Source organism: Biomphalaria glabrata, chromosome 1 (assembly GCF_947242115.1).
Source record: "Biomphalaria glabrata chromosome 1, xgBioGlab47.1, whole genome shotgun sequence".
NCBI classification, from domain to species: Eukaryota; Metazoa; Mollusca; class Gastropoda; family Planorbidae; genus Biomphalaria; species Biomphalaria glabrata.
The window spans coordinates 41373204-41428960 of NC_074711.1; the positions used below are offsets into that span (position 1 = coordinate 41373204).

At 38.2% G+C, this 55757-nt stretch overlaps 1 protein-coding gene across 1 annotated transcript; it reads left to right on the plus strand.

Moving 5' to 3' along the window:
* The first annotated feature begins 518 nt into the window (after positions 1 to 518).
* LOC106072409 (integrin alpha-V-like) lies at positions 519 to 55395 on the plus strand. Its single transcript, XM_056036976.1, has 26 exons — positions 519 to 850; positions 3348 to 3484; positions 11416 to 11486; positions 13453 to 13539; positions 13628 to 13744; positions 18216 to 18258; positions 20285 to 20380; positions 22505 to 22596; positions 23807 to 23884; positions 24268 to 24429; positions 26024 to 26129; positions 27662 to 27774; positions 29660 to 29784; positions 34277 to 34443; positions 35553 to 35719; positions 36606 to 36731; positions 36865 to 36987; positions 37112 to 37282; positions 43286 to 43500; positions 47692 to 47899; positions 48544 to 48625; positions 51298 to 51380; positions 52511 to 52639; positions 53131 to 53223; positions 54041 to 54157; positions 54286 to 55395. The coding sequence occupies exons 1-26, from the start codon at positions 618 to 620 to the stop codon at positions 54436 to 54438; spliced, it is 3294 nt and encodes a 1097-aa protein (XP_055892951.1). The 5' UTR covers positions 519 to 617; the 3' UTR covers positions 54439 to 55395.
* Positions 55396 to 55757: the final 362 nt, after the last annotated feature.

Here is a 55757-nt window from a genome sequence, read left to right on the forward strand (position 1 = left end):
TTACCAGTATTCAAACCCAGGACTCCAATTCAGAAACGAAGCTCTTTACCACTCAGCCCCCGCGCAATGCGTATGTGGAAAGGCTGTAGATGTATTGACAATTTAGTCTTACTAGGACATTATGCAAAGTCGTTGGTCACCGTAGTTTAGATTATCATTTTGAGAATAAAAACTCATTATAAGGAGAATGAATTCGTCTCTCATTGGCCATTGAAGTTCTTGATCTGACTCATTCACTTTAATTAGTTGTCTGTAACAATTTTATTGACAAATACAACATTTCCGAAAATTGTTAAAATTGTATTTTATGGAATAACCAAACAAACAAACAACAAACTGTGATGTGCTATTACTGCATTCTAAATGGTTTTAGTACAAAAAGCTTAAAGCGTAGGGAATTAGAATCCCATTTAGGAGTGGATTTAATCTCCAATCTTTCGAGAGTGTTATTAATGATTTTTTTCCTGTACTTCTTTTTAAAAAAAGTTAAACACTTTACATGTGATCAGCACACTTTACATGTGACCAGTTCAGTAGCGTATGTGCTTATTGTCTGTTTGTTTGGTGATCTCAATCTGCCTTTTGTTGCAGGGAATAAAAAGTCACTTCAAATTAAAATGTATAGTTTCACAGCTTTAACATATGGTATGGGGAGGGTTGGATCAATGTCTTTCACAACACGTTTCAGTTTGATGTTTCACGTTTGGTTCATATTATCAGGAATATTTGGCGAGCTATTTGCTTTTAATGTTAATCTGGATAATGTACAGATTCTGAAAGATAGCAGTGGACACGGAAACTTGTTTGGATATAGTGCAGCCCTCTATACGTCAGATGATGGTGGCATCGAGTAAGTGCTGAATTTAAAACACATTTGTAGAGACATTGATGTAGGACTGGGTGGTCAACCTGTGGGGCGCGACTCCTTTGGGAGTCGAATGACCATTTGCTAGGGGTCGCGTAAGACAATTGGAAAATTGGTTGTGTTTTTTTTTAGGGGGGGGGGGGGGTTCATTTCTTTACTTTAGTCGATATACATTTACATTTGTAATGCCGTACCTTAGTTCTCTGCCCAATTTATGAAGCCTAACAAACGTCCGAGCTTTGCCGATAAGGACATCCAGTATTTTAGTTTTGAAGGCTGATAGAGTCAAAAAATTCAGGCTTGACTCAGGTGGCAAGTAGCAGTACATAGCAGCCCCTGAATTTCTTATTTGGTGGCTTTCAGAATTACCAGAGCTATGAAACCTCACACAATTTCTAAGAAACTATTGTCGGCGGCCAAGTACATTGCATGAGTTATGGTTGGAGCCGAATTCATTTATAAATTTAGTGCAATTTCCATATATAATAACACTTTTCAATGGAGAATAGTAGACATGTCTTATGATATTATCAATCATGTAATTCAGGAAATGATGTCTGCTCCTTTACCAATATTTAGCATTCTGCGTGATGAATCCACAGACGTTTTAAATTGTTCACAATTACTAGTTTACTAGAGATATGCAAACCTCTCTACAGAACGTGATGTGCCAATAATTGACAAAGTTGATTAATTTTAGGAAATGTAAAAGACTTTTTTGAAAAGATATTTGTGGTGTCCACATATCGTGCTCTAATATGATGTCTCTTCAATGTCAGTAACGCAATTCTGGATCAATTGTTGGCAGTCATTCTGTTCTCTTTGAGATTTGGTTCACGACTTCCTATTCCAGTAATATATCTTTGCGAAATTTCTGAATGTTTGTTATCAAGTCTAAACACAGAAATAAACTTGATGCAGAATGTGAGAATTGCTAATCTAGTGAAATAAAAAGAAGCTCAACCTTCGCACTTACTTTGGCGTGTTTGAAAAATACTGTTGCAAACTATTTTGTAGCTACGTAGTTTACTGTATCAAAGACTGTACGTTTTCTAGCTTATTATAGCAACATGCCAACTTTTTAAATTGTCAGTTATCTATGCAAAATGAAGAGTATAGACACGCAATAGAAGAGTAAATAAATGAAAGTCATAAAAGAGACACCTTTTTGTTATTTAAGCGCAAATATATTTTACATCAAATAAAGCTTTTGTCATGTTCAGTTTCTAACAATGGATACCAGATCTATACAGATATATACATTTTGATGACGATTTTATAACACTAACTAAATCACATTTACCTAAGCCAATGAACGAAAAACATCTTACGGTTGAGGGTCGCCGCCTAGGGGAAAATTGTATTAGGGGTCACGGGGCTAAAAAGGTTGAGAACCGCTGATGTAGGACATAGTCTGAGAGACTCTCAAGTAGAGCATTGTATGAGACATTCATGATTCATGTAGAGCATTGTATGAGACATTCATGATTCATGTAGAGCATTGTATGAAACATTCATGATTCAAGTAGAGCATTGTATGAGACATTCATGATTCATGTAGGACGAAGTCTAAGAGACTTTCAAGTAGGACATGGTCTAAGAGACTAGCGGCAGGGTTAGGGGCTTGCTATAACACACAACTCACACAACACAGACTTAAAAGCAAACTTATACCTAAGAAAACAAAGAAACACATTTACAAAACCATCATCAGAACTCTTGTCATATATGCACTCAAAAACTGGACGCTGACACACACAAAAAAACCCACAGAAAACCAGCTAAATACTTGGGAAAGAAAAATCCTCAGAAAAATTTATGGTGCCATACATGTGGAAACCGGATGGAGGATTCGCGCTAACCAAGAAATATACCAGCTATATGAAGACCTCTCTATAGTGACAGAAATAAATAAGGAACAGATTACGTTGGACAGATCACATCGAAAGAGAAAAGAGGATCAAAGATTGTTCATGGCCAAAACCTAAAAGGCAGACGCCCCAAAGGCAGACCACGAGTACTGTGACTTTATGACGTAGAGACAGATCTACAACAGCTAAAAGTCCAGGCATAAAGACGTAAAGCCCAGGATAGATCAGAATAGAAAGATGTGCTAAAGCAGGTCTGTAGCGTCACTTCGATGGACTTTACCAATTGGAATTTAGTATATAACTTAACATTATCTCATGTCATGATGTCGAATGTCAAAATTCATGGGCCGCTAATTAAAGGTCAAGCCCCTCGGGCCGCCAAATCCCTAGCTACGGAACTGGTTTAATGTTAACCTAGAAACGCACTAATATAATTACTTTGTGCAGATTTTATTGGCAAACATCGATACAAATCATCACTTAAGGCAGCTTATTTTTTCAATACTTTTTCTTTGCAAAGTGATTTACTTCAGTTAGAGCCTTAATTTTTTTATGACATAGTTTTTCATCATTCATTTTTATTCACTGCGCACCCTTTTTTTTTGTTTCAGTGCAATGATTGGAGCCCCCAATCGTAGTACAATTAGAACCGAGGATAAGTATGCAAAAGGAAAAGTCGTTATTTTCAAAAACATATTAAATGAAACCAAACGAACTGAAGAGGAGTTTTATTACAAAAATCCAGCAGGTAATATGACCTAGTTACAATCATGGGATTATATGAAACATGAAGATTAATGAGTAATGCAGTATTTCCCGTGGATACGCAGCTCCAGCTGTGACCTACATATTTTGTCACATCCAGAGCAAGCATAACCATTGTCCACCGGTGGTCGTTTAAGATTTTCTTTTCGCCGTTTACATATGTCTACGGCAGCGGATTTTAGTTTGGTCTCAAATGTGTATCCTTCGGTCTTTGTACGTAACCTCCAGCTGTCTCGTTCTGAAGCCACATGCAACCAGGAGTTCTCTTCTGTGTCAGCTAAGGCAAGTTGGCACCTAAGCTGGTCTTTAAAGCCGCGGCAATTCCAGATCCCACCTCATCGTGGTTGTCGCGTGAACACCCCATGTGGGGGTGGCCAAGTGGAACTGGTTTTTGATTACAGGTTTTAAAGGCCAGGTGATCAATGCAAAATAAAACAGCCACACGTCTCCGCCTCCCACCGAGTGGGGGAGCATGGCTAACTTAGTAGCCACTGTATTCGGCTCACAAGGCTGAGTACGGGGGTGAAAAGATTGGAGCCCAGCGTGCTACGATACGGCGCGCCATAAACGTTGGGGGACCTCGGGGCCAGTGTTTCCGGAGACACCGGCATCGCACTAAGCCGCCACGCCGACGGCATTGGTAACGAACGTTGAAAGAGACGGTCTCCAAAATTTCCCCTCTCTCGAGGGCAAGCTCGCAGTGCCGACAATGGGTTCAGCGGTCTTGGACACCAGTCCAGGACATTCAGCTATTGTCTCAACGATGGGACAGCCTGTGTGTCATACATGCAACCAGTCCGCCCCCCCCCCGGGGCAAAATTTCTCTCTATCTATGTCAAGTCAAGTGTCGAAAACGCGGGTATGAGCATTACCGGTCTAACAGGCTCCGACCACACAACGGCAACGATAGGTTTGTGGTCGAAAAATGTGCTACTATCGGACAAGAAAACGCGGGAGGAAACGGTTTCCTCTGGATGTGAGACAGGTGGCCAGCATCCCTCGGGTACGACGCCCGAGCCCAGCCCACTAACACAGAGCGCCACGATGGCCTCAATCACATACGGTGGATTCGTGCCCCACCAAAAGACCGGCAATACCATAGGATGTGAGACAGGTGGCCAGCATCCCTCGGGTACGACGCCCGAGCCCAGCCCACTAGCCCAGAGCGCCACGATGGCCTCACGCACAAACGGGGGAGTTGTGCCCCCCACGAAAACCCGAAAGGTGACCGTACTAGGAGGCAAAGCTAGAGGACGTGGTACACCCTCATTCACCAGAACCCGAAAGGTGAACGCACCAGGAGGCAAGGCAGGGGGGAGTGGTGCCCCCCCCCACCCGGTTACGACCGAAGCAAACAGCTACGAATTATCCACCTCAATCTGAATCGGCAGTTCTCGCTGAAACGGATTGAGGTCTATACGATAGCAGAGCAATACGAGGCAGATGTCCTACTGTGCCAAGAGACTTTACGCTCAGACGAGGGGCCACCTCTTCTTTACGGCTTCACAGCCTACCGGTGTTCCTGCTCGAGGTGCCAGGTACTTGTAACGTAATACGCTTACAGCCCGAGTAGTGGAATCCAGCGCCCCTGCGGGACCCGGTGGGACTGACACTTTGACAGTGGAGGTGTACAAATATGGTCAGCGATTCACATGCGTAAACCTATACAATCCACCTAAGTCTGAGTTGCAATTCAAACTGCAAGAGCCTTTTGGTACAAGGGTGATCGTTGCGGGTGATTTTAACGCTAAGTCCCCAGCGTGGGGATGCGCGGACTCTGATATCCGAGGGCGCCGGCTACTTGAGATATGTGACGAAACAAATCTGGTTGTTTTGCAGGGCAAAGACAGCCCCCCGACCTTTCTGCACACCGGGCATGGGGGTATGTCGCGGCCAGACTTGTCCCTGGTGTCAACTGACTTAAGGTCACAGTCAAGAGTGGACGTGCTCAACGATGTCGGTAGTGATCATCTGCCGGTCTTGGTCACAATCGAACTCGGAAAGCTCAATGTGAGTACCCCATATACAGAACCAAAATGGGTGTATAAACGTGCTAACTGGGATCTGTTTAGGAGTGCATCGGATGTAGCTCTGGAGGAGAGGATATTCAAGCAGATTGCATTAACCGGACTTATGGACTCTTTGTCAAAGCCATCTTAGGTGCTGCTCGAAAAGCTATCCCGAGGTCCTACGGGGGGCGCAAGTTTAGCCACTTTTGGTCTCCCGCACTGGCACGCCTAATCCGACTAAGGCGGGCTGCACGCAGGCAGCATAGTCGTCGAAAAACCGATGAAACCAGAAGAGCTTACAACAAGCTAACGGCGGAGGTAAAGGAAGCCATTGCGGAGGGTACGAGACAGAAGTGGGCGAAGACATGTGCTAACCTGGATCTTGCGGACGGACGACAGGCATGGAAACTTCTCAATAACCTAACCAGGGCGAAAGAACCAAAAGCAGCTGCGCCCCTGCAAACGGCTCAAGGCTTGGTGGTCACTGACTCTAAACGGTCGGACGCTCTAAACCATGCCTTTGCGGCTATCTCTAGGACGGGTGAGAGGAGCGAAGTGTCGAAAGCTCTAGACAGCATCAGGAAGGCGAAAGCGAAACGCAGATATGTCTATGGTGAGGATGAGACGAGCACATTCATCAACTCTTTTACCTACGGAGAGCTAGACATTGCACTTCGGAAGTGCAAGTTGCGCAAGGCACCGGGGCCAGATGGGATCAGCAACGAAATGCTGAAACATCTCGGTCCCATAGGCAGAAGGAAACTGTTGGATTTGATCAATCGTACTTGGACTAAGGGGGATTTCCCCAAGGCTTGGCGAGTGGCAACGATTGTTCCCCTGCTCAAAAAGGGGAAAATCCCAGATCGTGCAGAAAGCTACCGACCCGTCTCGTTGACGTCCAACGTCGGGAAGGCGGCCGAACGCATGGTCAACAGAAGGCTCACATGGTTTCTAGAAACGAAGGGTCTCATTGCTCCTGAACAGGGCGGGTTCAGGAGGCAACGAAATGCGATCGATCAAGTGACGTTATTCATGCAGAAAGTGGCGGATGGCTTCCAGTGGGGCAACACAAATCGACCTGGTCAGTCGACGCTAGCGGTATTTATCGATCTCAAGCAGGCCTACGACAGAGTATGGAGGCCCGGCTTGTTGTTGAAACTGATGAACTTAGGTGTCGGTTCATATATGCTTAGGTGGATCCAAAATTTCCTCACGGAAAGAACGGTACAGACTCGTGTTGGTAAGCACTTGTCGAGGAAACTTCCACTTGAGCAGGGGGTGCCGCAGGGATCGGCACTCAGCTGTACGCTGTTTTTGGTCTTTATCAACGACTTGCCGGCTCTTTTGAAATGTCAGAAGCTGTTGTTTGCAGATGATATCGTGTTGTGGGAGTCAGGGAGAGACCGTCAACAACTCATTGACACTCTCCAGCAGGCATTAACAACTATATCCTGCTACGCCAGAATGTGGAACCTTGAGGTAAACCACTCGAAGTCGGTTTACTCATGGTTTACGCTGGGCCGTGATATATTGAAGGAACCTGTCGAGCTTAGAATGGATGGCAAGATTCTGGAATGGGATAAAAAGCCCAAGTACCTTGGAGTAATTCTCGATCAGAAACTGACTATGTGCGATCATATTCAGCAGGTAAAAGAAACAGCTTCCGAGAAGTTGAATATCGTAAAGAAACTAGCTGGAACGAAGTGGGGAGCGAGAGCTGACGTGCTGAGAGGACTGTACATGGGTGCAGTACGCTCTCACATGGACTACAGTCTTCCTGTCCAGGTCTGGGCTTCGCAAACGACCTTAGCAAGCCTAGATGCTGTTCAGAACCAAGCCTTAAGACTAATCTGTGGAACCTTTAGGACAACGCCAATTGCCGCTGGTGAGGTTATGGCAAACATCCCACCGTTGAAATTGCGCAGAGAACGAGCCGTCATACTAGCTCACGAGAGATATATGCGGCTGGAAGATGGATGCCCACTCAGAAGTCTGGTCGACAACTGGGAGGGTAGGAGACGCCTCAAAAACCGGCCTTGTTTCATGCATGTGGCACGCGGGTTGGTCAGAGAGGCGAATCTGCCGGTGGAGCGGGCTGCTTTATCCCCGTCCGGTTCTATCTTCCCGATGGAGGCTCTCGGCATGCCGACGATACGGAAGAGCCTACTTGACCCAGTGGTGACGAAGCAGAGTCCAACCACACGGCTACTACAAGCAGCCAGAGAGACTATCGAATCATATCCAGCCGGAGTAACCACCATCTACACAGACGGTTCTGTGCGGACGCTCGAGGGAACTGTGAAAGCTGGGTACGGAGCGGTAGTTCGACTCTCTGGCAATCCCGAAAGTGACGAGCTCAGTGGATCCTGTCAGCAGAAAAGCAGCCTCGAGGCTGAACTCGAAGCAATGTTCCAAGCACTGGACTGGGTGGCTACGATGGTACGTAACGGGACTGCGTCAGCGCACGACATAGTTCTTTTCACGGACTCGGTGGCCGCACTGGAGGCCATAGAACGGCTGGATGAAGGTGCTAGAAGGGTATGGGACGTCCTAACGGTCGGAGGGCGTCTCCTACGATTCGGCGTGAACGTTACTTTGCAATGGGTGCCCGCCCATTGTGGGGTGGTCAGCCACGATTTGGCTGACCAGCTCGCGAAAACCGCGGTCGCAACGGCGCTCGAAAATGATGAACCGTACTCATATGAAAGTGTACGATCCCTAGTCAACCAGCGCATGTTGACACTTTGGCACGACGGCTGGGATTCTTCGGACAAGGGACGTGAGCTTTATCGGGCAATGAGGAGACCAGACAGAAGGGATGCATGGTGGCAACTTAATCGTGCGGAACAGGCAGTCCTAGCCCAGTTCCGAGTCGGACATTGTCCAATTGGTGCTTACCTCGGACGGTGGAAGGAGAACTACGACACGCGGTGTCGCCATTGCATGGAGGACGATGAAACAATAGAACACATTCTTTACGAATGTAGAGTTCTGCACGAAGGACGATTGGGACAAGCTATAGATAGAGAAAATACTGGTTCATGTACGACACAGAGGTTGTCCTTGTACGGGGATAAGGCAACCTTAAGACTCACTGCTCGCTTCCTCTCACGTGCTCTAAGGGAGTAATTCTCAGCATGTTTTTCATTGTCAATGGGGTTTCTGACTCGGTCTTTAAAGCCTTTCAATGGACAACTCTGTTACATTGACCACCTTTTTGCTCACCAAAGAAAGTTGCTTTTGGCATACGTTTATCCCCCATACGGGATACGTGCCCTGCCCAGCGTAACTGTCGGACTATAAGAAGTCCTTCTCTACTGTCCATACCGCGCTCTGGTCAAACTGTTATCAACTTCCCTTGAAAGCGAGGCGTCATTTTATACTTTGATTCCTAAATATGTGAAGTGGTCTACCACGTTAAGGGGATGTCCATTTACGGTGATCTTTGGGGCTGAGTAGGTTTTATTGGGTGATTTCTGGGACATGACTTCTGTTTTCCCTAGTAGCTCACAATGAACATGATCTCGAGATCGCGGTCAACGAATGTATCTATAAAAGAAGATAAGCGCACAGCAATATAGACTACTAAACGAAAGGTTTAATTTGTCTTTGAAAAGATTTAAATTGTATTTTGTATGGTAACTAATATAGTCATCGAACTTAACCTTGACCTAGACATAGTGCTAAGTCCAAGGGTTTTGTTTTGATTTTGTTTTGATTTTAGATAAATTATCTTATATTATGAAATAAAGAGGGGTGTTGTTTTTTTTTTACATCTAGTTTGAATTCCTCTAGTTAAGTGATGCCCAAAATATTTCGACCAGCGGGCCATTCTTATTTTCAACACACGTGTAGCGGGCCACAAAAACGAAATGACATTTACCTGAATTTGAAACTATTCGATTAAAAATCCGTAGATCTAGTATCAGAGAATTGCTTAATTTCTGTACTTAAAATATGAGCAACGTTGTATCTAGCTTTACAACGGATATTTCCTTGTATGTTTTTTGATAAATATTCCCTTCGATCCTCCAATCCAGACGTAGTTTAACAATCGCAGCTCAACCAAGAATGTCGTCAAATTTGTTTTATAATGCCGTTTATATGTTGTTCATTTTTAAAACAGCCACACTTTCCTTACAAATCAAATGCATTGGCTTATTATCAGGTTCCACAAAACAAAAAAAAGATCCGTTCACTTTTCCTGGTAGATTCTACTTTCAGAGCCCCATTTCATAAACGTACAACTGTTAAAGTTCATAATTCCAGATACATTAGTCAACCTTTTTTGGAGAGGGTTTTCTACACTTTGTGACTTCATTTCGGCGGCCCGGCTGCGTTCACAACGCGGGCCAGATCTGGACCACGGGCCGTATTTTGGGCATCACTGCTTTATCAAATAACATTTGTAAAAATGGAAATGGGAAGATCTAAGTGCTTAAAATATAATGTGAATCTTTACTAAATTTGCTCATCAAGTCTTATCAAGTCTACTAGTGACCTACATGTAAATAAACGTTGTACCTAGGCACTGCTCCATTATCTAAACGTTATACCTAGGCACTGCTACATTACCTAAACGTTATACCTAGGCACTGCTCCATTACCTAAACGTTGTACCTAGGCACTGCTCCATTATCTAAACGTTATACCTAGGCACTGCTCCATTACCTAAACGTTATACCTAGGCACTGCTCCATTACCTAAACGTTGTACCTAGGCACTGCTCCATTACCTAAACGTTGTACCTAGGCACTGCTCCATTACCTAAACGTTGTACCTAGGCACTGCTCCATTACCTAAACGTTGTACCTAGGCACTGCTCCATTACCTAAACGTTGTACCTAGGCACTGCTCCATTACCTAAACGTTGTACCTAGGCACTGCTCCATTACCTAAACGTTGTACCTAGGCACTGCTCCATTACCTAAACGTTATACCTAGGCACTGCTCCATTACCTAAACGTTGTACCTAGGCACTGCTCCATTACCTAAACGTTGTACCTAGGCACTGCTCCATTACCTAAACGTTATACCTAGGCACTGCTCCATTACCTAAACGTTGTACCTAGGCACTGCTCCATTACCTAAACGTTGTACCTAGGCACTGCTCCATTACCTAAACGTTATACCTAGGCACTGCTCCATTACCTAAACGTTATACCTAGGCACTGCTCCATTACCTAAACGTTGTACCTAGGCACTGCTCCATTACCTAAACGTTGTACCTAGGCACTGCTCCATTACCTAAACGTTATACCTAGGCACTGCTCCATTACCTAAACGTTGTACCTAGGCACTGCTCCATTACCTAAACGTTATACCTAGGCACTGCTCCATTACCTAAACGTTATACCTAGGCACTGCTCCATTACCTAAACGTTATACCTAGGCACTGCTCCATTACCTAAACGTTATACCTAGGCACTGCTCCATTACCTAAACGTTATACCTAGGCACTGCTCCATTACCTAAACGTTGTACCTAGGCACTGCTCCATTACCTAAACGTTGTACCTAGGCACTGCTCCATTACCTAAACGTTTATCTCTCTCTATCTGCATTACTTTGTAATCGTGCAGCCGTGACCTATCCATTTGTATCTAAGGCTATACGAAGCCCTCTGTCCGAAATGAGATTGTTATTTAATCGCATCCTCTTTTCTTCGACACCGCACCTTGAGCCAATGCTCTGCTCCTCCCAGCCGTAGCGAGGACGGAGGTTGAGTCATGCGAGGTAGTTATTCAATGTCCTACAATGTATAGCCACTAACAATTAGATGAGTTTGACATTGATTCATGTTATTTTAATGCCGATCCATAGGAGAACACTTTGGGAGCCGCTTCTTAAATTGTATAAATTAAAATTTAATTTATTCTATAAAATATAATATTTTTCAAAAATAGATTACAACACAGATTCATCAGACGAGGGCTTTGGTTCAACAGTTGTTGCAGCTGATTCTAGTCATGCTTTAGTAAGTTATATAAATATATTTATATAGAAAAACAAATCTAACAAAATAGAGACATTGAAATGTTGCTAGAAAATAAACTACGCTGTTACTATATGATATTAGCTGCGTTTGTAGTGGCCCCGAAAAAGTGTGTGGTCTGTCTGCCCGTCTCTACGTCAATCTATCACATATAGATTTAAACAAAACAACTAGAAAACATTTTAGAAATCCAATTTTAAGATATTTTGCACCTTCCAAAGCTCTGGAGCATAAGCTAATTTTGAGCTGGACCAAAAATATGAAAATGTAACCTAATATTGCTTACCTTGTGCCTAGAACAGCTAAGTACCTTTCATGAATGAAACGGCAGCGGTCAAGTTTCACCAAAAAAGATTTGTATGCCCAGTTTCGTCCACGTACGCCTTTAAAAAGCCGACATTCTAGTGTTGAATGAATGTATTTTATTTTTGTAAGCATTGGCCTAATTTAATTTTGCTCCAACTTTAAAGTTTAATTCTACACATTTCCTCTTACTTTAAAATTTTTAAAAAAATTTTTGACAAGAACGCGTAAAACTTTTTGTGATGTTAGGAGGTTAGGATTTGTAACATATTGGTAGTATATGTACATTTGCACACTAGCGCGTCAGTGCAACACTGCTTGTGTCACTTGTGGAGCTCCTAATATATCTTCCTTCATCAACACTTAACACGTGTTTTGTTATTTGTATAAATACAAATATTCTACAGGATTTAGAGCTTTCCTTTTTAGGAGGCTCGCCAGCCATGGTTAACGAACCTCTCTTTCAAGAAGTTGACTGGTTTAGGCCCACAGTTACTCGCCTTCTCTTGTGACGTTTCCACTAGATATAATATCTGAGCCAGACGTAAATCCAAGAGTTTGAGTGGTGGTTAAAGGCTAATTTGAGACGCATGCCATTGGAAGCGCTTTATATCTAGTGGAGTGATTATTTCCATAACCACTTTCGGCAAAGACAAGCTTATGGAACGACTAGATTGTATTCTACGTAGATTTAGAACTTGAAGGCCTAGTGTACGATTTTTAAAGTGTTTTTTTTTTAAATACTGTTCTTGAAAGGGAAATGGGGTGGTTGAAGTAATGAATTATGGAATTCACAGCTTATTATCAGAGAGTGTTACAATGCGAAGGTTGCCAAAATAAAATGTTTCCGGACAAAAAGCATTTTATCGCTTATCAAATATTTCGATATGGAATTGAGAAGCCGAAGAATAGTCAGAGATTGCTTGTAGAATGTGTGTGGGGTACAGAGAGGGGGGGGGGGGAGACATTAGAAATTTGCATGTAATGCCGCGACCGTTCTAAGTCAACGTAAAAGAATTCACGGGATCGAAGTTTGATGGAGAGAGGATATTAACATGCGGATTGTTTCATTAAAAAGAAAAAAAAAGGAGGGAATGTTCTGGCCAAAATAAACAATAACAAATCAACAAACGTCGCCGGTGGATAATGCATATAATCAACTCTTTTTGAGGACTATAGGCTATCCATGTGTGAGCAGCATAATGCGTGTCTATAAGGAGTCCGCCAGTGAGTTTCTGTTTAACATCTGTGTCTACGTGAGAACTGAAGAGTTAACTTTACTGCCAATAAATAGTTCTAACTTGACTAGTGTATCTAAAATAATGCGCCAATAAATAGTTCTAACTTGACTAGTGTATCTAAAATAATGCGCCAATAAATAGTTTAAACTTTACTATTGTATCTAAATTAATGCGCCACTAAATACTTCCAACTTTACTATTGTATCTAAAATAATGCGCCAATAAATAGTTCTAACTTTACTAGCGTATCTAAAATAATGCGCCAATAAATAGTTCTAACTTTACTAGCGTATCTAAAATAATGCGCCAATAAATAGTTCTAAAACGGATTCACTATCTCCTACTTTCTTTAATTACTTCAAGAGACACAAACGTAATGCATTGTTTCCCTTTGACTCCATCAGGTGTGTAGCCCTGCTTTAAAGGACTCTCGAAATCCCACCTATACCTTAACACTCGGAAGATGTACACTGCGCGGACATCAAAGCAACGTAAGTGTTTCCGTTATAAGTGTGTGTAGCAGTGGAGAAGATATAATAAACACATATTAATTTAAATTTTAATAATTTTTCGTTTCAGTTGGACATAAATCCATATTTTTCTTACAATCGATCAGACTACCATACAAAGATTGATGAAAGACGTTACTTATTAAATGGATTGGCCACCTCGGGCTTTTCGGCTGATATAGACGAGGTAAGGTGCTTTATGCGTAGATCTACATTTTGCGTCTAGGTAGGCCCTAATTCTAAAAAATCAGCAGATCTGAAGCACATAACTAATCTTTTAAATTTTAATTGACGCCAGACGGGGTCATTTCTTAAAAGATTTAAAATTAGCTGAGAAAAAAAAATTCATAATTATTTTTCTTTTCTAAGTATCTGTCTGTTGGGATACTTGTTCCAATTGAGGCCTTACCAAGTTGAGTAATCGTCTCCGTCTTTTTTATCTGCCTTACTGCCTATGCAGAAGTTTCACAGTGATTTTTTTAAACTATATCTTTTCAAAAAGAGTAATATAAGAACAATTTTTCATACTTTGATTTACCACCCTACATCTAGTCCCTTCTTGCCCTACGAGGCCTATAAATTGGAGAATGTGTGATAACGTCTTCCACCCATATGTAATATAGTCAGATCATATATACATACATATTTTTATTTATTTATTTACATAATATATACAACTAATTGTAATGAGTATGTATGTATGTAAGTCCCGAATAAAAATCAAAACCATTTGACGAATGGACCAATGTTGATAAAACGTTGCATAAATGTTTCTTGAATACTAACGGTAAACCTTATGATATGTTAAGTAGCCCTACCACAGACTGAAGACCCTTTTGATTCGCAAAGACTAAATCTCATTCTAAGATCTAATCTACGCAGCCATAATACAAATCCTTAATTAATAAGCTTATGGTACGCACCCATACATGCTAAAAGCAATATATCAATAGTTTAAGGCACTAATTAACATAATTTAAACAAATGAATCTAATTTAAATCTGCGCCTACGGCTTTATTGGGCTTACACTATTTCATATATATAGGGCCTCTCAGGTCTTTATTTTTGGATTTTGTTGACCTCTAGTTGTACTTTAAAGCTACTTCCAAGTGTTATGGCTCTAAATCATTACCAGTAACAGTCAACTCAGGTGTATCTCAAGGAACAGTCTTAGGTCCACTACTATTTTTAGTTTACATAAATGATTTATCAAATTGCATTAACTCCGGAACAGAAGTCAAATTATTTGCAAGCGATTGCATAATACATTGAACAATAAAAACAACACAAGATACAGAACTTTTTAAAGAGAATTAGATGACTTACAGAAATGGCAATCAAATAGGAGCATGTCTTTCCATCAAGAAAAAAATCTGTAAAAGCAAAAAAAAAAATAAGATAAATAAATACCACTTATCTTATTCATAGTAAACTAGTAAAAAAGACTACAAATTTAAAATACCTAGGTGTTATAATGAATGAAAAGCTATTATGGAATCATCATATTGATGAAATTTTTTAAAAATCGAACAAAGCATTAGGGTTTATTAAAAGAAATTTCTAGAACTCAAATTAGAACATAAAACCAAAATGTTATTTAACCTTGGTTAGGCCAATAATAGAACATGCACTGAATGTTCTGGACCTTCAACTTGAAAAAACATTTAAAAAGTGAAACAGACATAAAATAAAGCAGTAATATTCACATTTGATTAGAATAATACCTTTAGTAAAATCATAAAATTTAGAAACCCTTCAGGATGGAAGACTTAAAAGTGAGGATCCGTCCGCTAAGCAAAAATAATCGACTTAAAAATGAAGCGAATTTTTTTTTTCCTAAAAAGGCAGAAGAAGAGTGTGTGTGTGTATTGATATCTCATGTTTAAATGATTTCCCCCACCTTCTTTTACCCTATGCACATGGCGCCACCTGACTAAGTCGCCAGTTTGACCATCTGGGCAATACCTTTATTGTTCTATTCAAGTGTGATATCTATCAACTTTGTTGACTTATTGGTGGCGCTAGACGACTGGAACTTCTTTCATCCTGCGAGACGCCCAGATTACCTTTCCCTTTGAGTCTAGACCCTGAGCTCGAGTAACACCAAGTGTTTTGACGACCTTGTTTGCGAATAATTGGGAGGCGGTAATTCTGACAGGATGTCACGTTGTCTGTCTTGACCTATCAGGTAATTGGTCCATCACATGCTTTCCGGTTCCCTCCATATTTCCAGTCAATCGGGAGGTCTCAAACTTTCATGCAGAAGATTCTCTCCATTCAAAAGGGAACGTCATTTGCGGTGAGAATTAAGTTTGTGCGTTAGCGTATCGGATTTGCGGTTTAATTCATTTCATATGTATTTAATGTATGCATTTTGAAGGTAGCTTGGCTCACTCTTGGTCCCCACTCGGTACCCAACTCTCTCCTGTGGCTCCAAGAAGGTGTAGCATGCGCAGCGGCCACACCCCGGAAATGACTGGCCGGCTAAACCAGGTAGAGGGTATCTGACGTGTTCATGGCACTCAGTACACTGAGGTTCTGTCAAACCTAGCATGTGAAGTCTGGACTCGGCGGCCTGTGCGTAACGTCACAAAACTAGACTAATCGGACAGAATGGCAAGTACCAGCACAGTGCTGTGGAGTACTCAAGAGCAGGACAAGACACACAGAAAGTCTCTGGTCATCCACTGCACCCAAACTTGTCCCCGGACGTCTTGACCAAATCTTGCTTCCGGAAAAGGACGGGCTTTAGGGCGAGAGAGTGAAGTCGACGTGTTGCGCGAATCCTCCTTACTTTAATCCAAATTCCAGCGCGTCACTTGTCATGCCCCCCCCCCCCAACACAACCTGCCCAGTGTGCGGCCGAACATTCCGGGCTCACATAGGTCTCAACAGCCACATGAGGAGGCATAAAACCCCAGTGCAAAGCCCTCAGCCCCCTGGATGACAAAGTGGTTATTATCGAGCAATGATTGTCAAACTGTTAGTGGATGGATAGATAGATAATTCAATATGAGTGAGAGTTATTAGATAGATAGATAGATAGATAGATAGATGCATTATGTGTAATTCTCAAAAGCTTGAAGTACATGTGAATATATTTCTTTATTGCCTTAACGTATAACCTCATGTTGACAGAATTATCTGTCTGTTATTGCTAGCACCACCTTGTATGTATTGATGTACATTATATTTTATTTTTTATCTCGGCTGATGGCCTTGGTCTGTTTAAATCATTGAATGCGATTTTTTTTTAAATGACATTATTTACCCTCTAGCAGTATTTCTACATGGCCCTTAAACGGGCACACTCTACATTTATTTTGTTGAAATTTTATTCCAGTGTTAATGTCCAACGGCAGTAAATAAACAATGACGTCATGGTCGCTGAACACTATCTATGTTTATGTTTATCTCCCCAGCTGAATTATTGTCGCTTCCTTGGTGAACGTATTGATCTAATCTCAGTGACCTGTATTTGAACTTATGTGATTGACAGCTATGACCAAGGGGAACACAATGCCCTTTTGTGTATTGAATGTATTAAGCTTGATGTTTTTATTTCAGACTGATTGAGACACCGACTGGTCTCTGTTTTCCTTGTTTCACAGAATCCCTGCCACTGAATTCCTGTTGTTCCTGGTACAGTTCCTGTTACTATTACTGAACCTGAATTCCTGTTGTTTCTGCTAAACATGTGACTATTAACTAGATCGTGGAAGTACTCTCCTTGAGGAAGCAACCCTTACTTTAGCCATCACTGAGCAATAAGTGCTACATCTGAGGTCAATTCTCAGCCCTCCACCCCCCACAGCCAGTCTCTTCATCATTGTTTTCACACCGCCACTGCTACATCCCTCAACAACTTGAGGACATACAAAGGCGACCGGGCTACCTTCAATTTCAGCCGATCCTCGCGCTAAAGGACTACAGCACCAAGGCAGACGAATAAGAATCTGAGAAGGCATCAAGTGAACACTAATGCTAGAACATTAGAGCTAAGTGTTCTAAACAATAAAACATTTCGTACCATCAGAAATCAATAGGATGATTCGGTTATTTCACTTATCTTTATTTGTAGACAGATTACTTAAGAATTTGTCATTCTTCTCCCAACCATTGTTAATACTTCCCTAGTTACATTTGTGTTGCATTAAATATTTGTGTCTTATTAAACTAAAGTAATACTTTATTTTCTTATAATACTCTACCCGTGTGTTTTGTTTCCCAACCTGTAATGCACGCTGGTGTCGTTAGGAACCACTAGACCTAATGACACCAAAACTAATTAACTTGAATAATTAATTAAATTTAATTCAATCGCCCCAGCTGCGCATTACAGCACAATCTTGAATTGTCTGCCATCGAAACACATGACCTTAACATTATCTGTCCTTCAGACTGCCAGGTTTGGGAACTTTACATTTAGTAGCAACAGTTTAGTTCACAAGTAATCTGTTGGCTAGAGAGACAGAAACAGAGAGCGAGACAGAACTCATGCTATCGTCCTCAATCCATAACCTTTCAGACATCACCCCAATGTTAATCCTAACTTGTCCGAATTATCCAGATTTTTATGTTTTCTTTGTACTTCTTGACATAGTGGTTTTAAAAATAAATATTGTGCTTAAGCCCAGGCTCATAATTTCTTCCTCAGAAATTTATAGTAATTGGAGCTCCTGGAGTTTTGAATTTTGAAGGTAAACACAATATTACATTTTAATTTCTACTTAATATTTTATAGTAAAAATTTTAGACTGATTTTCAACTACATTACAAATAAACATGTTCAGCTGAAGGATGGTGTGGACAGTATAGAAGAACTACTTATCATTCGATAGTTTCACTATTTTGGACATTTATCCGGAATAGGGTACCTCCGCATGCCAAGGGTGACTTTTTTTTGACCAGCTTTAAGGAAGACGGCTTAACAGAGTTTCTCCTGTAAGCGCTATAAAGATCAACTCAGGCGCCATTTTGCCCTCACCTAGAAGAAATTAGTTGGCAGCAGATGATCTCTGAAAGAAAGTTGGAGCGCTCTCACGTAGGCTGCAGGGCACACATTTGAGGCAAAAAGGAAGACCAAGTTGCTAAAGACATAAAGAAATCTGAAACAGAGCTGAAACGTCTTTGAGGAAAAATATGCAGGGTTTGCGTAATCAAGTGAAGCACTACACTTATCCTTAAACTTCGGAATCGAAGTCCTTGCCATTATTATGATTATTATAAGGTCATGATGGTAATCTTTAAATTAACATTTTTTTATAAAGTTAGCCTCAGCTCAATATGTAGTATGCATTTTCAAATCTATGTTATTTCTGACTATTCAGTATCACTACTAGAGAGAGTTTGTATGCAGTTGCAGACTTTCTTACCCCTAGAGCACCCACTGAAAATGGGCCTGCTTAGCTTATTGATAATTCCAGTAAATGTGTGCATTCTAAAAAGCAGTGATGACGAAAGGCAGGATCGTGGTAGTCAGATGTGGGTGGTGCCCTTCTGGCTTATTCCGTTGATTCCTGGGGGGGGGGGGTCGAACGCATTTATTTCGCAGAGTGAAAGACACAAAGACGGTGAAAAATAGACAGAGGGTGAGAAAGAGACAGGGAGAGAGTCAAAGAGAACAGATATGGAGATAGAGACAGACACATAGAGTGAGACAGACACATAGAGTGAGACAGACACATAGAGTGAGACAGACACATAGAGGGAGACAGACACATAGAGTGAGACAGACACAAAGAGGGGGACAGACACATAGAGTGAGACAGACACATAGAGTGAGACAGACACATAGAGGGAGACAGACACATAGAGGGAGACAGACACATAGAGTGAGACAGACACATAGAGTGAGACAGACACATAGAGTGAGACAGACACATAGAGGGAGACAGACACATAGAGTGAGACAGACACATAGAGTGAAACAGACACATAGAGTGAGACAGACACATAGAGGGAGACAGACACATAGAGTGAGACAGACACATAGAGTGAGACAGACACAAAGAGGGAGACAGACACATAGAGTGAGACAGACACAAAGAGGGAGACAGACACATAGAGGGAGACAGACACATAGAGGGAGACAGACACATAGAGTGAGACAGACACATAGAGTGAGACAGACACAAAGAGGGAGACAGACACATAGAGGGAGACAGACACATAGAGGGAGACAGACACATAGAGTGAGACAGACACATAGAGTGAGACAGACACAAAGAGGGAGACAGACACATAGAGGGAGACAGACACATAGAGTGAGACAGACACAAAGAGTGAGACAAACACATAGAGTGAGACAGACACATAGAGTGAGACAGAATCAACAAGATATTTAAATATGACTACATTTATCAAGCCGAACGAACAAGTCAATGAGCCCCAGTCTATTATCTTCTTGACTTAAATTAATTGTTCCCTCCTGATTATTCTAGAAGTGTCATTTGAAATTTCTAAAGCTTTGTTTAACAACAATTGGATCTGATAGAAAAAAAAAACTAGTATATGATAATGTCCTACTAGTTCAGAATTTCCAGATAAACAAAATGACATAAAACTTCCTTCGTTATTAGCCGCGCTGGCCGTCTGAATTGGTGGCACTACACAATATCTCTAACCAATCCTACGAAACAAATATTACTGACAGTTACGTGGTGGTTGGATGCTGTATCAAAGAGATGTTATACATTGAACTCATTAAATATATTTTTAAATCAGGTTCTGTTTTTGGTTATGACCTCACTACTAATTTTAGCTTCAATTTGATGGTCAAGGTTGTAAACAATTTGAATAATACAAGCTATGGTTATATAGGTAAGTTTTATACGATAACTTTATTAGTATTATATAAATATAAAGGTAAGTTTTATACAATCACGTTATTAGTATTATATAAATATATAGGTAAGTTTCATACGATTACTTTATTAGTATTATATAAATATATAGGTAAGTTTCATACGATTACTTTATAGTATTATATAAATATATGAAATTCTATAATGTATTTCTAAAGGCACTAGTTCTTCCACTTGCGGTGAACGAAACATTACGGGCATTGAATAGGGCACATAAACAAAAAGTTCGCCAGTTTCACGATCAAAAATTAGCCAATAAATGCACCAAAAAAAAAAGACAACTTTTTATTCGCAATTTCGAATTACATTTAAAAACACAAAAAAAACAACACAAAATGACAAAATTGTACTTTGTCACATACCATTCGAGAGTTTTCAATTGAAACTTGTATGTGCAGCTGCCTGCTGCGTTACTGGCTTTGTCTAGACAAAAGTTTTGCAACATTCCGATCAGACATCTTCCTACACTGATGGACAATTAGGATGTTTTTTTTCGCTGTCGACGTCTGTCCTCGGCTGTGGATTTTCGTTTGGCATCCAATGTGTATCCCTCGGCTCTTGAAAGTGATCTCCAGCTGTTTTGTTCCGAAGCCGCCTTCAGCATGGTGCTCTCTTCTATCTCAGTTAAAGCAAGTTGGCGCCTAAGCTTGTCTTTACGGCGTTTTCGTGGGACACCTCTGCTTTGTCGACCACACTTCATCTCACTCAATGCAGCTTTGCACAACCTTTCCTGATAAGATGAGAGATGATAAGATAAGAGAAAAGAGTGTATTTTCAACTTCAACAAACTGATGGTTTTCCCACTCAAAGCACGAGCTCAATCAGTGGTTACACTTGGCATGCTAATCCTATACTTTTATGTTAAAGCATTGAATAAATCCTGACCTGATGTGTTTTCGAGTGACTCAACACCGAGTAACTCTTCTGTGAGCTGAAACCTGGTATCTACTCACAGGATGAATATCGAAAATTGTGCTGTGTCCTATACATCAGTACTTTAGTCCAATGCCAGAGAGCACCTAAAAGAATGCTTGTGTCACCTAAAAGAATGCTTGTGTGTATTGTCAAGTTGGTGCATCATTTTATCAGCCAAATTTTTGTCATGCCAGATCCCCTCGATTGAGTCATGCTATCAAATTTCTTTTTCTGCCTAAGTGTGTCACACCCTCTCCAGCAAAAAATCCTACCCAAAAAAAAAATAACTTAAGTTGTTTTGTTTTTTTGAACCATAATACTGTAAGCTCATTAATTGATTGTTACAATGTAAATTGATATTGGGTTTTGTTTGAAGAGGTAAATGTTTAAGACATTTTATCAATAGTTAATACACAGACTAAAGATGTAAAATTACTGAAGTTGGAGACATTGAATTGAACACATTTTCTTAATTGAATTTTATTTAAGACCTAATCAAGGAAAATGATATTAAGTATACTTGTATTTTCAACTGCTTCCGAAGAAGCAGATCGTGAACTGAACAGATTCTCGTCCCGCGAACCATCATCGAGTGAAGCCTGCAATACTAGCAATCAGTTTGTGGATTTCAAAAACGTTTGATAGCTTCCATTGCGAATCACTGTGGAAAATAGCAAAAGAAGATTTCAACCCGCAACAATGTGTCAAGATTCTGCGAAATATCTACAACGAATCAAGCTGTTGTGTTAGAACAGACGATGGAATAACCGAGCTCTTCAATATCGAAACGCGTGTAATGTGAGCATAATACGTATCTTATTCCCAGTTCATTTCTGCTTGCCATCCACCCACCCCACTGGTGGGTGTCACCCAGATCGGCCCGCAACCCATCGCAAATCCCAGTGACGCCACTGCAGTGTAGCACTATATAGGTATAATTTCAAACTTTTGATTTGTGACGCTTCCATCAGTGTCCAAAGCAAATATTGCTATACAATTGACTGCAATATACTATTAAAAGTACTATTACCTGAAGTAATATTACATATTGTGCCACTGCATGAAGTGTGGTAATTTGAAGTGCTTACTGTAGCAGAACGTACGGTTATATGATGCACCATGACTTGAAATGTTACTTAATTTTCAAGACCGTTTTCTCCCCCAGGCTATTCTATCAAGTTGGGCAGATTCTGTGGTAAACGCGCCAGCTCGTTTTGTGCCGCCACAGGTGCACCTGGAATGTTTAATATTGGGCAGGTAAGATTATTATCACGATCCCTTAACGTTTTATCGAATCCTTTCTGTCTCTTATTGTTTAGCATGAACACACACACACAAACATATGTATCTAATATATAAAGCAGAAAGTAAGGCGTATGTATGTATGTCCCCGCATAGAAATCAAAACCATTTCACCGATCTTGATAAAACTTGGCAGAAATGTTCCTTGGGTACTAACTTAGACAGTAGTATGTATTGTAGCCCTATAACAAACTTAAGACCCTCAAAACAAAACAAAAAAAGTTGCAAGTATTGTATCTTATAAGTCTAGGTCATGTTTACATGCTGTGTGTAAATGATGAGACAAGACCGAGAGGTCACGCATGCGCAGAGATGAAAATCTCTATACCTAAATTAGCTCTCATTCAAGAAAACATTATTTTGTTATTTTACACTTGAACATATAAATACGTGTCTATTCATTTCATTATTTGATGCACATTAACCTTTAAATTTAATTTTATAAAACATTTTTTACAAAAATCGTTCGCTCTAAATGTAAATAGCTTTAAACATCATGACATACTTTTCCGTAACTTGCGGCACCATTATATTGCTTAGTGATACAAATGAAATGAACGTCAGAGGTCATAATATCGTGCATTTTAAAGGCATATTATTAAACTAATTTAACTAATAAACTACTTACATAATACAATTTACTTTGCAATGTGTTTTTTTAAAGCATTTAAGCCTACAGTTACCGATTCGGTTTAATTTTACTTTTTTCTTTAAGATTTACTTATGCGCATTTAGATGTCTTAGCCACTTAGCTACGAAATGATGAATGAAACAGGGCTAATGTATCTAGGTCAACACATTGTACCTAGGTCGACACAAGCTCACATCACAGTGTTTATAGTCTTTTACTATAATAGGCTCAAATTTTTATTTATTGACTAGACTACTGTGGCATTCAAATTGTTTAGATTCTAAATCTAGAGCTACATAAAATTAAACTAACAATGTTATATAAACAATTACATTCACGCGTTCGATTTGATTATAAAATACTAGATGAATTGATTTATTTTTTAAATTATCATCTTTTTGTTCACGTCATTATTGATTATTCAAACGGAATAATTGCATTCTATTTGTAGAAAGAAAAACCCGAGCAAAGCCGGGTAAGATTAGTATATATTACTAGTAAATATATATATTGGCCTATATTGTCCATCAATAGGTTAGATTATTGAAACGTAGTCCGAAGAAACCAAAGAATGAACAGATTCAAGTCTTGCAAAGAATCAGGGGACCAAATGTATGATACACTTTTATGTTTCTTTTACATTGTGTTTTTTTTTTTAAATATCATTTATTACTTTGTATATGGTTTGGGTTTGCCAAGATCCTTTAAATGAAACTCAATCTTCTTATTCTATGTAATATCTCATAAGCCATATAATCTTAAAACCCGTTTATAAATCTTATTCTTTTTAGTGTCTTCTATATATTTCCTTATTTTCATAAATAGGCCTATCGTAGGACATAATCATCTTTTTTTTTTTTTTTGAAGTAACGTCTGTATTTTATATGATAAGAATTAAGAAGTAGATATCACTACCAATGATTTTCACTAATTGTCACTTACCTAAATATATATCCCTTCGTGGAGAATACATTTTGAATCTTGCATTTCTCTAGATGTGGTCAAGATTCGGCCACTGTCTCGGTGTTGTGAATATAAATAATAATCCATACGATGATCTTCTGGTGGGTGCCCCACTTTACACTGAGTGGTCTGACCCAGACCATGTTCCAGATCAAGGAATGGTTTTCATATATCATTACAGTGAACAGAGCAAGGTAACAAGTAAAGTATTTTTAAAAGATGTTTAGAAAAATAAAACTTATATTGCATGAGCGTAGCTGAGGGGGGAGTCGGGGGTTCAACCCCCTCCCCTTAAAGAAATCATCCCAGAGGGATGGAATTTTATGACTGGTTTATTTTCTTTATTACAGGTGAGATTTTAATGATTGACTATCACTTGCCCCAGCCCAGGCAAGGAAGGGTTTGAGTTCTAATATATATATATATATATAAACGTGTGTTACCTAGGCATTCTATAGAATTATGTACTTAACGTAATAGCACTAGGTGAAAAGTTGAGACAAAAGATGTTTCATATTGTGAAGTATGAAAGGCGAAAGAAAATAGGTCTATTATGTAATCATGGTACGTACAACTACTGTGAACTGTGAACCACTTGAGTGAACATAAGCTAATTTATCATGTTAAACAAGACTTCAGTGCAATTCATTTAAGGTAGGAAATATTGACATATATTTTACTATTGAAAAAAAGTGCTTATACACCTAATAATTAATTTTGCAGCCTAGGACTTACTAACATTGTTATTAAGTACTTTGTAAGCCAAGTTTTAACTTTCACTTTGTCTCACTTTTATTTCCTGTCCTCCTTCTTGAGGTTTTATCTTTTCTTTTTCTCCTCCTATGGGCACTAGCGGATCCAGAACTTTGGAAAGGGGGGGGGGGGCGATTTTTTTTCCAAACCCTAACCCTAAACCCTAACCCTAACGGCCAGTAAACCCTAACGGCCAGTAAACCCTAACGGCCAGTAAACCCTAACGGCCAGTAAACCCTAACCCTAACGGCCAGTACACCCTATATGTTGGGTGAAGAAAAAAATCCCCCATAAAACCAACCCAGCCCCGAGAAATATTCTGGCTAAGCGCATGCTATATTGTTTAATTATTTTAATAAATGATGTAATAAATTTGTAATAGATCTATAGTAACAATAACAAATGATCCGATCCCATTCTTTTAGGTCCGATTCGATTCGTAGATTGGTTAGTAAATAAAATATTTATAACTCCTGTTTTATTTGTGTTTCTGTGTAGTGTTGTTTTTTTTAATGAAAGTATAGCAATCAGAAAGACAAAGAAAATCATGAAACATGTAGGCGCTTAGTTCAATTCCTTTCCATCGGAACTCGAGAAACAAATTCTATTCCATCCTATCCGAATTTCTAAGAACATAAAAAAATATTGGAGATGATGGTTAATAAAAAAAAGTATTTCATAAATATATAACAGTCATGTTAAAGGAAAATAAAGTGTTGTACACAGCCATAAGGGCAGCAGAATCTCGTATTATGTCATTGAAGTTCTCGGAATGATGTCTACTAGAATATCTTGCTATCGTTTCATCTTGAACTATTAAATACGATTGAAACAAAAGTTTTAAAGAATGTAGCTACAATTTTCTATTTATGGAATAAAAAGAAAGAATTTATTGAAACAATTAATGCCAAAGTTATCTGACATTAAAACAAGTGTTTAAAATATGCATATTAGTAATACGAGTTAAGGACATAATGTTATTCATTATGAAGATATTTTTTTTCTCATTTGAATGTAAAGTATACTTTATTTCAGAAATATGAACAAGAAAATGTCTTCTTAGATGGATCAAAGTTACCATATGCAAGATTCGGATCAGCCTTAACGGATATCGGAGACATTAATCTCGACGGATTTGTAGGTCAGTGGCAGACTAATTAATCAACATGCTGTAACAAATAATGTGAATAGAACTGTTTCGAATGGGAAGGTCATGTCTTGTTGGGGAGAATAGTGTTGCATCTCAAATCAATTGACATATGCGAGTTCGTAGGTGCCTCTATTTAAAGAAACACAATGTAGAACATTTGTTCCTTGTATGCTTTCAATAAAATAAGTCATCCAGCGATAAACGCATTCATATAAAACAGTGTTTCCCAAACTGGGATACGCGTACCCCAGGGGTACGGCAAACGTTTTAAGGGGGGTACACGTTGTATTAACAATTCAGATTTTATTTAAATACCCATCTATTATGTTCAGTTAATAAATGAGGTCGTGCGGGGGCGAGGGGTACTCAGCGTTATTTAAATTCTAGAGGGGGTACAAAAAGGTCAAGAGTTTGGGAAACACTGACATAAAACATTAAAATAATAATAACAATTTAATTTATAAATAGCTGTTAAGAAACATAATGTAGGATCAAGGCGTTGTGATAACATAACAAACATAGTTAAAGTGACAAACTAATCTTAAACAGTTTTGAACAGATAGATCTTAATGTTCTTCGTTAATGTAGTGAAGCATTTTTTTTTCGTCTGAGCTTATGGGGCAGGAGTTCCAAACCTTTGTAAACTCTAAAAGCCCACAACAAACAGTAACTTTTGAGAGAGAAACGTTGGCAAGACTAGAAGCGTTGATTCCATGGAGCGCAGGGCTCTATGAGTGACATACAGGATGATCAGGGACAAGGACATTTCTTTGTTGTTGATGCACTGATGATTTGTACAAATAGAATAATACCTTCATTTGACTTGTAATATTATCGAAGAAAAAATAAAGCACAGTGAAAATACTATGGATCATTTCATAGAAATGAAAAGAATGCCTTAGCATTAGATATGGTCGGAACGATGTCACCCGCACATCAGTTCCCCACCCCTCTCTACGCAGCTGATGTATCCAAAGGAGTGGCAAGTGCCGATGCAGTTTGGTGTCAGCGGCGTCGCAGGTTCTAGACTGTTTACATCATTGTTAGTCTTTTGTTCAAGCTTCTTAGCCTTCTATATAGATCTTCTATCTTAACCTTTCATCTCTTTCTCTACGTATTTCTAAATCACGCTTGTTTACAATGTTATAATTTTGAATTAGATTTACTAGATTTAGGACTTCCTTCAGTCTCAAAGCTACTATATATTGTCTAATACACAGAAATACAGTATTTAGGTATAGAATAGCACATATAAGCCTGTAATTGAATATATGATCAAAATTTTCTTTCGTAACATAGATTTGAGAAAGGTGTGTCAAATTGAGACTAACACATTTAAATATATTATATGTTATATTATTTTATTATATTATATATTATATATATATTATTCTTCTGCAACAAAACCCATTTATTTGACAATCTGATCTGCACAATTATAAATACTTTTTGCAATGTTTTTTCTCTGTCGTAATAATATTTGATAATGAATATTTTAAATTACTTTTTTTTTTAATTGGTAGATCTTGCTGTTGGAGCTCCTGGAGAAACTGATGGAGCTGGAAGTATTTACATTTACTTGGGATCTTTAAATGGATTTGTTAATGTACCAAGTCAAAGAATTCAAGCCTCGCAGGTATATTTGATATTTCGCTACCGATCAAGCTTGCCGTTTACACTCTTTCTCGTCTCTTGCCAAATGTGAGAAAAAAAAGTTAAGACGATTAGCTGAAACATTTTGAAATAAATTTGTTATAAAATTGTTAAGATATATTTTATTTGATTGAGTATGTCTTCAATTTTGAGTATAAATTAAAATATATTATCATAATATGAGTTCAACATGAAGCACGGAACAAATCCAAGATTAGATATTTCAAATAAAACTAATTAGAAATTAAACAGGAATTATCTCCAACGTTTAAACCGCTCCACTAAATCACATCAAGTCCATGTATTTAGCCTAGCTAGTATTGCAATATTCCAATAGTACCCTACTAGCTCACTTCTCTCTAGAGAATGGTGTGAAGCAAGGATTGTGTCCTTCTTGTACAAACCGAGCAGGAGCTTCAACTTGCTGTCAATGAGTTTGCTGAGGCTGCAGGTCATCCTGCAGAAGTCCCCAAACGGGACTAATTAGGCTCCACAAATCAATGTGAATGGCCACGTCCTTAATGTTGTTGACCACTTTACCTACGTGGGCACAGTGGACAGTACAGTGTCAAACGATGTGTCATTGTCAAGAGAAATAGATAACCATCTCGCAACAGCGATTTTGGTCGCCTCCAACTGAGAGTATGGCATAATAAGAATCTTCAAGTAATAACAAAAATCTATGTTTATAAAGCAGTGTTCTCACCACACTTTTGTTAGACTCTGAGACCTGGGTACTCTATCGAAGGCATCTAAGGCTCATCGAACACTTCAATCAAAAATGCTTACGCTCCATAATGGGAGGGAGGATATAATACGGTTTGTAAAGATGAAGTATTCTAAATAAGGTTCCTATCAAGGGCTAGATCTATGACTGATAAAATAAAAATATATATGTAAAGAGTGGACTATCTGTGAATAGAGACATTATTTAAATACGGGCTGTTCCATTGAGTATACAAACGCCAAAAAGTAAATTGTTGCGGAGGCGGGGGTTCATTAAAAATAATGTGTGGGGGGGGGGGGGCATTATAATACAGGTAGATTAGAAGACTACAGCTGATGGACCTAAGAAGTGTTTGTGCATACTCCATAATATCGGTTCGAATGAAGAATGAAAAAGTCAAAAATAGAATTTGAAGGCTATAAAAGTGTGTTATAGGTGGGGGTGGCGTTTAATGGTGTCCGTCTTATTGATAGATTTAAAAGTGATCAAAACGATATACCAAAGGGTATCAGGTAGAGCTATGGGCTTTTAGAATTGAAGGACAGCCCTTAAAGTAGATATACCAAAGGGTATCAGGTAGAGCTATTGAAGGACAGCCCTTAAAGTAGATATACCAAAGGGTATCATGTAGAGCTATTGAAGGACAGCCCTTAAAGTAGATATACCAAAGGGTATCAGGTAGAGCTATTGAAGGACAGCCCTTAAAGTAGATATACCAAAGGGTATCAGGTAGAGCTATTGAAGGACAGCCCTTAAAGTAGTATACCAAAGGGTATCAGGTAGAGCTATTGAAGGACAGCCCTTAAAGTAGATATACCAAAGAGTATCAGGTAGAGCTATTGAAGGACAGCCCTTAAAGTAATATATTCAACTACCAAACTGATAGGCCTAAGAAGTGTTTGTGTAAACTCTACAACTTTTGGAGGTTTCGGGCCCTTCGTTTGTAGAATAAAATAGACTAAAACGAATTTGAAGGCTGGAAAATGTTGTTGGGGGGGGGGGGGAATTGTAATTTTGGCCGTTTTATTAAGGGGCTTCAGAGTGTTAAGGGCCAAAAATACATATATAACAACCATTTAAACCGTAGCTTAGCATGAGTGCCAGTATATTATAATATTTATTTTATTTACCTTATTTTAAGATTTCCAGTACATTAAGAGGTTTTGGATTCGCTTTTTCAAACAAACAAGTTCCACCAAATAAGAAATACCCAGTGTTCGCAGCGACATCCGTTCTTAGTGAAACAGTGGTTGTTTTTACGTACAAGTAAGTAGTAAATATTTCCAATAGAGACTGGGGATTTTTAACCAATATGTGAAGTTGTATGGAATAAACATTTACACTTGCTCAAAATGTCCAGCTGACAAATTGTTCCCGTCTATTAATTCCCCCCCCCCTTTTTTTTTCTCTGTCCGCTACGTGACTCTCTCAGTCTCTGTGCAGCATGACTAGTCATACAAATCTAGGAAATTTAGGCACTGGATATTTTGGCACCGGATATTTAGGCACCCGGATATTTGTCACCCGGACAATTAGGCACCCGGAAATTTAGTCACCGGATAATTAGGCACCGGAAAATTAGGCACTTTTTAATAGCGACCATAATTTTGAACATAATTAAAAGGTTTTAACGTATATTGTATCCTTAGGCCATGGGCATAGCCAGAGTGGGTTTTGGGGCTTTAAAAACTTTCCCAAAATGAAATCCCCCCCGCATGGGTGGATCGGAATTTAGTGACAGATTTTTTGCTTTGATTTTGTTTATTTTAGTTGAGATTTTAATACTAAACCATCACTTGCCCCCAGCGCAGCCAAGGAGGTTTGAGTTTAAAAACGACAATCCCCAAATTTCAAAAGCATAGTTAAGGAAGATTTTAATTTTAGAACCCCTCCGAAATCTACGATAAGACCCCCTCTTCAATATAAGACTAACCATACATCAGTCACCAGATTAATATACACATATATTTGCGTGGGGTGAGAAAAAAAAAAGAAAGGTCATGGCTACTCCCATGCTTTAGGCTATGGGCTATTGGTGACCATATCAAAAGTAACAACTATAACTATTCTTACTGCAGTTTCATGATACAAAAGAAAAGCTGACACAACTGGGGGGGGGGGGGATGACACTTATGAGAATGTGTGGAAAAAATAACTCCGGATTAAGAGTCTTTATAGAATATAGACATCATAGGATACAGGGAAGGGGAAGCAGGGGTGATTCTCCTCTCATTGCTTCACCTCCTAACATCCTCCCCCCTCTCCACACACTCCCACTAAAAGGCTTTGATTCGTCGCGGGTCGATGTTGAACTTACGTAATGAGTCTTAAGGCTACACACTGGGGTCAAGGCTATGGACTTTAGATCAGCAGAGTACAAAGGTGCTAAAATGGAAGTTTGGGGGGGTTAATTTTATAGGCTTTGCAGCGTCTTCAAAAACTTTGGTAGTCCACTTTTTGATTATGTTCAAAATTAAGGTCGCTATTAAAGAGTGCCTAATTTTCCGGTGCCTAATTTTCTGGGTGCCTAAATATCCGGGCGCCTTAATATCCGGTGCCTAAATATCTGGTGCCTAAATATCCGGTGCCTAAATTTCTTGACACCCCAGTAATACACATGCTCTAAATGTCCCAGCTAGCTTAATTTTTTTTCTCTGTCCTCTACGTGACTCTACTAGCACTTGAGATAATCGTAATAAACTGCCCCATTTTTTTAATGAATCAGGTTGTCTCGTTGTTTCAATGCCCCAACTACGGTACAGTTAGATGCGAGACACGGCCTGAAGGGAACCACATCAGGTGGATATTATTTTATTGGTCCTGTCAACGTATTCACCTAGATCTTATCTTGACCACTCAAAATCTATAAGTCGTCCTTTCCTGTGTTCCGTGTATCATGGGCATTACCTCATGGGCATTACCTCATGGGCATAACCTCATTGGGGACATTACCTCATTGGGGGCATTACCTCATGGCATTACCTCATGGGCATTACAGCATGTGCAATTATCTCATGGGCATTACCTCATGGGCATTACTTCATGTGCATTACCTCATGGGCATTACCTCATTGGGGCATTACCTCATGGCATTACCTCATGGGCGGGCATTACAGCATGTGCAATTATCTCATGGGCATTACTTCATGTGCATTACTTCATGTGCATTACCTCATGGGCATTACCTCATTGGGGCATTACCTCATTGGGGGCATTACCTCATGGCATTACCTCATGGGCATTACAGCATGTGCAATTATCTCATGGGCATTACCTCATGGGCATTACTTCATGTGCATTACCTCATGGGCATTACCTCATTGGGGCATTACCTCATTGGGGGCATTACCTCATTGGGGGCATTACCTCATTGGGGGCATTACCTCATTGGGGGCATTACACATTGGGGGCATTACCTCATGGGCATTACCTCATGTGCATTACCTCATGGGCATTACCTCATGTGCATTACCTCAAGTGTCTAATCTCAGGTACATCCTTCATCAACACCATGCGTGTCCTTCAACTTCGCCCTCCATGAATTATCTCTAGTATAAAACTTTTTCTTAGGTCATCATTTCGTGATTAAAGGTCATTTAACCAGACCTACAATCTGTGCTGAAACCTATACCTCCCAAATGAAATCCCCTGGTTTTCTACAACTTAAATCCATACTGTAAGAATTATGTTCTTCTACTTCCTAACATACCGGCTAAACCTGGTTTTATAGATCCTGGTTTGAAGCATCTGTAAGAATTATGTTCTTCTACTTCCTAACATACCGGCTGAACCTGGTTTTATAGATCCTGGTTTGAAGCATCTGTAAGAATTATGTTCTTCTACTTCCTAACATACCGGCTGAACCTGGTTGTATAGATCCTGGTTTGAAGCACCTGTAAGAATTATGTTCTTCTACTTCCTAACATACCGGCTGAACCTGGTTGTATAGATCCTGGTTTGAAGCACCTGTAAGAATTATGTTCTTCTACTTCCTAACATACCGGCTGAACCTGGTTTTATAGATCCTGGTTTGAAGCATCTGTAAGAATTATGTTCTTCTACTTCCTAACATACCGGCTGAACCTGGTTTTATATATCCTGGTTTGAAGCACCTGTAAGAATTATGTTCTTCTACTTCCTAACATACCGGCTGAACCTGGTTTTATAGATCCTGGTTTGAAGCACCTGTAAGAATTATGTTCTTCTACTTCCTAACATACCGGCTGAACCTGGTTTTATAGATCCTGGTTTGAAGCACCTGTAAGAATTATGTTCTTCTACTTCCTAACATACCGGCTGAACCTGGTTTTATAGATCCTGGTTTGAAGCACCTGTAAGAATTATGTTCTTCTACTTCCTAACATACCGGCTGAACCTGGTTTTATAGATCCTGGTTTGAAGCATCTGTAAGAATTATGTTCTTCTACTTCCTAACATACCGGCTGAACCTGGTTTTATAGATCCTGGTTTGAAGCACCTGTAAGAATTATGTTCTTCTACTTCCTAATATACCGGCTGAACCTGGTTTTATAGATCCTGGTTTGAAGCACCTGTAAGAATTATGTTCTTCTACTTCCTAACATACCGGCTGAACCTGGTTTTATAGATCCTGGTTTGAAGCACCTGTAAGAATTATGTTCTTCTACTTCCTAACATACCGGCTGAACCTGGTTGTATAGATCCTGGTTTGAAGCACCTGTAAGAATTATGTTCTTCTACTTCCTAACATACCGGCTGAACCTGGTTGTATAGATCCTGGTTTGAAGCACCTGTAAGAATTATGTTCTTCTACTTCCTAACATACCGGCTGAACCTGGTTGTATAGATCCTGGTTTGAAGCACCTGTAAGAATTATGTTCTTCTACTTCCTAACATACCGGCTGAACCTGGTTGTATAGATCCTGGTTTGAAGCACCTGTAAGAATTATGTTCTTCTACTTCCTAACATACCGGCTGAACCTGGTTGTATAGATCCTGGTTTGAAGCACCTGTAAGAATTATGTTCTTCTACTTCCTAACATACCGGCTGAACCTGGTTGTATAGATCCTGGTTTGAAGCACCTGTAAGAATTATGTTCTTCTACTTCCTAACATACCGGCTGAACCTGGTTGTATAGATCCTGGTTTGAAGCACCTGTAAGAATTATGTTCTTCTACTTCCTAACATACCGGCTGAACCTGGTTTTATAGATCCTGGTTGGAAGCACCTGTAAGAATTATGTTCTTCTACTTCCTAACATACCGGCTGAACCTGGTTGTATAGATCCTGGTTGGAAGCATCTCATTTATGTCGACACTTTGTGGCTTATTACACATTACTTTATATAGCGCATTTTTTCACGCTTTTACTCTAAGGTAATATGAACATTGGAGGACATTATTTTAAACGCCATTATCCAAATCGGCAAGATATAAACTACTTGCATCACAAGTACAAAAAGTAAAGTATCCTCTCTCGATCTATAGGGCATATAATCTGTTTTTGTGGCCTACGGTTAACGAGAGTTTAACTTGGCCAACACAACGACAGAACACCTTACTTTTCCCCAAATAATGTCAGGCACCCATTAGAGTTGGTTAAACTTAAGGGCGTCCAAAAATCCAGAAGCTCAAAATCCAAGCTTTCAGCAAGGTTTGAATCCAAAAGCCCTCGGCTCGGAGGCCAAGTGTTTTACTACCCACTACATTCAGGCACCACGCTCCTCATGAATTTTAAAAGCTTTGTTTAAAGCCTTACCATTGAACTCATTTCAATCAGGTCAATCGTGGACGTTGAGGCGACACTTACAGCCACACCCAATCCAGTAAACACTACACTTCCAAGTCCCTGTAATACAACTGACTCAAGAGAATTACAGGAGACATGCATTCAAGTCAAATTCTGTTTGAGGTATACAATTAGAGGTGAAACATTCCGAGCAATCAGTAAGTTCTGTTGTTTTATTTGGAGATTTTTCTGTCTTCATCTGTTAACAATACCGCTATTTAACTCATACCTGCATGAAACCTTCTGGGGAGGCTCAAAAACCTGGTCACGGATCTCAAGAACGGCTCGAATAATTTTTCTAGCAATTCGACAGTTGCTGTATAACTTTGGGAAAATAATTAATAGCTCGTTATGGGAACTTAAGTTTGACCGTTATAATTTTTCAAAGTAAAAAAAAAAAAAGAAATAGTTGTCTCATCTCATCTTCATCTATACTTGGACATAGGCCACCAATCAACTTCCTCTAAGCCTTTCGGTTCTGGACAAGTCTCTCGAACTGTCTCATTGTCTTTCCGAACTGCTTGCTACTGCTTCCAAATTGCTGCACCTTGTATTTCTTGTCCCCTTTTCCTCTGTCCATGGGGCTCCAGATGAAGACTTATCTGGTTATGTTGGATGCAGGACTGCGAAGGGTTAGGTCTATCCATCTACAACAACACCGAAGAATATTTATTTTAATGGACTACTGCTTTGTTTTATGCAATTATTCTTCATTCGAGATCTTGTCTGGCCAGTGGATAACTTCTGATGTGAGTCCTGTCTTACAATAGGACCGAACCAGCTCAACTTTTGTCTCTTCACACTACTAAGAAGTTCCTCCCTTTACCAGCCAGAGTGTGACTTGTACAAATACAAACTCTTTTGTCTTCTTTTCTTGCTATACTATTTTTGAAATTGTTTGTTATTGAGTTTCTGGAGGCCTCCTTTAAGAATGGGGTCCTGGGTGGTTACAAAGTCTTCATTGCGGTAAATCCGGCCCTGAAAAAATTTCTAGATTTTTTTAGCTAGTTGAAGATTTGCTCCCAAAGCAAACTATTAGATAGAGGAGCAAGATGGTGGCAACAAAACATACTAATACTGTCAATAAAACAATTGATCGGTATTATATTTATTTTATGTTTAATTTATCAGCCAACAGACGTCACTTTAGGGTAAGCGAATTCCTTTGAATACTGAAGTGCTCGTGTCAATGTATGTTTTTGGTCGTGAACGAGAGTTTTGATTGAAACCTTAAATATGTTTTTCAAACATTGTCATCACCCCACAGATTTCTCCATTCAATTGGCTATTGACACTAAAATCAAAGCAGTCAATAATAAACGTTCTATGTTTACAACCAACAACAATCAATTCATGGAAACAGTTAAAACGTACCTAAAAGTCGGTACAGAAAATGAGGACGAATGTTCTAATTTTGAAGCAGTACTTCGAAAGGTAGGAAGTTTTTTATTGCAATTTTTTAGCGGCCTCCAAAAGGGGAAAAGACGCTATTAGTTTTGTGTGAAATGTCTGTCCGTCTGTCCATCCGTCCGTCCCGTTTAGATCTCGTAAACTAGAAAATATAGTGAAAATCATTATAATATTTTAGTCCATTCAAAGTTCTGATGCAACGGCTACTTTTTTCTTTTCTAAAAGCATAAATCTAATTTATTAAATCACTTATGCAAGCAGTTTTTTTTCATAAAAATACACCACTTTTAAAACTATACATTATTAATAGTAAAAAAAAATAAAAAAAAAGATAAACCAGAAAATAATATAAATATTTCAAAATATCTGAAAACCAGAAGTATAGTCATATAAAAAAAACTGTTTTTTAGGCGGAGAGTTTGTGGTCTGGGTCAAAAGTGATGCTCGAATTTACGAGCCGTTCCAAGTTTTAAAAAAGGGAGGTGGTCTATGGCAAAAAAATATATAAATATATAGCCTGGGACCAAACCAATGGGCCTAGCCGGTGGGTAATTCTAGTTGCTGCCTGTCTGTTGTTCTGTCACGAATAGATGGGAAAGAAATTACTATAAGTAAAAAATCTCATAATCGATAATAGGTTGCTCTTTTTTTCAGATGAAAAAGAAAACGTTAAAGGTTTATCTAAGATCGCTTCTCTGACTTATTGTATTTAGTTCGCTTGCCAAAAGATCTAGAAGTTTCATTATTGATAATTTGGTTCTACAGTTGTTGTTTTTTTTTCAAGTTAGAAACAATAATTTATTGAAATTTTAAAACTTTAGACATCATATTGAACCTCATTATTTTAATTAATTCTAAAGGTTTATCTTGTGTATATTTAATTACTTTTGAATCTAATCTTTCCCTCTAGGCTCAAATAAACAAAGACAGATTTACACCAATTATTATTGTTGCAAACTTCAGTATAGAGCCTCTCCAGAATGCAACTAATGATTTAACTCTGGATGAAACTAAAGCTAAAAATAGAACTTTGGAAGTGAGCATAACTTAACATGGTTGTTCTTTGTTTTAGTTTTGTTGTTGTTGTTTTTTTTAGTTTTGTTCTGTTTATTATTATATAAATAATATTATCAGAAAACATATTTTGATCTCAATAACTGTTTTTTCAGGTGACATTTGTTAAGGATTGTGGTCCTGATGCCAAATGTGAAGTTGATCTTTCGGTTAATGCTACTTTCACATTACAGCCTTCAAACACACGATGGACCCATCTTGTGGTCAATCTGACTCAGGTGGAAATTTTCATTTATTCATTTGTCTTCAACCTTGGAGAATATTTCTGTTTGTTCCTGTCTTACATTCTTGAACAAATATTTAGTTTCTTCATACAAACAAAATATTTTCTTTTTATTTAAGGAAATCAATTTGAAAATCGTCGTCAAGAATAAAAATGACCCATCCTATGGCACTGTGGCTATGATTGAGCTGGATTCTTATGTACCATTCATCAAAGCAAAATCAGATCGTAACTGTGTGATTGGGGCCACTAATACAACGGACATTTCCTTAACGACAGATAAGTTAGGGGTATGTACAGGGAGCTTTAGTTTATTTTTCATTTCCTTAACGACAGATAAGTTTAGGGTATGTACAGGGATCTTTAGTTTATTTTTCATTTCCTATAAAGTGATTTGCGTCGAGTTCACTTAAAAGTTCCAAGAAAATGTATTGTTAAATCTTTCTAAGCGGCCAAAAGCGCGGCGTCTCTTATCTTATCTTATATAATACAGACGTTACTTCAAAAAAGAAGATGATTACGTCCTACGCGTCATGCATTTAGTCATGCATATTAACCAATGACTTAAATTCAGCCAAGTCACTGGTTTTCCTGGCTAGCTCAGGCAGCCCATTCCATGCTCTAATAGCACTAGGGAAGAAGGAGTGTTTGTACAAATTTGTCCTAGCATATGGGACGAGGAATGTGCCTTTATCTTTGTGTCTTTCAGAGTATTTTATAAAATTTTGTTTTTGTATTTGAAGATTATGGTTCAGTGTTTTATGTATGATTGCTACTTTACTTTTGAGCATTCTGTCCTGAAGGCTTTCTAAATTTAGTGATTTTACTAAAGGTGTTACTTTAGTCAAATGTGAATATTCGTTTGTTATGAATCTCACTGCTCTATTTTGTGTCTGTTCCAGTTTTTTAATGTTTTCTTGAGTTGAGGGGTCCCAAATGGAGGATGCGTATTCTATTATTGGCCTAACCAAGGTTAAATAACATTTTAGTTTTATGTTCTTATTTGATTTATAGAAATTTCTTTTAATAAATCCTAATGCTTTGTTTGATTTTTTTGTAGTTTCATCAATATGTGGATTCCATGACAGTTTTTCATTTATTATAACACCTAGGTATTTTGCGTTTTTAGTCTGTGTTACTGGTTTGCCATGAATAAGATAAGTGGAATTAATTTGTTTTAGTTTTTTGTTACTCTTAACAACTGACATTTTTCTGGGTGGAAAGACATGCTCCAATTTGATTCCCATTTCTGTAATTCATCTAATTCTCTTTGTAAAATATCTGTGTCTTGTGTTGTTTTTATTGTTCTATATATTATGCAATCGTCTGCAAATAATCTGACTTTTGTTCCTGAAGTAATGCAATTTGGTAAATCATTTATGTAAATTAAAAATAGTAGTGGACCCAAGACTGTTCCTTGAGGTACACCTGAGTTTACTGTTATCGGTGTTGATTTAGAGCCATTTATTATTACAGTTTGTTCTCTCCCTATCAGAAAATATTTAATCCACTGATGCAGTGAACCATTAATGCCGAAATATTTTAATTTTTTAAGCAAACTATGGTGGTGTACTTTGTCAAAAGCCTTAGAAAAATCTAGTAAGATAGCATCTATTTGTTCACTATTATCTAAACCTTTTGAAAAGTCATCAATTAGTCCTATTAGTTGTGTTTCACATGATCTATATTTCCTAAAGCCATGTTGGTATGGGGTGAGGACATTATGTTTGTCTAAGTGGTTTATGATGTTGCTACTTATTATGTATTCTAGAATTTTACATGTGATGCTGGTAAGTGATACTGGTCTGTAGTTTCCTGGGTCAGATTTTTCTCCTTTTTTAAATAGGGGGGGTGACATTAGCTTCTTTCCAGTCCTTTGGTACTCTGCCCTGGTTAAGTGAGGCCTGAAAGAGTATTTTGAACACTGGGGCTAGCTCATTGCTAAGTTATTTGAGTAATCTAGCTGGAATACCATCAGGTCCAGAAGCTTTATTTGGTTTGGTGTTGGCTAATAGTTTTTGAATTCCATTTTCTTGTACTTGTGACAAGTCAAAAACTCGCAGTCAGAGTCACTCAAATTTATCACAGCATTAATTATTATTTTTCCTTATTTATTTATTTTATTTTAATTATTTCCCCATCCTACCCCTGAATTCTCCACCCGCACCACCTTTTCTCCTCCAGGCTAGACTTAGTTGACCACATTGGAGATAGCTAAGGCGCGTCCTTTCATTTATCTGCCCTTGATCGGGGAAAGGTAAACACACAATCTCTTTTGTCTTACCCGCCGGATGTCTGAAGGACGGTCGCGGTTTACACCACCTTGGTTTGAATGCAAGCTAATCCCCCCCCCCCTTCTCTCACGTCTCTCTTTGATCTAAGAGATTACCCTGGTCAACACACCGCGTGATATTCCAAGGTGCGACTCCCACCTCGAGTCAAATCCACCCACGTGTAAGATAAATCTTAGCCTAGGACATTTCCTGTGTCCGCCCGCACTTTCCAGGCTTATATAAAGTAAACCAACTCAAATCAGACTCTCTTTCATTCTCATTCGAGCTGAGCTATCAAGTCTGGACCGCTTCATTTATTCTTTCTCCTAGAGGAATACCTGGTGGTAAGCCGAACTTAATCACAAGTTCCATCTTAATTACTCTGTGTATATTTCCATTGGATTTTACCATGTGTAGTTTATTATTTCATTTATATTTAATTAGTGCATTGTGTATTTCTCACTGTCGTAAGTAGAAAACATGAACATGGCTAATGTATATTTTATGTATTGCATTAATCTATTAATGCTACGTTGCTCAATTGATCATTGATGCAACCATGTATATATTTGTACATCTTACTTTATTTCCTTTATCTCGGCTGACAACCGTGATAATTTTACTAGCGCACTAATACTGCGTCTAGAAAAGAGATACGAGTTATCTCCCCTGTAGTGAATTGTCTCCCCCTGTACTCATTTTACTCTAAGGAGAGTTGCGCCGCTTGAAGGGACACCCTCTCCATTCAAGCACGCTTCATTGTTCTCGACCCACGGTCATATGTAAACATACCATCTGGGTCGCTGACCACCGCCCATTCCCCCCCCCCCTCCTTTCTCTATCCACCTGTGTTGTTTATTTGAGATTAGTATTTCCCCTTCTATGTACATTTTTATATAATTACTTTCCCCTTTATGTACACTTTTATATTGCTACTATCAGCCATCTGTTTTCCAAATCCCATTTGTCATCATCTCCCCTTTATGCTCTAAAGCAACTTTACCAATCTGACGAATGCACCTCAGTCGAGGGCATCGATAAGATGCATGAGAGACATGTCCTAACTTGTCTTTATTCATCCGCAGCCTCCCTCAGGTGTCTGCCTATTTACCTGCCTATTGCCTATTTACCTGCCTATTTATTTATTGGATCAACGATCTATTTACCTGCATCTGTGCTTAGTGCTATTCAGCGCTGCACTTGCCTACTGAGATCTACTCAACTCTACCACTTGGCGCTATCGGCATTGCCCGCCTATTCGACAGTCCACCTGTCAAGCTATTAGGTGCGACGTCCCTATAGATTCAGATCTGTGTGAGACGTCATAGCTACGCCAACCCTCTGCAACTCACTGGACATATCCTGTCAACTACGCTGCCCACGGCAGATCAGCTCTGCCCGCAGTAACCTTGTGCCCACGGTAACCGGCCACCAGCCCTACTGTGCCCACTACAGATATTAGATTTTGGGGATTGAGACTCCACAAGAACTATATCACCGGCGTCCCTCTATCCGCTAGAGCGCCACCTCCAGCTGCAGAACCTCAAGCCAGGACACAGCCAGCTGCGACATCAACAGGACAACCAGCTAAGTCAGAGGACAAAGTGACATACTCTCTTATTAAGTGCAAGAGTGATGATTAAAGCTAATATTATTTAGAGATAGAAGCAAACCCTCCCCCTTTTTATTCTTATATGTATATTTATGTAAATAAATATTCTTCATTTTTAACTTTTGTATCTATCTTTCATTGCTTTGTCTCGTTGCGTGTCTGCTCCCGATTCATATGCTGATAGGTTGGTGTGTGATAGCTTTAAAAATAATCATCCCCTAGACATAAAACGCGCCAAACACACGTCACATTTCCCCACCTGTCACAGTACTACTATATCTTCTATGTTGTTTACTTGGTTCAAATTCAGTAATATGTCTTTGTCTCCTGGGGCTGAGAATGCTGATGCAAAGTATTTGTTTAGGATGTTTGCTTTAGTTTCATTATCATTATGTATTATGTTATGTTCATCTTTTAATGGCGCTATGCCTGTTGTTTCCATTTTCTTAGACTTAATGTATGACCATAGGTTTTTGTTGTTATCTTTAGATATTACATTGTTTATGTATTCACTCTGCAGCTGTCTGCTTACTTTTTGGGTTAAGTGTTTAATTTTTATATACTTTTTGTAAACTCTTTCTGCATTAGTTTCTTTAAATTTTTTATATAGGTTTAACTTCTGTTTACAAAGCTTCTTTAGTCTATTATTAAACCAGCATTTATTTATTTTGTTTGATGTGTATTTAGTTGGTATATGATTTTCTATAATGCTTTTAAGATGGTTTTTAATGAAATTCCAGAGGTCATCGACTGGTTGGTTAATGTCTTTTTCTAATAAGAATGTTTGTTGAAAGTTTAGTGCAGCTTGGTGTAGTTGTGTCAGGTTACATTTATTCCAGAGTAAGATTTTTCTATTGGGTTTTGTATTGGCTACTGCTTTTATCTGACTGTGTATTTTTATGATCTCGTGGTCTGATAGACCAAGGATAATTTCATTATCAACTACTAATCCAGGTCTGTTGGTTAAGAAGAGATCTAATGTGTTGTTTAATCTAGTTGGCTTTTTAATGATTTGATCTAAACTTAGGTTGTGTAAAGTTTCTATGAAAAGCTCATTTATGTCCTTAAGGTTTTGGTGTTTATCTATGGTTAGTGTTTTCCAATTTATATCAGGTAGGTTGAAATCACCCATAATCCAAAAAACTGCATTTTTATTTGTCTCTTTAAGCGTAGTAATCTGATTACATAGTTCCTGCATGTATTCTAAACTAGAATTTGGTGGTCTGTAAATGCTGCCTATTATTAGGGATGTTGAGGTGGTATTAATTTTACAAAATGTTGATTCTACATTTTTTGAGTTAGGTAAGGTAATTTCTTCTGCTATAAGAGTGTTTTTTATTGCTAAAAGAACTGCTCCATGATTGTCAGCCCTATCTTTTCTAAAAATTTCATAATTACTATTGAAAATTTCTGCATTATAAATTTCAGGATGTCCTTTAGACGCTCTAAGAGTATACTGGGGGGGGGGGGTTCATGATAAACTAAACAATGTCAAGGACGCTCAATTGAATTTTAATGTTGCCAACTAAATTAAACAGAAAAACCTAGCTACAAACGGATAAGCCTTGAAAATTTGACTCTGCAATGCTAAAAAGGGCAAAACAATTTCTAGGCCTATATAGCTTTGAATCTATATTATCTAGACTTCTTCTGAGCACCGGACACACATATCGAACGATGGTTATTTTTTAGTTTTTCCTCCATATAGAGCTTTGAATACAAGTCCACATGACAACTTCCGAGCTTTCATTGTTTTGTAAAGTACTGTTTTAGATTTTATAAATCATCTGTTGATCTACATTTCTAGAAAATATTTAAAGTTATGTTTTATTTCAATATTATTTTAAATGCAAAAGGTAATTTTATTGAATAAGCTAAAATTTTAAACAACCTGCGCTCCATTATAGCCTAAGTAATCTAGATGTATTTCGATAAATCTTTTTTGCTTTTAACTTGCTTCAGTTTATTTTGAATTGAACTCTGACAATCAGTAAAAAATTGAGGTAGTTATAATATCTAGAATTTCTACTTTTCCAATAGAAGTGGATTAAATAAATGGCATTGAGAAAAGGCAACCGATTTAGTAGAGCTACAGCAAACTAGAAGGGAGAAGTGGGAGTTTTTTTTAAGGCCGGGGGTGGGGGCAACGGGGCAACAACTCTAACACTGCACAGCAGTTAGCATCGACCTAGCCATAGCAGGTTGAGGGTCCTGGAGCATACTTACTGAGAGGTTTCTTTTCTGTCGTCAAATATAGATAGATAGATAGATAGATAGATAGATAGATAGATAGATAGATAGATAGATAGATAGATAGATAGATAGATAGATAGATAGATAGATAGATAGATATTCGTTTTTTAAATGCACTTTTTTAATGTATTTATTTCCCCATTTTACTTTCAAAGATATGTTGCATCTTCTATGAACCACTAGAAAATACTGGTGAAATCTCATTTGATATATCCTTCCAAATTGATGAAGTGGATTTAACGCGTGACTTGAAGGCAACGATTGAGGTCAAGCCTAACAGCCCAGAATACAACCCAGAAATGTACAGAGCAGATAACTCTTACGTGGTCGAAGCTCCACTTTATATTGTAGCTAGTATTGCGCTCGAAAGGTAATACAAATTAAATTATAGCTTTTATATAGCGCTACTTTCATGCTTATAGCATGCTCAGAGCGCTATGGTCCAATCTTTTTTGTGGACCAGTGGGTAGGGGGTATCTGAGAGAATGTTTTCCGTGCTGCCTTTAGGCGCTCAGCAAACACAACTCTGCTCTAATGTATGTTTAAAAACTAGAATATACGTATTGAATACGAATTAGTATACATATATGCCTATATAAAATTTATAGTAGACATATGTGCACATATTTTACAAATAATTATGTATATATTACCTGCAATGTAAAAAATTCTTACATTCTATAAAATGCCTAGTAGGCTATATTCAGGCGAGTAGATGATAGCTTCGCTTTTTCTTACTGTGGGATTACTGGAACTATAATATGCATGGGCTTAGTCTGGGGCACTGGCGGATCCAGAACTTTGGAGTGGGGGGGGGCGATTTTTTTTCCAAACCCTAACCCTAACGCCCAGTAAACCCTAACCCTATGCATAAACGTGCGTACAGTATATATATATATATATATATATTCGATATATGAGAATAAAATAAGACTTTTTCTCAATCTTCGGCGAAAAAAAAAACGAAAAAAAACCCAGTCATGTTGAAACCTTTCTCTTACAAGCTTGGGGGGTCTGGGAGAACGCTGTAAGCTTCTTTAGTGGGGTTCGGGGTGAAGCCCCGACACCCAAAAGCGTTTTCTTGCATTTTTCACAGCAGAAGCGCATTCTCCTGACATCTACAGCTCATTATTTATCAGTGGGGTTCGGGGCGATGCCCCGACGCCAAAAGCGTTTTCTTGCATTTTTCACTGCAGAAACGCATTCTCCAAACCTACAGCTCATTATTTATTAGTGGGGTTCGGATAGCCCCGACGCCAAAAGCGTTTTCTTGCATTTTTCACGGCTGAAACGCATTCTCTTGAAATCTACAGCTTATTATTCATCAGTGAGGTTCGTGGTGAAGCCTCGACGCTAAAACCGTTTTCTGGCATTCTTCACTGCAGTAACGCATTCTCTTAACCTACAGCTCATTATTCATTCTATTATAAAGGACCTTTTGAAAAATTTGGAAAAATATTCTAATATGAATTTATAGTCCCTTAAAACATTGCAAATAAAACCGATTTGTTCTTTGAAAAGATAAGTTATCCCACATATTTAGATTAGGGCTTTCAGGATCGCCGCCGAAAAAAAAATTATTCGATAAATAATATTCAATAAAATTCAAGCATAAATTGTGAGTTATAGTCCTAAATTTATTTAACTAGAAAAATATGAGATAGAGTAAGGTTGGAAAAAGGGAGTAGGAAAAGATTATCTGGCTTTTGAACTCATCTCAACCGTGACTGTTATATTGAAAAATTTCGTTTGAATTATAACTTTTCCAAAGCAAAGTCTTTCTTAAAATAGTTATGATAAATTCATGTGAAATTACACAAACTATGTCTGGAAAGGGGAAGGGCGGTAAAATGAAAACGATTAATCCTCGCTCCTTTTTATAATTTCTGCTAATGAATGCATTTTGCATTAAAGAATAGAGGTTGGGCGACTCGATATAAGAATTTACTTTTCAGCATATATAAATTATATTAGTGATTGATTTTTTTAATTTTGTAATTTCTTACTATAATACAAAAAGAAAAAGTATTGGTTTGTCCGATGTGTGGAAGGTGATTGTATGTATCGCACTTTCACCTGTTTATATTATAAAGATATTCGACTAATTTTGTTCACATACTATGATTTCTCCATAAAAGTAGGACCCCCCCCCCCCACTCAAAGGGTTTAGATGGGAAGGGCAGTAGAGGTATTCGCTCCTCTCCTTCCAATTAGCCAACAGGTGAACGACATAATATAAAGACCGGTTAAAATACCAATAACAAGTTTTAATCATATAGATATTTAATTGATTCTGTTAGCAATCTGTGATTTCTACAAATAAATAGGAGCGCCCCCCCACTCGAAAGTTTATGGTGGGGGGGGGGGGCGGATTGATGCCATTGCCCCCTCCCGGCCCTACCAAATCGGCCAAAATACTAGAAAAGGGGGGGGGGGCGAAATAATCTAAAAATAGGTTGAAATATAAATAATTAATTTATATTATTAACATAAGTAATAAATTCGTACACAAATTGTGTGAATTCTATACTAAAATTCGTCAGAAGGGGGGGTCGGCCTAGTGGGGGGGGGGATCCGCCAGAGGTCTGGGGTTGTTTTCGGGGATCAAACCTATCCCCAATATAAAATCCACCCCACAGTTGTCTGTAGTTTTGCATTAGTATTAAAAAAAAAAAACTATAGTCATCAAATTCAATGATCGCAGCCAGTTGGGGTTTTGAGGTCACAACTCTACTCCAATTTAAAAAATAAATAAAAACTATATGGTGATTTTAACTTCTATTTTGTTTAGTGTTTTGAAGTAAACCACACACCCCCTGCATCCCGCCCTTCAGTGACCGGTGTGTACCTAAATGAAACCTACTTACTATAGTCCATGCGATTTAGAACTACACAAGGTGCGCCAATGACCTGGCTGTCATGACGTGAGGGGAGTCCCGTCCAGAGTTTGTCCACGTTGGTTCAGTAAATGGGAGGAGGTGCATGCCCTGGTCAGATGTTAAATAAACTTGATCAAAGGAGTGCGACCCCTGTCTAAGTCTAGTTTGACGATGTCAATAGGGGAAAGATTAAATCTACGATTAATGTGGTTGTGGGGATGGGATGGGAGAGGGGTGGTGGTGGCATTGGAGAGTTTCACGGACTAAGTTTATGAAAGTAAAATGATTAATATGGATAAAAAAAATGTTGGGACCAGAGTGATACCTGAAGTGGGCTTATGACGTGTCTAGTCTAGATCTATGAATGACGACATAAAAAACGTCTTGGATATGAATGGATTCAATTGCGAATTGAGGGATGCAAAAATAAAAGGGGGTGGGGATAAAGTTCGATGTTGGGGATGAGTGCTTTCTAGTGGAACATGCCAAAAAATGATGCGATTTTTTTTTAATGCTGGCTGTTCCTCTGAATAAAACACATTTAAATAAAAATAGGTTAACTCTTTCTCTCCGTAATTGTTTACCACATTCTGGTGAAATCAACGTTGGTATCGTCAGTTAGGAGAGAAAGAGTTAAACTAACCTGGTTTTTGCTTTTGGAATTCAAAGGCAGCTGTTCCGTTGGAAGACACTAAGACGAAATGTGCGTTATTGTGGGAGGGGCATTCCACTTAAAATATTGTGTGTTTGTGTGGTGACAGGGGCGTTACAATGCAGGCAGACGAGAAAGCTACAATTATTGGACCTAAAAAGTGTGTTCTGTATATTAGACGATAATGGGCCGTTCCATTGAAGAATGAAAGAGACTAAAGTGTTCTGGGCAATACACAAATAGACCAACTATTTCAACCGTGGCGTAGCACGGGTATCGGCTAGTTAAATATAAAGACTTAAGATCCATCTATTTATTAAGATCTTTCACAAATTTTCGCATTTCAGAACGCGAATTTTATTTCTGATATAGCCTAAAATGAAATCGCGTCTACATATAAAAAGTAAAGTTCCCTTTTCAAGCCTTGCGATCTATAGAGCAGATGATGTAAAGGTAATCTGTTTCTGTGGCCCACGATTAACGAGGGTGTCATGTGGCCAGCGTAACGACTAACCGTCTTTATTTTTTTCAACTAGTGTTAGGTACCCATTAGAGTTGTGTGGATTCAGAGGCGCCCAAAGATCCCGAAATTAAAAATGAGTCTTCATCTGGATTCGAACCAGGTTCCCCCGTTCGAATGCCAAACGTTTTACCGCACAGCCACTGCACCTCCTACATCATAGTTAAGAAAATTAATTGTTTGTGTTTTATTCGCGACGTGTAATCATTAAGGCTGTAAGCTCAATCTTGAGATTCTAGAATCGTTAGATCATGAAACTATACTAAAGGAACAGCAACTTCAAAACAGTGTCTTTGGCCATTTTCTCTCGGACCCTTCACTGCCAAAAAAAAAAAATATTGAGACAAAGAAGGATTTTATGCCTCTACCATGCACGATTTACCCATGCTGATTAGAAATGTGGATTGAATGCAAAGAAGTTGATAGACCCTATAAGCAAAATAAAATAATAAAAAGCTTGTTTAAATAAAATGCAGACATTCAATTTGTAAATACATATGTTACTTTCAGTTCCTCAACACCACCAGAACATATTGTTTATGATGCCAAGAACTCTTCCAGCCACGCCCATGATGAAGAGCAAAGTTTATTTAATGTCACTCACAAAATTCTAATCAGAAATAATGGTCCAAGTTTTCTTCCGAAAACTGAGATTCTGGTGGAGGTGCCAATGTATTTATTTAATGAGACTCAGTTGGTAATAAGCACAGATGTGAAGGTAAATTGATTAAAAAACTAAACAAGGTAATCAACACTGAACATTTTAATGACCATCAAAATAAACCCCATACACAAACCCGTTTGTAGACACTGCGCCCACCCGTATGAAACTGTAAACCATATCCTCTTGGAATGCCCCTTCCTAATCCACCTTAGGCAGACCCTATTACCACTACACCCCAACATAACCAACAACCTGTAGGGCAGTGCTGAACAACTGAAGAAAACAGCACACCACTTTTCCTTGGCACAGTCTGCAAAAGAGCTCACAGCTCAGCAGCAAAAATCTGGCTAGAAGAAAAAGAAAAAGTATAAATGACTAGTGGCGAGCAAAAACAATGAGGATCGAAATATTCTTTTGTTAATTTAAAATCTGTATTTATGTCAGAATTTTTATGAGTTCTAGAACACGTTTTAAATCATCCTTATGGTCCACATGTAGCTAGCAGATAATAATTACGTTTCTCAGCTGAGTAGTTTTTTTCTGTTACTTCAAAAGAAAAAATACAATGGCCTCTTTCATTCCTTATGGTTTAGTATGCGTGAAGTCTTGTAAGAATATAAAAATCGTTTTTATAATCTGTGTGTTTCTGTTGTGACTTTGCATACAATTACAAGGACTGATCCTAAACACTGTTTCAGATGTCCACACCGTCAGGGGAAGTCCATTGCCACTCAAACGCAGATATTGATCCAAATTTTGTAGAAACGACAACATTAGAAGGTAAAAGATAAGAACATTATTATTGTGTTTATATTTTCAGATTGGTCACAGAATTGGTCATGGGTAGGTATGGAACAGAACTTAAACATTGATCTGTAACAGTTTACTTGGCGTTGTTTACATTTTTCATTTAGCTCGCAAAGTTTTCTATATCAAAGCTTCAACTTAAGCCACTAAATCACCATCAAGTTTCAAGCCCTATAGTCTATAGCTTTCATTTAACGAAGCAGGACGTTTTTGGCGCAACAGTTTTGGCGCAGTCGTTTTGGCACGAAGGTCGTTTTGGCGCAGTCGTTTTGGCGCATGGGACGTTTTGGCGCGATATGTTTTGGTCATATTATTTCTATTCATTCTATTATTTCCTTAAAAAGAATAATAGATATCTCTGATTTGTATGAGTGTTTGTGTTTAGGCGTAAATTTCATGTACAGAACAAGATATATATTTGTCCGTTATTTTTGGCATTTAAGTTAATTATTTAATTATTGTTAAATCATTAACATTACACAAGAACACGCAGCCATTCATACTTTACAGTAAACGTGCATGAAATAGTCAAAGTTATTATTTCGTGTGTGTGTGTGTGTTGAGGGGTATATTGCAGTAGTACATATAGGACAGGCAGTACATATAGGGCAGGCAGTACATATAGGACAGGCAGTACATATAGGGCAGGCAGTACATATAGGGCAGGCAGTACATATAGGGCAGGCAGTACATATAGGGCAGGCAGTACATATAGGGCAGGCAGTACATATAGGGCAGGCAGTACATATAGGGCAGGCAGTACATATAGGGCAGGCAGTACATATAGGGCAGGCAGTACATATAGGGCAGGCAGTACATATAGGGCAGGCAGTACAAAACCATCTCTTTCTGCATGTGCCATAATAGCGTAAATCTGTGAGAATATAGAAAGGGAGAATCTGAATGTCCCACACGATGCCCCAGGTGCCACCCTCAAGGGGAGCCAAACGTAGAGAGGGCGCATTTTTTTTTTGTTTAAACATAAGATTTTTCTGGAAATTACTTTAATTCTGCAAGACTTTGACTCGCGTTAAATCTGATGTATTCAACGTGTTAGATACAATGCGCTGTTTTTATAAGTATGTATATATATGTACATGTCCATGGAACAATTTCAATAAAAAAATCTTTTACTAATAACAAATCTGATTATAATTCAGCAAACTGTGCCCCCCCCCCCCCCCCCCCCGCCTCTTAAGATGTTGACTAAGGGGCGCGAATCGTTGTTTGTTTTTAAGAACAAAAAATGTACTTATTATCCAGAGTATTAGTCAAGTAAAATGATATTATTATTAATGCTTATAATGCCAGTTTGTTTTAGATATTCTTATAGTGAACATTGCATAGTGCAGACCAAAACCACTTTTTAAGGTAACAGAGATACCCCCTATATGGGGTATAAAGCTCAACTCCGGCGCCATTTTGCCCTCTCTGGCATTATGGAAAGTAGCTGGCAGCAGATGGTCTTTGAAAGACAGTTGGAAGGCTGTCACGAATGCGCGGGACTCACATTTAAGGCCCAGAAGAAAGCCCCTAGTAGAGGACAACGCGCAGAAGACGTAATGAAAACTGAAATAGACCCCTGCAAATCTAATGCAGATAAAGCCTTCCACATTGTCCATTCTATCTAAGTATTCTATTCGTCCTCTTCGCTTATTTTAGGCAGATAATATTATGGTAATGAGACATTACATAAATGTATGGTACGTGACATACGGAGCATTCCAGCAACTGTCTGACATGGCGTCAGGGCATTGTGGATTGATTACACTGAGGCAACCACCAACGTTATTTTTTTTTTATTTGGAAGAAAAGCTCTGGGGCGCTTTTAATACTGAGGTACTGGGGCGCCTTTAATACTTAGGTACTGAGCGGGTATATTAATAAGGCGCTGGGGCGCCTTTAATACTTAGGCACTGGGGCGCCTATAATACTTAGGCACTGGGATGTCAATAATATTTAGACATTGGGACACCTTTAATACTTAGGCACTGATGAGCCTATAATACTTAGACACTGGGGCGCCTTTAATACTTAGGCACTGGGGCGCCTTAATACTTAGGCACTGGGGCACTTTTTTTATACTTAGGCACTGGGGTGCTTTAATACTTAGACACTAGGGCGCCTTTAATATTTAGGCACTAGGGCGCCTTTAATATTTAGGCACTGGGGTGCCTATCATACTTAGGCACTGGGGTGCCTATCATACTTAGGCACTGGAGTGCCTATAATATTTAGAAACTGGGACACCTTTAATACGTAGGCACTGGGGCGCCTTTTTATATTTAGACACTGTGGCACCTTTAATACTTAGGCACTGTGGCACTTTTAATACTACTTAGGCACTGGGGCGCCTTTTTATACTTATACACTGTCGCACCTTTAATACTTAGGTACTGGGGAGTGTTTTTATACTTAGATGAAGTAAATTTATCAAACACTACGAAATAGGTCAGTGCACCTCTTAATAAAAACCATTTTAAGGTTTATCCCCTAGCCTCGAAGTGATCCTTTTTTAGATTAAGTGTCATTTTAGCTGTCGTGTCTATGCTTGTAATGTTATTACAGCACATTGAGCCTACATTTTGTTTGTTAACAGCGCTTTATAAATAAAATTATTATTATTATTATCACATTGTCAACAGAGACTGATAATCAAGATCATGAAGAAGCGAAAAGAAAGCGAAGATCGGTGGATAACAAAGATAACGGAAAAATTACTTCTTTGGTATAGTCACTTTTGACTGCTTATTAGAAATTATGTCAAATGTATCGCCAATATTTTTACTGTCATTTAAATTATATTTTTCTAGGCCTAATTACAAAATATTGACTTTTTAATGTCAATGTGTTAAGTTCTTTGTACAAAGTGTTTAATAAATAAAAACATTTTTAAAAAACAACGCTGAATGTCCAGGCGCACCATAAAGTGGTATGTAGAGTGTAAGTGTGTTTGGTATTTGTCAATGTGAAATTCACATCCTACGATTTTTTTTATTGTTTGTTATTCTATACATTACTGCGTTCTTATATTGTTATGATTGATATATAATAATATATATATTGTTATTTTAAATTTGTTATTCTACAACTTCGATGATAGTATTCAGCCAATGATGTGTGGAAGCCAATGTATTATTGTAGAAGAAAAATTATTTGTGAAAATGGTAATTAAGACAATGTTCATTACAGAATCCATGACAGTCCTTGATATAATCATTACATTAACATTTAATTATTTTATTTTTCTCTAGCCATCTTTCATTTCTTATAGCCTAGCTCTCTTCAAATGGCTTATCTCCCCTTACCTTAGTACATTTTATTCTCTACACATGGCATATGTCCCATAGCTTAGACCATGTTTCTATATATTCTATAAAAAAAAATGAATTACTACTTATTGACTAACTAATTATGTATATTTTTTATTGATTCATCGATCATGAGCTTGCATGCACAATTTGATGACGATTAGATGAGTAGAAGTGGTAGATAAATCAATTGCAAAAATCTAAACAATAACAAGTAAGAAGTATACAAAGCGAGTTAATAATAATAATAAGGCTTGTATTCGAGTCCGAAGATCAGTGAGGAATGCAGTATTTCCCTTGGCTGCGCAGCCCCAGCAAACCATTGTCCGCAGGTGGTCGATTTAGATTTTCTTTCCTCCGTCTGCGTTTTTCCACAGCAGAGGATTTTCTTTTGGTCTCAAATGTGTATCAACGGCCTTTGCGACTGACCTCCAGCTGTCTCGCTCTGAGACCGCATGCAACCAGGTGTTAATGAGCTTTATACAAATGATTATGTACTTGAAATGTTGTATTACAAAATAAAAATGTTTAACCTTTCTATTGATAGAGATGCCGGGACAATAACAATCTGTGTCAGTTATTCACTTGTCTGTTGAATACCAACCTAGAGTCCAAAAGCTATGCTGAGATAAATGTCACTATGGTTTTAGATTTATCTCGAATGTACATCAGAGAGGTTTGTATTTCATTGTCAAAGAGGTTTGTATTTCATTGTCTTCATCATTGTTTCTTTAAATTCTATTGACACATGAACTGTCTCGTGATATATATTGATGTATTGAAGTAACTATTTTTAAAGACACATTTTTTTTCTTACATTTCTTTTCACTGTTGAGTTTTTAAAACCCCAACTACGAGTTACAAAAGTATTTATCATATGCCAATTATAAATCTTCAAAGTCTGTATCTATTGTTTGTAAACTACAAATCTCCAAAGTATTTATCATATGCCATTTATAAACTTTCAAAGTCTTTATCGTTTATAAACTACAAATCTCCAAAGCATTTATGCCAATTGTAAATCTCCAAAGTCTTTATCGTTTGCCAACTACATGTTCCCATAATATTTATTATGTTTCACCCTTTCTAGCTATTGCCATTTATCGAATTAATAAAGATGGAAGATTTCTTGGCTATTTATTTAACTTTATTTTTTGATAAATCCAGGAATTCCAAACTCTTCAGCTAGTTAGCGATGTGATTGTCAAAGAACCCAAACACCCTCAATTCAAATGCTGGGGAGCCGACCAACGTCACGAGGTTTGTATATTTAGTCAAGAGTGCAGGGATTGCAGTTGAAACATTTCATTGATTGGATTCGATACCTGAGTGTGTCCGCCTGGCTCGTACGTTACTAATTTGGCTCAAATTTCGTTAAATATAACAATAGGAATAACTTGGAACACGCCACAGTCAAAAACAAAACAAAAATCCCGCTAATAAATTGTTTATAAATCACCTAGTTTAATTCAATTTTATAAAACTAGGAATGTAAGCGTCGCATTGCTGTACCAAGTCCAAATAGAATGAAAACACGTCTGTAAACTTCCTTAACAAAATTAACGTCACTGTTTTTATAGTTAGTGTCACAAACCTACTTTCGTTTTCCTTGATTCTGTGTTCCATCGAGTCAGTTATGATTCTCCCCGTATCTACTATCTACATTATTTACGAGCTTTTGTTGATGGTCGCTGACTTGTAGCACCAAACTGCTGGTAGACAACTGAACCTCTGTAGGAGTTTTATATTTTAACTTATAAAGCTTTAAATAACTTGAATAGCTTCTTTGTGAACAAGAATACATTTTATTTACACTATAGATCATGAAATAAACAGATAGTTTGAACAACTCTAGCTCACTATCAAAACACGTCTTTATACTCTGGCTTCCTGAAGTCATCTGTTGTACTTCACACAGCTTACGACAGTGCCGCTTAACTTATATCATTCTACAAAACTAAAAATGTATGCTCCCTTTCTTCATAATCACCTTGCAAACACACACACGCACTCCATAACATGCACTTAATCAATTCAAGCACTGATCATACTATGAAATATACGCTTTATATTTCAGACGATAACACAATTCCACTTCATGGAGTCTGTCAGTAAGATAAATATCTGGATTATCATTGGAAGTGTCATAGGTGGACTGGTTCTCATTACAATCATCGTCATCATTCTATGGAAGGTGAATTGTTTCCCTTCTCTATGGTTTACGATGATCACAATATTAGCTTTTGTTTTTTCAAGTATATAAAAAACTTTTCATCACTGCTTAAATTAACATATGTTATTTTGAATATTTGTGTATCTTAGGTTGGATTTTTTAAGCGCACCAAACATTGGGAAGTTCAGAGGCAGAAAAGAGAAAGCATGAGGATGGCACAGGAAGTAAACCTAATCCCAAAGTCTGAAGATGAAATACTAGACAGTACTTCTACTGAAAACTTGGACGAGATGTTTATTTAGTCGGAGAAGTTTTTGTAAAAATTTTAACCTTGGAGTTTTAAGAAATAAAATCACATTTTTATTAATGTATTATTTTTTAAAGAAAATTAATCACATTTTTATTTTGTATTGAAAATTGGAAAATAAATGAGCTTAATGGAGATTCCGATCCATGACGAATAAGTGTACACAGCTAAAATTGTGTGTATCTGTGTAGAGAATGTAGACAATTTTGATATATACCTTGTACTGTAGGATACCTTTTTTGTGCGCTGTTAAATCAAATATTTAAGCTTTTTGTCTGGTAGCATAAAGTGAACTTTCAAGATGGCGCCCTTGACATTGTTCAATTTGTCTCTTTATTTCAAATTTTATTTATTTCAAATTTATTTAAATCAAATGTATGTATATCAAATTTATTTCAAATTTATGTATATCAAATGTATTTATTTCAAATTGTGTACCTATCTCCATGTCTTTATTTTCTGACATTTTTCTTGACAAAACCTTATACCTCCTCCACGTTTTCTCTTCTGTTATTATGCTATTATGTTATTTCATTGTGTTACTTCAAGAATGTAAAGCGGAATTGAAAAGATGAACACGTAAATAAAGAGGAGAGTACTGTGTTGAAAGTTTGTCATGTTAATCCCCAATTATAGCTGGTTTTTAGCGGTCCCTGAAAGGTAGTATTTTAGATCATTCAAAGTTCTGATGCAACTGTTACTTTTCTTTTCCTGAAAGCGAAAAATTGAGTTTAAGTTTCTTTGTCAACTATTAGCTCAAGAATAACAACCGGAGTACATAATAATTTGAGATTATTCAAGATTTTTTATGTGTATGTCTTTTCTCATATGCCATTGGTCGAATTTTACGACAGACAATTGTTTTATTGTTGTTGTTGTTTGATATTAAACTTGTATAAACTGTGTAAGAATATAATAAATCTTTAATTCGTAACTAACAATTAAAGGTTTTACTTTCTATTAAAACTATTGTCTTGGTTCATTGAAAATAAAATATCCAAAATACTTTTATTTTAAAGATCCCCATATATACATTTGTATTTGCTTCTATGCCTTAACTATTAATGATTCTGTCCCAATCAGTTGAAGCTAGAGTTCTGTTTCTAGTTAAAGTTCTGTGATTAGTTGATGACTGCTTTCTCTGTGTAGTTGTCTCCCTTCACACATCCCTCACACATTACTTATACACAAGATATAAAGCACGTCTGAGCTCTAGGGAAACCATTTGGAAGTACATTAGAAGTACATTAATGCGCTATGTCTCTATCTTGTATTTTAACCCAGAAGGACAAAGAAAAATTTACTATGGAAAGG

What these genes read in the sequence shown, in the direction of transcription:
- LOC106072409 (XM_056036976.1), top strand. Translation starts at nt 618, where the DNA reads ATGTATAGTTTCACAGCTTTAACATATGGTATGGGGAGGGTTGGATCA. An exon ending in TTATTACAAAAATCCAGCAG is followed by an intron (nt 3,485 to 11,415) that starts GTAATATGACCT and finishes TTTCAAAAATAG; the next exon opens with ATTACAACACAGATTCATCA. An exon ending in AAAGAATCAGGGGACCAAAT is followed by an intron (nt 23,885 to 24,267) that starts GTATGATACACT and finishes GCATTTCTCTAG; the next exon opens with ATGTGGTCAAGATTCGGCCA.